The 56292-nt window shown below is 46.9% G+C and overlaps 1 protein-coding gene across 3 annotated transcripts; it reads right to left on the bottom strand.

Moving 5' to 3' along the window:
* Positions 1 to 3841: 3841 nt before the first annotated feature.
* On the bottom strand, positions 3842 to 31289 carry MKI67 (marker of proliferation Ki-67). Of its 3 annotated transcripts, none has more exons than XM_057736306.1 (15): positions 31141 to 31289; positions 30619 to 30811; positions 28085 to 28163; positions 27877 to 27992; positions 24420 to 24486; positions 22479 to 22524; positions 20969 to 22039; positions 19523 to 19698; positions 17890 to 18211; positions 17682 to 17800; positions 17403 to 17574; positions 15080 to 15235; positions 8346 to 14083; positions 7045 to 7488; positions 3842 to 5742 (listed from the first exon to the last, which is right to left on the bottom strand). In XM_057736306.1, the coding sequence occupies exons 2-15, from the start codon at positions 30708 to 30710 to the stop codon at positions 5677 to 5679; spliced, it is 8664 nt and encodes a 2887-aa protein (XP_057592289.1). In that variant the 5' UTR covers positions 30711 to 30811; positions 31141 to 31289; the 3' UTR covers positions 3842 to 5676. The 3 variants fall into 3 exon arrangements, with proteins under 3 accessions (XP_057592289.1, XP_057592291.1, XP_057592292.1); XM_057736308.1 differs by having other exon boundaries at positions 30619 to 30713; XM_057736309.1 differs by lacking the exons at positions 27877 to 27992; positions 28085 to 28163; positions 30619 to 30811; positions 31141 to 31289 and adding an exon at positions 27168 to 27293.
* Positions 31290 to 56292: the final 25003 nt, after the last annotated feature.

Raw genomic sequence — 56292 nt, 5'->3', positions numbered from 1 at the left:
GTGAAAAGAAGGCAGGCATTGGAGTGATGCTTCTGCAAACCGAGAACATGGGAGGCTGCTGGAGACTAGGGGTGGGTTCTCCTTCACAGCCTCAGAAGGGAGCAGCCTTGACTTGGCCTTCATGCCTCCGGGACTGGGAGACAGTAGGATGTGGCTGTTTAAGCCACCTGGTTTGTGGCACTTTGTTAGAGCAGCCCTAGCAAACTAACACCCTGCCCCCCACTTGACCGCTACAGCGGAGGTTTCTGTTGTTGGATGTACCCAAAAGAAGCCCGGAAACAAACATGTGGCTGCAGGTGGCTAATGGGGAGGAGACTCCAAGAGGCAGGGGTGAGGGGACAGGGCTGGAGGAAGAGTCACGGGAGGGGGAAGGGGCAGTAAAGACCACCCCTGTGGACTCAGCTCTGTAGTGATGCCCAAGGGCCTCCCTGAATTGCCCTCCTGAAGGATGGAACCCTGGCGCCTTGGCCCACCCCTGCCACCCCCAGGTTGGAGGTTGTCTCCAGGGGCACCAGCCCAGCAATACAGGGAGACGTATTTGTGGTACACGTTCAAAACAAACAGAAAGATTGTGTATGAACTTGGCTTTTCACTTGACTCCTCTTCCCTACCTCAATCCATTGATAACTTGGGGATACATCCACCCAGACAGCTATCTTCAGATTTAAACTTGTACAGTTACAGAAACACATGGACTGTTGCTTGCTTCTTTGTTTTTAAAAACAACAGAGCCAAACTCTTGGGGTAGCATCAAATCCAGGATGACAAAATTGCCAAATCCACTTGGTTTTGCTGAGAAAGCAAACACACTGCCAGTTGTTTCTTACAAGACGCCATCAATTCTGAGATACATCCTGATGTTTGAGAGGTTAATACGTAAAAACCTTGTATCTCAGAAATGACAAAATACACTACCGATGGGCAGCTGTGTAAATTGCCCCTTTGGCCAACATTTTGTCTTAGAATCTGGCCATGTCGGCACATACAAAGCTTCCCCATCCTGTCTAAGTGCTGCTCGGCATCCCTGGTGTCAACCTCCACTGATGGACATCAGTTGGTTTCCATCAGCTTGCGATGTTACACTGCGATTTTATGATGAATACACTTGTGCATGTGTGTTTGATCTTGTGTGCAAAGTGTTTCTATAGGAGAGCTTCCTAGAAGTGGAGTTTCCCGGTCAAAAGGCACACACATTTTAAATTTAAGTAGAAACTGCCAAATTGCCACCTCCAACAGACGTCACAATTCATCTGTCCACCTACAGTGTGGACGGTCCCCACTTCCCTCCCCTTCGCTAACCCGGATAACAGCAAGCCTTTGAGCTTTTGTCAAACTGAGAGGGAAAAAGAAACAAACAAAAACATGCTTCCTATCAGTTTGCATTTCCCTAACTTCTAGTGGGTTGAGCATCTTTTCATGTTTATTATTTGCATTTCATCTGTGAATCACCAATTCACATTTTTTATCCATTTTCCTAATTATGTCATTTGACTTTTCCTCACTGATTTATTGTCATTCTTTTTAAAGCATGGATACTAGCCCTTTGTTATTCATGTTATAAATATTTCCCTTTGATACTTTATAAAAGACCGTCGTTGATGGCTATTTAATGTCCCTTGTCCAGGAAGCTTTCGGACTCGCCAGCCTGTCGACAGGGCCGTTGGGGTGAAGTTGATTCTGCCTGGCAGCAGGGCAACACCCAACAAACGTATCAAATCAAACCTTCATGCTTGTGAATAATCACATAGACGCCAGAGGGGCTCCCTGTGAACAAGCCGTGGGCACTTTTTGTTCCTTTGTGAAGAACAATGATGACATCCGAACCAGGAGGGGGGAGACTGTGGCCATGTACTGGAGGCGACCCGGGGCCTGGGGGTCTGCATGGCACTGGAGTCAGGGGCCCTTGGGCTGTGGCTGGAGGGTCGCATCTGTATCGGGAAGATGATCCCAGCAGCTCTTCTGGGGGAATCTTCTAGAAAGCCCAGCAAATGGTCAGATCCTAGCCACAGTATCTTACATCATTTTTAGTTCCGTGGCTGGAGTTTCCTTTATGGAGTTGACATCCAAGATGTAGTCTCTCCTCCCCACAGCGCGCCTTCAGCTGGCACCTGGATTCCTTGGTCTTGATGGTGTTCAGGACTCTGGACGGCCTTCCCTTCCTTCCTCCCTCAGGCCCTCCAGACGCCCAGACACCCAAAGGCCTTTCTCTGCCCCCACAGACTTCTTCCTGGGAAATAACTGACCCATCACGGGCTTGCCCACAAGCTGACTCCCAGGATCTCATCACATCGGGGTGGCCAACCTCTGGGCAACATGCATCTTTTTTTCTTCTTTTTTTTCCCTCTAATTTTTAAAAAACATATTTATTTTTTATTGGCTGTGTTGGATCTTCATTGCTGCATGTGGGTTTTCTCTAGTTGCAGCGAGCGGGGGCTACTCTTCATTGTGGTACACGGGCTCTAGGTGCTGACTTCAGCAGTTGCGGCACCTGGGCTCAGTAGTTGTGGCGCACAGGCTTCGTTGCTCCGTGGCATGTGGGATCTTCCTGGACCAGGGATCAAACCCGTGTCCCCTGCATTGGCAGGCGGATTCTTAACCACCACACCACCAGGGAAGTCCAACATGCCTCTTCATATGCTGACTCTGTGGCCCTGACCAAATCCCTGTCCCTGGACATCCCCCTTCTGTCCAGAGGAATAGAACAGGGCCAGGGTTGTGGAGAGTCCCCTTCCCCAAACACAAGGGCTGTTTCTGCAGGACCAAAGTGGGCCTGCTGACCAGGAGGGAAAGCAACTGTCCGCACACGTCAGAGTTGAGGAGGTACAGACAGGAGGCCAAAAAGCCTCTGACCCCACCCCTGTCTGCCACTCACATCGTGGTTTGGTTTGCTTTACCTGCCCCCCCCCACCTTTAATGAAAATATGATGAGTTCTAAGATCATTTCATCCCAGACCCCTCTTGCACCTGGTCACCAGGTATAGACTTGCCAGTCGGTGGTCTGCCCTCCCAGATGGACAAAGCTTCATCCTACAGGGGGGGGTCTAGTTTCCACTGCACTGCGTCCCGTGAAGTACAGTGTGACTCCAGGGCACGAACTGGGGGCCCAACCCACCCTGGGAAACGGGGATGCGGGTGAACGAGGCTTCTGTGAGGGAGTCTCACTGGAGCTGAGCTCAGGACTGAAGGGGATCATCTCGTGAAGCAGGAGGTGGGGAAAGTCCGAGGCAGAGGAAAGAGCACGGTGTGTGTGTGCGAGTTTGTCTGCATGCATGTGTGCGTGTGTATACACGTATGTGTCCATGTGTATATGTGCGTGTGGGCATGTGTATATATGTGCTCATCTGTGTGAGTGTGTGAGCATGAATCAGTGTGTGTCCACGTACACATGTGCATATATGCACGTGTACGTGTGTGTGTCTATGTATGTGGGGGGTGAGAGGTCTTATCTAAGGAAGACAAGAGTTGGCTGGTGCAGAATTCAAGCAAAAGGTCAAGGAGATTGCGGCAGCCGCGTCGTGGAAAACCTTGGAGATTAAAAGTAAAAACAGCTTCCGTTTACTGAGAACTTTCCATCAGCGGGATGTTCCTCACTTGGAATCTGAGGCTGAGAAGGTACCAAACCGCACAGCGAGCAGGTGAGTGTTTATGTCTTGCACCCCTTTCTCAGACACAATTAGCCTGGCTCAATATTAGTGGTTAATATTTCTGACCCTTCACCCCCAAAAATGCTAAACAAAGAGTGTGTCCTGTGGACGTGTGCTTTTTCTCACATGTATTTGAATGACCTTTTCTAACCCAGCAGTACAACCCTATAAAATAAAACCACCCTTATCAAGCTCTTTTAATACTGTACTTAGGAAGGTGAGAAAATATGCTGATATATTTCAGTGAGATTTTTGGTTAGAATTGAACCCTAAGAGCTTTTTAATTAATTTTTATTCCACTCCCCAGGCATACAGCTAATTGAAATTTTTCTATATGTGAGGTTCATAATTATGACTAAATCTGAAGTGTTGGCAGAACAACTTAATCACAGAAAACTCCTACTTTATGTATTTTCTTGAATTTTGCCTACCTAAATGACACATTTATGACTCACAGCTTCAAATAGAGTGCCTTTTCTAATGAGGGTTGCACTTCCTAAAATACTCTCCCTTCTGCTCACCAGAATCCCACATTCTTTCCGGCCCAGCTCTTCACATGTCCCCTCCCTGCCTCATCCTCAACCCTCCTCCCTCCATCTGTCACTCACCCTCCCTCATGATTTCACACAACACTGTCTAAAACTGCATTATGGCAGCCAAAATAGCAAAAGCAAATGCCACTGACTCAGACAGACACGCCTGGACTCACATATTCATTCAGCAAACATTTATTATTACATGGACCTGGCTCCACGCTGGACATGGAGGACACAAGAGTAGACAGACAGGGGCACAGACGTTACAGTTCACACTCTAGGGGACAGACTCGCCCGTCTTCCATCCTCACCTCCATCTGGCAAGGCAGGTGAATGGGGAGGACTCCACACAGGTGACTAGAGGGAAGGTGTGCTCGTTCTGATTCAGGGAACACAGAGGAACAGGAGGACAAAGAGGAACAGCAGTGAGGCAGATGGCTCTGAAACTGAAGAAGGACGGACATCCAGGCTTAAAACAAGATGTAGGAGCCATCGGCTCGCGTAAGTGATTCAGAAACGGTGAGGAAAGAGCCTCGTGCCCTGCAGTTGTCAGAAATGGCCATTCTTTGGGGTGAGCATTGGGTTTGTGTTGCTTCCCGTCCAAGGTGACGTGCTGAGCGCTGAGTCAGGCCAGCAGGTGTGGTCAGAGAAAGCACAGGTGAGAGCACCTCTGCAGAAAGCTCAGGGGGTTGCTACCGTTCGGGATTAAGGGGCACCCTGGCCGATGGCCCTAAGACTGAGTGTGGGGATGCCTTCTCAGATGAAAGCAGTCCTGGTTTAGACAAAGATACTTAACGTGAAAAGGACAAGCTACCCGTCATTCCTCAAATAAAGTATCATCGTTACCCTGAAAATGGTATCACAAACCGTCCTCCAAATCACACATGTATTCCCTTAAGTGATCAGGACACCACGGAGAGGGCAGTCCTGCGCAGACGACCCACAGCCCTGGTGCCTGGACCCGAGGTCTCCCCAGTGTAAAGGTACCTCTTGTAACCTTCATTTTTCTAGTCCTCTACCCACTCACTCCTGTTTCCTGAGTGGCTGCCTGATGGTGTGGATGCAGGGTGGAAACCCCGCCTTTCACTTCGGATGGAGGACAGGACGTACAGACAGAAAGGACACAGACACACACGGAAGCATTTACAACACAGTGTGGCAAGTGCTAGAGCCCACAGCCAGTGGGCATTGACTGTGGGAGTCACAAACTTCAGGGCTTCATCTTGCCAAGTTTAAGGCCACACCTTGGCAAACTCCCATCCCCCCCCCAAGTTTTAAACTTTTATCAATTTAGGAGACCCAGCAGTCTCCTTCATAACTTCCATGTGCGAGTTTTGAATAAACTATTCAGAATCAGAAAATTCTAAGCTTTCTTCCCTTAAAGTCTGTCCCCCACCAACCCCAACAGCTTTATTCACAGAATTCACTTTTAAATTTATGGCAAACATTGTACTACAACTTATCACTAAACTAAATTCATTACTTTTTTTTCCCTTTTAATCTTCTTCATTGTCCCGACGACTTCTGGTTCTTATTTTCTTGACACCCACGTCGTCATTTTCCTGTTTGGGAACAAAAATATAACTCAAGTAATTTAAAAGAAAAAATTTTGTAACCAACTCTACTCTGCAAAAACCCAAGTCCTTACTGGGTGTGATGTAGGCCTTTAGTTCTAGAAAATTAATCTTGAGGTTGGAAATAAGCTTTACAACAGAGCCTATAAAAGTTGCCTTAAACTGTTTTTACTATTTAATGTTTTAAAGTTAAATATTGTGTCTTTTGCTAGAAAGGTTTATAAGCTGTTTTTAAGTTAATACATCATAAAAAGAGAAAAAATTTCTGCACAAATACATACATTTTCACTAATATTTATAAATATCACTCAGAAAAATGGAATTCAAATGTATAATCAGGCTGAAATCTTTTTTTTTAAATACACAAAGACATTACTTAAGACCTTTATTAACGAGTGCGTGCAGTTTGTTGACCGTTTTGAAAAAAATCAAGCGGTAAACTTTTATTACAAATTAAAAATGAGGTTCTTAAAAATCTCAACTTGAGCAGATATGAAACAATTTAAAAACCAGAAGACCCAAAATATCTCAGCCTGATTTTTTTCTTAGGAAGAAATGTTTGGATCTTCTGAACAATTGATGTGTTCGGAGGTGGCTGTCACTCAACACTATTTGAGTGTGAGTGCAGGCCACCTTTAGGATGCCATACTTGGGACGGAAGGAAGGACAGCAGACCGCCTCCTGAATGGGAACTCTTAACAGTGCTATTCACCTACGGACACCCCCAACCTGCTCCTCATCCCCGCTTTCCAAGCGGATACCTTCAACATCAGGCGTTACGTTTCTGGAAGTTTTGTTCAGTCTCCAACCAGAGACAGAAGACAACTGCCGGGAATCTTAGTACAGGGTATATGCAAGGAGCAGTCAGAAAGTACTAACTGGATAAATCCCTTGTTCTTCCTTTCTCTTTTTTTAATTCTTGGCCACACCAAGCGGGATCTTAGTTCCCTAAAGAGGGGTGGAACCCGAGCCCCCTGCAGTGGAAGCTCGGGGTCTTAACCACCGGACCGCCGGGGAAGTCCCAGCCCTTGTTTTTCCTGAATAATAAAGTTCATTATAAAGTTCACGTTATACTGTGAACTTACTATTTGAGGTTGGAACTCCCAAGCCAGCTACACCTGGATATAGAGCCACAAAATACGGCTTAGACTCATGCTTCTCACATTAGTCCCACCAGGAGCTGGCGGCGTGTTACTACACATCACGTGCTGTGTCTGCTCCTGCAACACGGGGCAGACATTATAGGAAAACGTTCGATGCTCGAAAAAAGAGAAACAGGACATCACTTGCCTTTTGAAGATTGTTGGCACATCTCTTGCTGCTCCGGGTGACTCTCTGCTCGGACTCACGCTCCGCAGGGCTTCCTCGAGGGCGGACGGTAATCCTCCTGGACCTCAGACCCTTCAAGTCTGCATGTTCCGTTGCTTTTTCCTCTTCCTGCTTCTTCGCGGGGATTTCCACCCTCCTCTCCCTTGCTGGCGCCTCGGCTGCTTCAGGCAAAGGCGTCTGATTCTGCCTCCCAGATCTCAGGCCCGTCCTTCTCTCTTGAACTCTGCCCCCAGAGGTAGGATTCTTGGCTTCAGCTTCCGGGCTTTGTAGCTTCATCTCTTGGGAGGTCTCTGTGGACTTCTTTTCACTCCTCTTCATTTTCATCTTTTCTGCAGATATAAGAACCTCAGGTTTCTGCTCCTCTACTCCGGTTTTAGTGGGGCGCTTGGAACCCAGAGAGATTCCCTAAAAAAATTCAAGACATCCACAAAATGTCAAGAAGGAGGAATACTAATTTCAAAACTCAGCATGGAGGAAATCATTCGAAAGGGAGCTCAAAGGGGAATTAATTGGAAAACTTTCCATGCATTCATTTTCGAAGATGCCAATAATCTAAGAGTCAAGGGAGTGCCTGTCACTTTGTTCCAGTGGAGAAATCACCATTTCTGATAAACCCCAAGTAAGGAACTCAGTATAAATTCCAATCACAATGTCTGTGTGTCATATATGCCTGTCTGATTATAGCAAGCCTTAAAAGGGTATTCCAGGAAAATGCCCCGTTATTCAGGCAATAAGTGAACTCCTAATCCTTTAATAGTCATTGACAGGGCAGGACAGGAACATCTCAGTATCTGGAATCGAGTTTCCAAGCGTTTCTATCTACCAGCCCTGACAGTTATGGTCTTCCCAGGACACAGAGGCCCCGTGTAAACTGTTCTGTTTTAATACTGATGCGGATACTACTTCTACCCAGCACTCCAGGTCGCGGTGTCTGGAACAAGGCAGCGCTGAGCGGCCCGCTGTTCTCAGCACAAAGCTCCGCAGCTTTGAAGATGAACGTAACTCATTTACTTCCCGAAAAGTTCTTGGCAAAATATGTGGTGATTTTGACCAGTTATTTTGCCAAATTAGCCCGTTCTCTCTATAAATCCCCAAAGGATGCTTTACGATGGTCTCTGTTGACTGGACCCCTCTGGGAAAGGGTACCCACGCATACATTCGGGTTACACACAATGTACAGCAAACATTATACCAGAAAGAGAGCATCCACCCAAGAAGACACGGTATGATTACATCGCACGGTCACACGACCCCTCCATCACCTTGTCTGGAGCATGCGTGTCCTCTCCTTGTGCATCGGTAGCTTTAGTTTTCATGTCATCGTTGCACAGGTTTCCCCCAGGTTCTGTCCTTTGTGCCAAAACCCTCAGACTTCTCTTCTTCACTCCCAAGGGTTCGGGGGGCTCCCGTCTCTCCCTGGGGGCTGTCCTCTGCTTCTTCTGGAGCGGCTTCTCGTCCTCGGGGTCCTGTGCAGCTGTCATGGGGCGCGGTCTCTTCCTTCCCGCGACCCTCCCGTCTGCTCCCGGTTTCCTCTCGGGGGACGGGGAAACGCGGCTTTCACCCGATGATTTTACAGGGACTCCGCTGCCCACAATGTCTTCCGTCAATCTCCCTTTAGGGGTCCTGAGGCTTCTTTGGGATGTTTCTACAGGTCTTCTTCTGTCTGCTGTTTGCTTTGGGGCTCTCTTAACCCCCGCAGCGTCGTTTCCCAGGCCTTTGGCGAGATCGGGCTTTTGGAAGAGCTCCTTGAACCTGGCTGGGTCTTCCAGGGGTTGAGCCTTCTCCTTACATGTTCTTAGCCGACTCTTGACGCCAATTACGTTTTCTTCTGAGCTCAGGTTCTGCCTTGAAGTTTCCTTAAACACTTTGATACTGTTCTCACCACCTACTGGTTCTCTGTGCGTGGTTTCGCCTGCTGCTTGGATGGGCTTCCTGGGCGCTGAGGGCTCTTCTACACCCACTTTCCCTGGAGGTGACTTGAGCCGTCTCTGTCGGCCTGTTCGCCGGGTGACTGGTTCTGCTGGCGGAGACTGGTGGGGCATTGGAGCTACTGTAACATCACTCACTGGTTCCTTGGCCTGATCGGGCCTTTGGGAGAGCTCTTTGACACTGGCTGGATCTTCCACGGGTTGGGTCTTTCCCTTAACTGTTCTTAGCCGACTCTTGACACACAGTACATTTTCTGCAAGGCTGAGTTTCTGCCTTGAATTTTCCTTAAATGCTTTGTTGTCTTTTTCATCACATACAGGCTCTCTGTGCATATCTCCTGGTGTCTGGGTGGGCTTCCTGGGCGCTGAGGGCTCTTCTACACCCACTTTCTCTGGCGGTGACTTGAGCCGTCTCTGTCGGCCTGTTCGCCGGGTGACTGGTTCTGCTGGAGGAGACTGCTGGGGCATTGGAGCTACTGTAACATCACTCACTGGTTCCTTGGCCTGATCGGGCTTTTGGGAGAGCTCTTTGAAACTGGCTGGATCTTCCACGGGTTGGGTCTTTTCCTTAACTGTTCTTAGCCGACTCTTGACGCCCAGTGCATTTTCTGCAGGGTTGCATTTCTGCCTTGAATTCTCCTTTAACACTTTGCTGTGGTTTTCATCACCTGCAGCTTCTTTGTGTGAATACCTGGTTTCCCTCGGTGTCTTTGTGGGCTTCCTGGGTGCTGAAGGCTCTTCTATACCCACTTTCCCTGGAGGTGACTTGAGCCGTCTCTGTCGGCCTGTTCGCCTGGTGACTGGTTCTGCTGGAGGAGACTGCTGGGGCACTGGCGTGATTATAACATCACTCACTGGTTCCTTGGCCTGATCGGGCTTTTGGAAATGCTCCTTGAAACTGGCTGGATCTTCCATGGGTTGGGTCTTTTCCTTAACTGTTCTTAGCCGACTCTTGACGCCCCGTGCATTTTCTGCAGGGTTGCATTTCTGCCTTGAATTCTCCTTTAACACTTTGCTGTGGTTTTCATCACCTGCAGCTTCTTTGTGTGAATGCCTGGTTTCCCTTGGTGTCTTTGTGGGCTTCCTGGGTGCTGGAGGCTCTTCTACACCCGCTTTCCCTGGCGGTGACTTGAGCTGTCTCTGTCTACCTGTTCGCCGGGTGACTGGTTCTGCTGGTGGAGATTTGTAGGGTATTGTGGTGGTTTTTTCATCAGCCATTGGTTGCTTTGCACGATCTGGGGTTTGGAAGAGCTCTTTGAAGCCAACCAGGTCTTCCAGTGGAGGGGCCTTCTCCTTGGGTGTCCTTGGCCGCCTCTTACTCCCAGATGCTTTTTCTGCACGGTCCAGCTTCTCTTCTGAAGCTTCCTGAGACATTGCAATGCCTCTGTCATCACCCTCTGGTTCTCTGTCTGAGTGCATGGTTTCTCCTGGTATTTGTGTGAGCTTCCTGAGTGCTGAGAGGTCTTCCTGCACAGCCACTTTCTGGGAAGGTGTCTTGAGACATCTGGTTATGCTAGTTGATGTAACAACTGGCTCTGGTTGTGGAGACTGGCAGAGCATTTTGGGGGTTCTGCCCTCAGTCATTAGTCCCTTGGCTTGATTTGGAGTTTGGAAAAGCTCTTTGAAGCCAGCGAGGTCTTCCAGGGGTTGGGCCTTTTCCTTAAGTGTTGTTCTTGGCCACTTGCTGTTTCCAGTTAAATTTTCTGCTGAGTCCAGTTTCCGCTTTGGCATTTTCTTAAATGCTTTGTCTTCACCATATGCTGGTTCTCCTGAGTGCCTGGTTCTCCCTGGTGTCTGGGTGGACTTCCTGCATGCTAAAAGGTCTTCCACTGTGTCTACTTTCTGGGGAGGTGACTTGAGGCGTCTCTTCCTACTTGTTGGCGTGTTGACTGGTTCTGCTGGTGGAGATTCACAGGGTATTGTGGTGGGTTTGTCATCAGTCATTGGTTCCTTGGTGTGATCTGGGGTTCGGAAGAGTTCTTTGAAGCCAACCATGTCTTCCAGGGGTTGAGCCTTTTCCTTGGGTGTTCTTGGCCGCCTCTTAATTCCAGGCACGTCTTCTGCAGGGTCCAGTTTCTGCCTTGAAGTTTCCTTGAATACTTTGACGTCTTCATCACCATCTGCTGGTTCTCCTTCTGAGTGCCTGGTTTCCCCCGGCGTCTGTGTGGGTCTCCTGAATGCTAAGAGCTCCTCCTTTACATCCACTTTCAGGGGAGGTGTCTTGAGCCATCTGTTTTTACTTGTTGGTGTGTTGACTGCTTCTGCTGGTGGAGATTTACAAGGTATTTGGGGGGTTTTATCATCAGTCATTGGTTGCTTTGCGTGATCTGGGGTTTGGAAGAGCTCTTTGACACCAGCCAGGTCTTCCAGCAGTGGGACCTTGTCCTTGGGTGTTCTTGGCAGCCTCTTACGTCCAGTTACATTTTCTGCAGAGTCCAATTTCTGCTTTGGAGTCTCCTTAAACAATCTGATGCTTTTATCACCATCTACTGGTTCTCCTCCTGACTGCCTGGTTTTCCCCGGCATCTGTGTGGGCTTCCCGAGGGCTGAGAGCTCTTTCTTTACATCCGCTTTCCCCAGAGGTGTCTTGAGCTGTCTCTTCGTATTGGTTGGTGTGAGAACTAGCTCTGGCTGTGAGGATGTACATAGCATTTTGGGAGCATTGACAACAGCCCTTGGTTCCTTGGCGTGATCTGGGGTTTGGAAGAGCTCTTTGACACCGGCCAGGTCTTCCAGCCGTGGGACCTTGTCCTTGGGTGTCCTTGGCCGCCTCTTGCTTCCAGTTACATTTTCTGCTGAGTCCAGTTTCTGTTTTGGAGTTTCCGTAGCTAATTTGATGCTTTTATCACCACCTGATGGTTCTTCTTCTGACTGCCTGGTTTCCCCAGGCATCTGTGTGGGTGTCCTGAATGCTGAGAGCTCCTCCTCTACATCCACTTTCCAGAGAGGTGTCTGGAGCTGTCTCTTCCTACTTGTTGGTGTGTTGACTGCTTCTGCTGGTGGAGATTTACAGGGTATTGTGGTGGGTTTGTCATCAGTCCTTGGTTCCACTGTGTGATTTGGGGTTTGGAAGAGCTCTCTGAAGCCAAGCAGGTCTTCCAGCGGTGGGACCTTGTCCTTGGATGTCCTTGGCCGCCTCTTGCTTCCAGTTACATTTTCTGTGGGGCCCACTTTCTTTCCTGGAGCTTCCTGAGACACTGCAATGCCTCTGTCACCATCCTCTGGTTCTCTGAGTGAGCACCTGGTTTCTCCTGGTGTTTGTTGAGGCTTCCTGAGTGCTGAGACATCTTCGTGCACATCCACTTTCTGGGAAGGTGTCTTGAGACGTCCTTTTCTACTTGGTGTGTTGACTGGTTCTGGTTGTGGAGATTGGCAGAGTATTTGGGGGCTTTCGTCATCAGGCATGGGTTCCTTGGCTTGATGTGGGGTTTGGAAGAGCTCTCTGAAGCCAGCCAGGTCTTCCAGCAGTGGGGTCTTTCTCTTGGGTGTTCTTGGCCGCTTCTTACTTCCATTTACATTTTCTGCAGGGTCCAGTTTCTGCTTTGGAGTCTCCTTAAACAATCTGATGCTTTTATCACCATCTACTGGTTCTCCTCCTGACTGCCTGGTTTCCCCCGGCACCTGTGTGGGCTTCCCGAGGGCTGAGAGCTCTTCCTTTACATCCGCTTTCTCCAGAGGCGTCTTGAGCTGTCTCTTCGTATTGGTTGGTGTGAGAACTAGCTCTGGCTGTGAGGATGTACAGAGCATTTTGGGAGTTTTGACAACAGCCCTTGGTTCCTTGGCGTGATCTGGGGTTTGGAAGAGTTCTTTGACACCGGCCAGGTCTTCCAGTGGTGGGACCTTGTCCTTGGGTGTCCTTGGCCGCCTCTTGCTTCCAGTTACATTTTCTGCGGGGCCCACTTTCTCTCCTGGAGCTTCCTGAGGCACTGCAGTGCCTCTGTCACCCACCTCTGGTTCTCTGAGTGAGCGCCTGGTTTCCCTTGGTGTTTGTTGAGGCTTCCTGAGTGCTGAGACATCTTCGTGCACATCCACTTTCTGGGAAGGTGTCTTGAGACGTCCTTTTCTACTTGGTGTGTTGACTGGTTCTGATTGTGGAGATTGGCAGAGTATTTTGGGGGGTTTGTCATCAGTCATGAGTTCCTCGTTATGATGTGGGGTTTGGAAGAGCTCTTTGAAGCCAGCCAGGTCTTCGTGTGGTGGGGCCTTTCCCTTGGGTGTCCTTGGCCGCTTCTTACTTCCAGCTACGTTTTCTGCAGGGTCCAGTTTCTGCTTTGCAGTTTCTTTGAACAATCTGATCTTTTTATCATCACCTGGTTCTCTGTGTGTGGGCATGGTTCCCCCCGGTGTCTGTGTGGGCTTCTCGAGGGCCAAGAGATCTTCTACGTCCACTTTCCGGGACGCTGTGTTGAGCTGTGAGCTCGTCCTGGTGGGCGTGCCGACTGCTCCTGGGTGGGGAGATGTATAGCGCATCTGTGCGGCTTTGTTCTCTGCGTCCACTGCCTCCTCGGCATCAGCTGGGGTCAGTGGGAGACTCAGGATGTCTGTCTGGTCTTCTTCAGGTTCTGTCTCCTGCGATCTCTTGAGGGCGGTCAGGTCTGCTGCTGGTTCACACTTCAGCTCTGAAGCTCTTCTTGATCTCCTCACAGCTGTCATCTTTCCGGAATTTTCTTTTGATTCGATGTTTTTCTTACATGTTTCGAGAGACCTTTCACTTTCCTTCATGTCTCCCTGCAGCTTTTGCTCTGGTTGCGGTGTTTTCCTCAGACGTCTTCCCAAGACGTTCTCAAGAGCATCCGGTTTTGTGTCTTCGTTCTTACCCTCCACACCTGGCGTCTGAGGGCTTCTGAGCTCCGCAGACCTTCTAAACTTGTTTGCACTTGATGCTGCCTTCGGAGTCGCTGCCGCAGACCCTGGAGTTTTCATCTCAGCACCTGTCGTTTTGCACACGTTCCTAGGAGTTTTCATAATGTTTTCATGTATTTTAATAGGCGGGCGCCTTAAGGCAGGGCTTGCAGAACTTTGATCAGACAGCTCTTTTGCTGCATCCTGAGGCCCAGGAAACACATTCTGTCCTGTAAGAAATTAAAACATACACAGTGAGTATATTCTGTGCACTGTGTGGGCCAGTGTGGTGTTTTATCCTCATGAAATATTATTTAAGAGCCAATAAATCAGTCTCCCATCCACCTCAGGATGTGAGGCTGCTTATGTGGCCATAAATCTGTCTGAATTATAAACAGACAGATAAAATTTATAAACACAGATAAAATCTGTCTGATAATAAACACACTTAAGAATAATGTTATGGGGTGACATAGAGTGGGTTCAGGCATAGGTAAGAGTCTATAGGATTGGATAAAAGAAACAAATTCCTTAAAAAGGCTCCCCTGAAGGCTGCCGCCCAGGGCTCTGTGAGCTGAACACAGACATTCTTTTCATCAAACACGAAAAACAGCTGTTTTGTCCGCTGGACCACCAATGCAATAACAGGGATTACACTTACTACACTTAGGGTCCATGTCACACAGGAAACATTCAGTTTTAGTGACAGGAAGCAGCTCAAGTACAGCACGCTGTTCCCTCTGACAGGAACTCAGTGACCAGTGTAAATAAGAGAGAAAACAGACTCACATCTCACTCTCATCCTACGGCAGGCGCCCATCCAGAGAGTAACAGGACTCCCTCTGCAGTGCACACCTGCTACCTTTCTCTCTGATAATAGATAGCACTTGCACATTTGAGTAATTTACATATAAGTATGATGAGAGATCATTAGCCTTCCCTGCTTGTCAAGCTCTTAGCTTATGCTAAAAGAAAATGGCCATGGCTATACAGGTAGTTCACGGTTAGTAAACAGGTACGCCTTTTTATGCAAATCTCTGAAAGCCAGTGCTAGTTCAACTGCTGATAGAAACTTCCCCTAAAAACAATGGCACTGAGAAGCTGGACATGGTACTTTATCAGGAGTATCTGTCATAGAGGAATAATACAATAGCTGTTGTGAAAAAAAGACCATCTACAGTTCCCACTGAAAAGATCAACGTGCCCGGGAAAAGAAGGAAACCAACCAGAACTTTCCAAAGCGCACAGCAGAGGTTCTTCTCCGACATGAGGCCCTGGAAGCTCTTTTCCAACCAAATCATCTGCATTTGAAAAAGTGGGAGGACACATGCTCATCCTTTGTGGTTTCCCTTTCCCTGGAGTCTTGAACATCTCAGGCAGCCCTGTGACATGAAAACAGAGGAAAAGCAGTTAATAGACTGCCACTACCTGCAAGTAAGCATGCCCGTCCTCACGTACAAGAGGAAATGTCAGAAGATAACAGATCACTCCCTAGAGTTCCTGGGAAGCAGGTCTCACAGGAGAGGCGGATGCATTAGTTGTGAACCCATTTTTGAAGAGGGCAATGGGAAGTTAGACTCATATATCGCCTCTTCTCTGCCCTCCTCCTGGAAGGAAAATCGAATGAAGGAAGTCGATGTCCACCCTCCTCTAGAGTAACCTCCAGTTGTGAGCCCTGGCCAGAGGACAGAGGCTGCCCTTCAGGGTCCCCCTCCACACATCCTGAAACCTAGGGCCCTCGTGTACCTTCGATAAGTCCTAGGTTATGCAGTACTAGAGTTTATGTACAAATAAAATGTCCAGGTTTTATATTTAATACATTTATTTATTTATTTATTTATGGCTGAGTTGGGTCTTCGTTGCTGTGGGCAGGCTTTCTCTAGTTGTGGCGAGCAGGGGCTACTCTTTATTGCGGAGCACGGGCTCTAGAGCGTGGGCTCAGTAGTTGTGGTGCACGGGCTTAGTTGCTTCGCGGCATGTGGGATCTTCCCGGATCAGGGCTCAAAGCTGTGTCCCCTGCATTGGCAGGTGGATTCTTAACCTCTGAACCACCAGGGAAGCCCAAAATGTCCAAATTTTAAAAGTGACATAGGACTGTCCACTTTTAGTATTACCAAGTAATAATATCACCATCTTTTCATTTTAATACCAAAAGGCAGTACTAACATAATCTCAGGAAAAAGAAAACAAAACAAAACAGAAAAACATACAGTTCTCTAAAGGGAAGATTTAAGTCTCTCAAACTCTCATTACCCCTCTGTTCTCCTTATTTTCTTGTTCTGCCATCAATGGACCAAAACACTCTGTCTGGCAGCTGTGTGCAAATTGTGTTTGGGAAGCCTGTTCCCAAAGGCGGCCAAGCCAGACAATTCACTTAAAAACCTCATCCTCCCTTTGCCGTTCAGGCTTTACTGAAAATATCCAGGATCTAGTCTTCATCACATATAAATGCTTTGTTATAAAAGTACTCACATCGAGGGGTGGCCACGGTTGAGTGTCTAGAAAAATGTTTTGAAGAAAGGCTGAGGAAACCCACCATCCCAGGTACGGAGTATTTAAACTTCTATTTATCTTAAAAATATTTTTGAGAATGTGTCTTCAGTGCTTTGTCACATATATATCAGTACACTCACATGTGTGTATAATTTATAAGGATACATGGATACATGTGTCCACATACTGGGTGGTATAAAATCCAAATTTTTTTACTCATGGAGCATGCTATCAGAACTCTGGCTATCACTTGTTCTACATTTCTGTAGTTTGCTTTTAAAAAGCTAAATGTGTTGATCCAAGTGTGATTCTATTTGGAGGGTATCTTGCACGGGTTACATAAGGGATCCAACAATTCTCCCATCTTAAAATCTGCCAGGAAATAGAAATACGTTTTCACCTAATGGATTCAAGTGTCACCTCCCTCCAAAAGTGCTCAGAATGGGAACCACTGGTCAAATGATGTAGCATGAAACCCCAAACCCAGGGTCCTGCCAGAGTTCTAACCCGGTACAAACGTAAGCAGGTCACATCACAATTTTACTGCAAATGGCAATACTGGCTCAATTATGAATGGTTCAAGGAAGCCTTTGTTTCACGAAATAGCTAAGCTGCATGGAAGGAAAGGAAATCTTGAAGAAGCAAAATATCACTCAAACCAGTTGCGCCAACTCGGGGGCAATCTATTAGTAGAAATGCAAGGAAAGTGCAATTGTAAGAGCAAGGCTGCTTTTGCTTTCTTCACCATAAACCGCCTGCCAATCTCCTATACCTGCCCTGCTCTCCCAGGTAAAGATGTGCATTTCCTGCCCTACCTGCTTCCTGCAGGCCATGTGACCCCAAATCATCAGGGGCCTGTCCATGTTCTCCAAGCCGGCTCCCTCTTCCTTGAACATCGAGACCACCGCCAGCCCCCCACCCCTGCCCCAGATTGACTAGATTGTTTATCCTCCTGTCCCACGCACAGCAGGTACACAGATGTGACACCCACCCACGTGGACCCACACAGGAAGATGAAAGGGTTCTGGTTCATGAGAGCCAGGGCTCTGCTTTCACCTGAAAGATCTTCACTAAAGTCCACGGGTCTGTTGACCATGAAGCTGTTGAGCACCCTGCAGGGCCGCGCCGGCCCGGTCACCCTCTCGATGTGCGCTTTCCCTATCACGATGGTGCAGGGAGAGTTCGCGTGGCCTGTGCTAAACTGGTTGTGAACGATGCCAGTCGGCTTCTGGAAAACAATCAGGAGGTCAACACAACATCAAAGCCTGGACCCACACTTAACGGACGCCTTAATCGTACGATGCGTCAAAGAGCAATCCACGTCGGGATACGTACCTTTGGAGTATGGATTCTTTTTTGCCTTTTGCTCAGCTGTCTTGGAGGGCCACGTTTAACAGCTTTGGTCTGGGTCTGCTTGGCTCCGAGTTTGACCACGTCTGCCCACGATTTTGCCACTGTCACAAGGAAAAGATGTTGAGACTTTTCAAAACTGGCACTCACCGGAAAGTCAACCTTGAAATCTATCTGCAGATACAACACTCACCAACTAAATTGGCCTCAGAAGCCCCGCTCCTTCTTCTGGAATAAATCATCTGTAAGATGCCATGCTGGCTTCGGTCCAGGGATGCTCTCTTGGAGGGCAGGTTGCCACTCTTTCTCCCTCCTCGCTTGGGAATATCTGTCTGATGTGGAGATTTGCTGCCGCTGGGGACAGAGGACACCTTGGATAACCTACGGCCTTGATCCGGTGCAGCTGGAGAAGCACGGGCAGCACCAGGTGCTGGAGAGCTCATGCTTGCATTCTGTGCGGTCACTTCCAGACGGATTTCTGAAGCATCTTCTTTCCCTGATGGTTGAGGCTGCTCCTGACAAGATTTAAATGTGCACAAGAAATCTCAGCACAAATATCGCTTCTCTGTCATGAATGTGAAAATCCTACCCAATTGAGAACCTTAGCTCTTTATTTTATTTATTTATTTTTCTTATGGCTCATTTTATTCTCTCCGGAATTTGGAGGTTTTTTTTTTTCTATAATTTTTTATTTTATATTGGAGTATAGTTGATGAACAATGTTGTGTTAGTTTCAGGTGTGCAACAAAGTGATTCAGTTATACATATACTTGTATCTATTCTTTTTCAAATTCTTTTCCCAGTTAGGTTGTTACAGAATACTGAGCAGAGGTCCCTGTGCTATTCAGTAGGTCCTTGTTGGTTATCTGTTTAAATACAGCAGTGTGTACATGTCAATCCCAAACTGTTTAAATCTTGAAGCACCAAACGTTTCAACCTGTGTCTGTGAAGTGTACGGTAGAGACGGGAGTCCGTCCCTCCCACTTAAAAAAAAAACGGGGAAAAGCAAGCACAAAACAAATCTTAATTGGGGTATTTCAGGTGGAAAGATGGAGGGAACGTCCTCATGAGTGAGACTCTGATCTAAGCCCAAGGAAACACCGTCTGTGGGAGTCTAACCATCTTCTGTCTGCATGGAAGGATGACTGTTCACTTCCGGGAGCCCGTATAAAAGGGAAGGAAAGGAGACGTACCTCACATGCCTGTTGGTGTGAAAAGAAATTAAAGACTGCCCAGGCCCTCTGATGAAGGCGAGCTGTGGCCCCACACCTTTCTAGAGATCTAAGATCACAGCCTAGGGTAGGTGATGAAAAAGCCTGAAGAGCTGATGGTGAAAATCAGGGGTGTGCTGCCATCCAAAATTTTTTTTTAAAGAACTTTTATTGAGATATAATTGACATACAATTAACTGCATATATTTAAAGTGTACAAATTGATATTTTTTCTTATTAGTGATGTATATATAGCAATCCCAATCTCCCAATTCATCCCACCTCAACCCCTCCCTGCTTCCCCCCCCCAAAATTTTTCTTTCCACCTTATAATTCTAAAAGGGAAAAAACCAAAACCTTAGGGTTCTGTGTCATGACACCCCCAGATTCTTTCCAAGTGTAATTACTATAACCCTAGTGTGACCATCTGGCCCTGGAAGTGGGGTTGGCAGGAGGCCCCTGCAGAAAAGAGAAGCCTGAGGACCCACCTGTGCTCGGTCACCCCCAGGCCGTGGTTAGGAACCCAGGCGTTTATTTCCCAACACCCACGAGAGTGAGCTCTCGCGGGGACTTTCATACTTTTACTTTTTTATTAGAAACAGCAGCCGCACTCACCTTGATGACCTTCTTTAGGACGGCTGGCGTGTGGGCGGCCAGAGACCGCCTTTGCTTTGGCGTCTCTCCTCTCTTGAGGGGTGTGTTAGGAGGTAGGTTTTCATCGAATAGCTCAGGTCTCAGGCGACCACCAAAGGAGACCCGCCTCCTCTTCAGGGACACCCCGTCCATCTTATCTAAAGGAAAAGGTACAGACATGGAGAGTGTAAAGGGGGACCGTACCATGGGGTGATTTGTTTCCAATCACCACTAAAGACGAACCTGCTGTAAACTCACTGAAACCTGGCCCCTCACACACCTTCATTCTCTCGTGATGCTGACAAAGCCAATGCTTCGTCAGAGCTCAAGAAAGATCCAGGACAAACTGCTAAACGCCAAATCCCAACCAGGCAGCACAAGGACTTTACACGTTGACAAGTCCCGTGCAGACAGAGCTTAAAACAGGGCGGGGCCTGGAGCAGGGGGATGATGGAGAGGAGGCTTCAGCAGTGGCCTCAGAAAGCTGTTCCGAGAGACTCACACTCGGGCCTCACCCAGACCTACTCAGTGAGCAGAGCCGTGAGCCGAAAACTTCTCCCTGTGATATTGACAGATGGGCAATCCATGTGCCCCGAGCCCCTCTATCCACCTCTGTAAGTTACTCATCAGTACTAACCCTCATCTAAGGGACACGCCCTGTTTGCGAGACGTGCGGGGATGCCATGATGGACGTGTGTGGGGCCACACACCCCTGCCCTGGGGGTCCCTGAAGAAGCAGAGCTGACAGCTGGGCACAGCATCAGAACACCCAGGGGCCCCCGAGGAGTGTGGGAGGCCCCATAGCCACCATGCCTGCTCCACGGGCCACATCTCTGCCACCCACAGGGTGCCATGAGGTTACTGGTTTCCCCATTTGAAGATAATGGAATAACCTGTCCCGTGGTGCCTCCTGCTGCCAGCACGGAGGCCGGGAAGTGAGCGTCTGAAAGGCACGTGCAACAGCACCTGGCAGGTAAACCCATGGGGACAGTCCAGGTGTGTCCTAAGGGCCACTCCCTTGAGAATATTTCCAAGGGATTTCCAGTGACTTATTCTAGAGGATCAGACTCAGGATATAAGCACTTATAGCTCAGAATTAAACTCCTACAAAAGCAATTATGCTTCTGCTTATACTCCTTTGTTTTGTTTTGTGGTAGACAGAAGAATCAAATCTGTCTTTGGACCACCCTATCGCCTTAGGCCCCCTGCTAATTCTTCCCTAATAACCAGCACTTCCTCCTGGTGGTGGGTTATCCGGGTCCTCACGAAAAACCCATGAGTAGATAACTGAACATCACTGTTATGTGCCCTTACGTGCCTCTTGGAGCAAATCCTTAGTGACGAAGGCAGGTGCCTCTAATTCACATCTAGACATAAAGTAGGTCTGAACTTTCCGGGGAAAATAAACTTACAGTTAAATAAACTTACTCGTGGAATCGCCAAAGCCGCTGACATCAGCTGAGATAAGACCGGGTGACCCGGGGCACGTTTGTCCAGCAGCCACACCCAGCTTCTCAGGCTTGTTGAGAAAATCGTTTTGAATCTTCCTTTCAACTTGCAGGACCAGTGGAGCTGAAATCGTCTGATGCAGAATCTGTGTTTCTGTTGTCAGATTGTCTACATTTGTAGGAATACTCTTCCTTTTCCTGGAGAAAAGTTTTTCTGGTGTATTTCCCAAACTCTCAACTTTGATAGGTGATTGATTTCTAGGTAAGAACTTGCGGGGAGTGAGCGTTTTGTTTTCTGCCCTGGAGCCTTCACTTTGACCTAGAATTGGGGACGCACTGTCACTGACAACACTCAGGTCCTCACTCCGCCGCCTCCGTGAGGGGCTTTGCTGTGAATACCGGGCGGGGGTCGTGGTTTTCGGCATCTCCATCTTGGTGCCGAGGATGCTGGGACTCTTGGTCTCCTTGGGAGTCTGGACCAGCTCATCACTCCTCTTTCCCTCCATCTGGCTACTTCCTTGTTCTCCCGAAGCAGGGTCTGCCTTACTCTGGGGGCCTCGGCCCGATCTCGGTCTGGATTTAAGTGAGACCAGAGCCTTGCCCTCTAAACCACCAGTGCTTTCTTTTCCTGCTGTGCAATGACTCTGTGATCCTGACCGTCTATGATTCTGCAGGACATTGTCTTTTCCTGATTTCACATCTAACTCCACCTTCATTGACTCATAAAGCTTCCTAAAGGGAGACTCATTTTGGCCACTACCCTTAAGACACTGTATAGAGGAATAAGCCTTCAGTTCCCTGCTACTGCTCCCTAAAGTTACACTGGAATCGTCTTTGAAATCCCCAGCCGTGGGAGCCGTTGCATTTCTGCAAGTATCTCTAGGAAGCTGTGCAGGATGAACGCCACCAGGTGTCTTCCTGGAAACATGGTCTTCTGAGCCACCTGAGCCAGTACCGGCTCCTGTGACATCCTTCCCGTGCACCACGGGCCTTCCTGAAACAGCTTCTTCCGTGAGCTTTGAATGGGCACTGGAATCTTGAACTTTCCCATCTTGACAAGGAGTCATGAAATAGTAAACAAAGTTCGAGATTTTGTCAATGATCCACACATACAATAGTCACATTTAAAATTATATCAAACTGTCTTAAAAACCTAGCTTTTCCCTTAGCCTTACAAATTTCTTAATGTCCAAAGTGTATTATAGCAGTACTGATATTAGTTCCATGATCTAAATAAAGAAATCACTTTAGCCTCCTATACCTCCTGTAACTAATAGGGGATATCCAATGCTATCGACCTGCTCAGAATTGGGGGACAACCACGCATGACAGTTCTTCCCTACGTGGACCCTCCAACAAGCATGGCGCCCATACATCACTTGGGAAAAAAGCTAACTCAAGTGTCTGCCTAAGTCTGTCCCTTCCTTGCCACAAAGCAACACAGAGAACTGATCTTACAGGATCCCAGACAAAACCAAAAAACTACTGACCAGGGTTGGAAGAGAGGCTAGATCTTGAGACTCGACGCGAAGTCTCCTGTGAATTGGCAAAATAAGAACAGCAGTTTAGATGCCTTTTCAAATACTGACAGTCACATTCACTAAAATATTCTTCCTGTTGATCACCTTCTCTACCCAACTGTTCTTACAGAACTTTTAGAGACTTTGAGAAACGAGACCAAGACATTCAGGTGCTGGTGGTCATAACACAAGCATGCCTCAGCTGATGTTTTAAAAACATAGTAATAGAATAAGAAACAAACTTGAATATTAAAATTGCTTAAATTGAACCTCAGTGACTTTTTATACCTTCCTGAACTTCTATGAAAGGAGAATCAAAGTTAAAAGTAAACATCTCCTACACTCAGTATCTGGGAGCCTACCAAAGGCATAGAATTATTGACTTTACACTCATTTTTATCAGAAATTGGTTACCAGGCCTGTGGGTAAATTGAGGCTCCACTTAGCACGTGTGCTCTTTGCTGGCAGATACTAAGGGTGTACCCGAAAGCCCAGAAGTTAAGGCAAAAGAGAAAACAGTGCGCCCAGAGGCACCGCACCCTCAGAGCTCGGGGTAGGGATGCAGCCCTCCTGCTGGGCCACTGTTACAATCTTTCCTGGGCATATTTTCAGGGGGTGAGAAACAACTACAGAATAACACAGTTGTAAGATATGAGTCCAATATTGTTTCAAAGGAGGAAAAATAATATCCTCTGAATTATTAGGGGAGAAAATCACAAAATATATCCAAAGGCAAATACTTTAACTTCTTTCTTTAATCAATTTCTGATTTCTTGGTATTCAATACACCACTTCTCAGACATCCCATGTGAGGGCTCAGTTTCTAATTTCCAATCTGAAGTTGACCAAAAGTTATGACTGAACAATGAAAATGAATTAAAATTTTAAAATATGTACAAAATACAAGCCCATATCTTTTTGTATTATAACATCCAATAGCCATAAAAATCACTGTCAAATAACATGTTCTAAGTATTCAATTGCAATATTTACATTATCACAATCCAGATTTAACAGGTCATAGGTCTTTGGGACCTCTTATCTAACCCATAGTCCAGCTTTTTGGTTGGTTTCCTTATACCAACTAACGAGTTAGAAGGGGGTTGGGGGGTGGGATACCTCAGAAGCTAGCTTTCCCCCAAAGCTGATGAGCAGGGTCAACATTAAAGTTTCTCCTCTAGGGAAGGACGGGCACAGAGCCAGAGCAGGGAGCTCCAAACGCAGGGCCTACGGCTGATCTCAGGAGCATCTGTGCTAAGACTCTTAAGCCAGGGAATTCCAATCTAGTCAGACGAGACTTAGCTTGAGTAGCTGCGTAAAAAGTAAGAAGGATAGGAATTCTCAGGACTAACCTGGAACCTTCTAAATCCTACTAAGTCTCCCAGGTGGACCCAGAACTGCATTTTAATACAGTGCACCATTTGGAATATATTTTCTCCACTGATAGACACAGGGCAGTAACTCTTCTCCACGGCCGTGGGTCACCTGTCCATCAAAACTGGGAAGCATCTTTGGTACCCACAACTCTGATGTGATTATTTCAGATGAACAAAGATGGATGAATTGGGCACTCATGGAATGAGCCACCAGATCACGTGGTTCGGAATTTGAGCTCTATGTTGGGGTTGTCCTAACCAAAGGTTTGCAAATTCAGATCCTGAGATACTTTAGGACCCTTCTGGGTCCAAAGTGTAACACTTAGTACTCTCATTTTGAATCAAAGAGTACGGATAGTTTAAATTATCTTAATACATCTGTGTTCAACGTGTTTTAATACCTTAGGGATATTTTCCTACTATAACCGGTAAGTCGTTCTCCCTTGTGAGAAATCAGTGTCAAAGTGCATATAAATGACTTCATATCATCATGCAAAAGAATCAGAGCCCAAAGTTGGATAATATCCCCCATCACCTGTTCCCGTCTTTGTCCTGGAAATTCAGGTGACTTGCTTCCGTTCTGATGACCTTCATTTTCATACCTGAAGGGCACAGAATGACACACACATATCCAGATTAAAGATCTGTAACCAATGGTGAAACTTCCATATTGGCTAGTGTCCAAGGAGCAAGGAACAAACTTCAGGTTTTGTTCAAGATATCACGTTATTTGTGGAAACAAATTTAGAGCTAGGAAAGTGTTTTTACGCTAAAAGCTTAGGTAAATTGCCTTGTTTCTTTCGGAACACCATGGTCAGAGGTTGGAACCAGGTTAATTTCTGAACCCTAACCAGTCTGTACGATTCAGCAATATCCCTGAGCATGTCCCCTCCTGGAACTGACTGCATAAGAGAGCAAAATCGAGCGTCTGCTAGTTTTTGTTCATGGAGATCATCTGATGGATGGCAGGACACCAAGAGTCTGGGTGGCACCTGATGCCTGCCTTTATCACTCTGTGATGCCAGTCACCGCAGGGTAACCACAGAGCTATGCTTTAACTTAAGATCACCATGGTCTGTTCAGCTTCCCACTTACTCCATCTGTATCTGAACAGAGACCGGTACATATTAGGAAGACAAAGACATTTAGCAAGAGACACAGCTGCTCTAACAGACCTCAGGTATCCATTCACAGAAAACCTTTTATAACACACACTGAACTTGGGTACCTCGGTGAGATGGCCTGATTCGGATTTTGTTGCCACCTAAGTAAGTTCTCAAGCAGCCTAGCAACTGGAATTGTTTCTCATGGTGCCAGAGTTCTGAATCAAGCCCTTCCTCCTAAGATCCAAGTCCTATTTTTTGTTAAAGGTATTTCATCATCTCAATTTTAATTTGAGCAGCACCTCATTTTGGGGAAATAATTCCGTTCTCCATTCCTCATCAAATATTTCCTACCTAGAAGTCTCTGTCCAATAAAAATACCCTTTGAAATGAAGGCAGGACTTCCCTGGGGGCGCAGTGATTAAGAATCCGCCTGCCAATGCAGGGGACACGGGTTCGAGCCCTGGTCCAGGAAGATCCCACATGCCGCGGAGCAACTAAGCCCGTGTGCCACAACTACTGAGCCTGTGCTCTAGTCCATGAGCTACAACTATTGAGCCCCCATGCCACAACTAATGAAGCTGGTGTGCCTAGAGCCTGTGCTCCGCAACAAGGGAAGCCACCGCAACGAGAAGCCTGCGCACTGCAACAAAGACCCAACTCTGCCAATAAATAAATAAATAAGTAAATAAATAAATTTATTTATTTAAAAAAAAAAAAGAATCTGTCTGCCAATGCAGGGGACATGGGTTTGATCCCTGGTCTGGGAAGATCCCACATGCCACGGAGCAAATAAGCCCATGCGCCACAACTACTGAAGCCTGTGCACCTGGAGCCTGTGCTCTGCAACAAGAAAAGCCACCTCACTGAGAAGCTCACCTACCGCAACGAAGAGCAGCCCCCGCTCACCACAACCAGAGAAAGCCTGTGTGCAGCAACAAAGACCCAACACAGCCAAAAGAAAAAAAAAAAGGCAAATTCACAAAAAGCACAGAAATGTCCAGGATATTCAAATTAGAAAATATCTGTTTAATACAAATTAAGGCAGTAATGAAGACGGAGCTGCACTTAGCAGAACAGATGGCAGAAATGATCCCACTACATCTGCCTACAAGAGACACAATTTAGAATCAGACACAAATAGGATGAAAGTTTAATTATGGGAAAAGACACACCACGCGAACAGCAGCCAGAAGAGAGGTGGAGAGGCTGTACTAATACCAGACAAAATACTTTAAGATAAAAATTATTCACAGAGACATTGTACATTTTAAAATGATGAAAGGGTCAGTCTATCAAGATCAACCAATTCTGGACAAAAGTGCAGCTAACAGCTGTTTCCAAGAGATCATCTAAACCTTAAGGATTATGAAAGTTGAAAGTAATATGATTAAAAAAAAAAAAACTACACTATGAAATCTCTCATCAAAAGTATTACTAATGGTACAGGGCATTTCAGAATGATACATCATAGAGCTTCATCCACCAAGGGGAGATAATTCTTAATTTAAACCCACAGTATGGCCTCAAAATACAGGAAGCAAAAAATTGACAAAGTGAAAAAACAAAAAGAAAAAAAAAATCCTCAATGCATGATTTCAACTTAGCTGTCCAAGTAACTAAGAATCAGGGGCGGAAATTTCCCAGGAATTTGAATCTAATGGACCTACACAGATAGAACATTTCACCTCGCAGCTGTGGAACACATTTTTTTCAAACACACAGGACAGATCAGTAAAATATTAACCCCATCTGATCACTAAAAGCAAGCCCTGACTCATTTCAGAAACATCTAGAATGAATAGATTGTGTACGATGGTGTATAAAACTGTGAATACTATTTCAATGAAATCCTTAAGCAGTGAGAAGGCACACACTGGGATGAATCCCTCCATCCCATCCATGCTATGAATCCCACAACTGTAAGAGCAGAACTCAGTTACAAACTTATGGCGTTTAATAAAGGCAGACAAAACCACAGAAGTTAGAGATGCGTGCTTAGGTAGTAGAGCTTGAAAGACTTTCATGCTATCAGAAAAGCCACATTAGTGGTTTACTTGGTGAGGGGAAGAAGTAGTGATTAGAAGATGCATGAAAGAAGCTTCTGGAAATGCTCTATTAGTTGTCCAACAACATGTCACGCCCTGGGTGGCTTAAACAAGAGAAATCTTTTTTCTTACAGTTCCAGAGGCTGGAAGTCCAAGCTCAAGGTGTCGGCAGGGCTGGCTTCCTCGGGGCCTGTCTCCTGGGCTCCGGCCGCCCTCTGCTGCCTCCTCATATGGTCATGCCTCTGAGTACCTGCTCTCCTGGCTTCTCTGCATCCTAGTCTCTTCTTATAAGGACACTGGTCGGATTGGATTAGGACCCAACCTAACGGCCTCATTTTAACATGCTTATCTTAATAGGCCCTATCTCCAAAGACAGCCACATTCTGGGGGGCTGGGGGTGAGAACTTCAACTTGGGAATGTAAGGGGAGCACAGCTCAGTCCACGACAGGTCAGAATCACAAGGCTGGTCACTTCATGGTAAGCTGGGTCATACATCTTGCTTTGTATCTTTCTCTATGAGTATATTTTACTTTAAAATAAAAAAGAAGAATAAATGCAGTTTCACAACACTTGCAACAAAATAACTCCTTGAGGACTTGGTCACTGTCCTTAGCACAGTTATGTGCCCTCAAATCCTTGAGCTGGAGCACGCAATAAATCCCATTTGTCATTTCTTCTAGATCCATTTGACTTTAGGTAAAGACTGTGTTGGGTGGGGATGACAACCTCAGACACACTGACACTCACTCACATTAGAGAAGGCTCCCTGATGAATTGTGAGGCTAGTTTTTGGTGAATCTAGATGTCTCTTTATTTTTAGCCCAATCAGTTCTTACCTACCTGAAAGACCGATCAACAATAGTTATCATGTCTCCGTGTTTTAGCTGTACAGGTTTATCAAAAGTAGATCCATTGACCTGCGTTGGATTTGTGGAACTGAAATTAAACAATATTGCCTACAAGGAGAAAAGAGAGGAAAACATGTAAACTGATAAATGGATAAAAAGGTGAAAAGTTTTTAAAAATAGACTTCCAGAAACCCACTCACCTCCTGCTTATTGATTTCAATTTTGCAGTGTTGTTTGGATACTACAGGAAGCTGAATACGAATGTCACACTCGATACCCCTTAATTCAAAAGAATAAAGATTTTTTTAGGTTCTTGCAATTTAAAAAACCCATCAGTACATCAGTGACTCAAAATAAAACAGCATTTGACTCTACGTTTGATCTGTAAATGTAATGACATAAAGGAAAAACAAACTGGGCAATGTAAATGATCTTCACATTTTGCCCACAATTCCTACAAGTATTGCATAAGCAACTATTTTAAATCATCAAAACTTAGAGTACTTAAAAATAATTACAATGGAAAATATTAGAATACAAAATTGAACTGCCTTTTACTAAAATACCTATGCATCTAAGACCCAACTAAAGGCGTACTTTACAGCAGTTTGGAGAGTAATAACTTTTTGTACTCTGTGCTTTTTTTTTTCAATAAGAAAGACTTATGTATGTTTATTGGTAATGCTAAGTGTGTTTAAAGGTTTCATCATCACCAAAAGTGCTATGTTTCATGCTAGGACCACTCTGTGCCTCAGTTTCTTTATATACACAGAGGATCCCATCAGCAAACACATCATGGTGTTCTCCAGACAATTAAATGAGTTATTCGTATCTGTCATTTGCCTGGCACACAGTAAGTGCTCATAACTTGTGAGCTTTTTATTGTTTTAAAACTACACTATTCACTGATAGAATCACAAGTCTCCTGTCAATACAGACACTAATCTACAAGCAACAACAACAAAGTACCTAGATGCAACCTATCTTTTTACAGAAAGCTAACATCAGCAGGACGCACCAGAAGGGAAAATTCCGAAACCCACAAAGAAACTAATCAAAGATGCCCTTAGCGAGGCTTTTGGGGTCTGTGGTACCACCCTGTGGTTTTACATGTTTGAACAGAACGTATGCCTCCTCTCTGTTCTCAGTATGAACCTCTGGAGTCTAAGAATATCCCTTCCTACCTGTGTCACATGACCACACACGAGTGGGTTTCTAGATTATCAAATCTGGCATTAAAATACACTTAATCACCACAGTATAATAACAGAATGACTGCTATTTGATACCAAAATGGTTTTTATTTTTCCCTTTTGAAGAGTGGAAGCTGCGGAGCGTGAAGAGCTACTTTAAACCAAAGAAGAGAATTTGAGTTTTAGCTATTAGAACATCCCAGTGAGAGAGAGTGAGAGAGAGAGAGAGAGAGGCTATCTCATTAGAACTGAGAAATTGTTTGGCAGGAGACTGCCAATGAGCATCACTAGAGATCAGTGGCTCTTAACCTCAGCACTGTTGATATCTGGGACCAGTTGGTTGTCTATAGTGCGAGCTGTCCTGTACATTGTAGGATTTTTGGCAGCATCCCTGACCTCTGCTCCCGGATTCCAGTGATGTGTACCTCCCACATTGTGACATGAAAAAATATCTCCAGACTTTGCCAAATATCTCCGAGGCGGGCAATACGGCTCTCGCTTGACAACCACTGCTCCACACTGATCCAAACCCAATTTTCCAGCCGATGTTTCACCTGGACAATTGCCAGAGTGCTAAATAGTGATCACCTCTCATACGCCAGACCCCATACCAGTCACAGAGACAGAATTATTAACTATTAACAGGATAGTCCCTGTCCTTAGGAGCTGAGGAGTGAGACAGACAAACCACAGCCTCATCACCATGTGTGGGGTTAGGAAAGACAAGAGCAGTGCTCAATAAAGGCTTCTTCTCAGGTGAAATTAATCCCGTATCTGAAAGCTGGAAAGGAATTGCTCACATAGGAGGGTAGAGAGAACAACTGCAGAGATCAAAGTCCAAACTGGCTAAAAGCACCAAGGTGAGCAGGAGCTTGAAGTGTGGTGGAACATGGCAGGGGTGGGGCTGGTGGGAGGGTGGGGTGTAGGTAGAAGGGAGTCAGGGTTCCACTACACAGGCTTCCACAGGGAGGGTAGATTATCCAACATGTTAGAAAATGAGGGTGTGCGATTAACGGTGCCTGTTACACAGGGACCACAGTTACTGCCACCATCAACACCAAGGCAGCAAAAGAAGAGAAGTTCTCAAAACACAACCAGAAGGACGTTCCTTCCCATTTCAATTTTTCCAAAACACCAACAAACCATATACAGATTCCTTCCTTCATTTGTTCAATAACATCCCCCAGCAGCCAAGGAATGCCCAGTTTGGAGAGATTTCAGATGAACACAGCGGCTTTCTAGAGACTGCCTGAAGTGAAGCAGGATTTAAGAATCCTTTACGTTGTTCTCCAATTATAGGTTTTTATCAAATCAATTTAAAAATTATTTGATCAAAAAACACACAACTGTATAAACATTGTCTTCAAGATTCTATTTCATAATAACCAGTCGCACTGACAATACACAGGAAGTCCTCAGCAAACTCGAGTGCTGACACTGCTAGAGCTGCGCATCCTGCCCCTTAGTCTGCGATCAGTAATACTGACGTTTTCTTCTTTAAGCTAAACGGTCTACACTGTCCGTGCGCGGGCAGGGCTCACCTTCCAAACAAGCAGGTACGGAGGCTCAGCGGAAAGTGGGGGCCGTCGACCCCGCTCCTTTTGATGGTAACAAGGCGTCTTGTAGGACCCATTTTCTAAACAAGAATGTGCGTGTAGTCCTTACGGGAAGGTCTGGCATCAAAAGGTCTGCGGAAGCGGACTTACAAGCAGTTCTGTGCACTCTGACACACGACTGAGCAAAATAACAAACATAAAACACACGGGGCGCGGGGGTTACTCTAAAGCAAAGCGCTGAGGAGTCCCTTGTGAGGGCCCAGCTGGGGTCGCCTGTGCTGTCCGCCGCGGCCCCTGCCGCCCCGACCCGCACCCTACCCGAGCCCTGTGGCAGCCCCGGCCAGGCCCCCCACCACCCGGCGCCCCCCCCAGAGACCTGCGGCCGGGACGCCGCCCACCAGGGTCGCGGCTCCCGGGAGTGCCCGCCGAGACCCCGCTCCAGAGCCCGGGCCGAGCCCGAGCGGCGCGCGCGGCCCCCGCCCCCGAAGCGCCCCGGCCGCGGCTCACCCGGGACGAGGCCTCCGCTCGTCGGCGCGCAGCCCGCGTCCGCCCCGGGAGGAGCCGGCGACGCCTCCGCCTGCGTGTGCAGCCCGCCCCGCGCCGCCGGGGCCCGGCCTCCGTCCGCCGGCCCGCGCCCGCCTCCGCCGCGGCCGCAGTCCCCGCTCCCCTCGCCCTCGCCGGTGGCCCGATGGCCCTGCCCAGCGACGTCCCGGGAGCGCGGCACGAGCGGCTCTGGCGCCGAGAGCCGTCGCCGCGCCCTCCCGATTCAAATGATAACACCGATTCAAATTTGGCGCTGAGCGCTGCGATTGGGCGCGGTGGCGAGGAGGCAGACCAATGGGAAGGCAGGAGGCGGGGCCAGAGGGGACAGGCTCGGGGGGCGGGGCGGGGCGGCCGGGATCAGAGGGGCGGGGCGGGGCGGGGCGGGGCGGGGCGTCCGCGGAAGACGCCCTCGCAAGGGTCCTCAGGGACCGCGGCGCAGATGGCGCTGAGATGCAGAAGGGTCCTGCCGCCTCCGCGAAACCCTTCTTGCTTTCTCTTCTGTGTGGACCGCAGTTGCGCAGTGAACAGTGGTACAGAATATGCTACTCGTTGCTGGAGGGTTTACACATTTTTAAAGTCCCTATACCTCCCTAAAAATAACCAATTTATAAGCAACATCTTATGTCTTTTCCCAGTTATACATGCATTATTCTCTTTTTAAAACGTATGAAGAATGTAATATACACATTGTTCTCTACTTTGTATTCTCTGCTTCATGAACTCTGAGGATATTAATACTGAGTACGTCTTCCTCTTTTACTTTCTTTTTGGTGACTGCAAAGTACTCGGCTTTGGAAACCATGATTTAGTTAATCTCTGCTGTTACCGTACATATAGATTTACGATGTTTTCCTATTAGAAAAAAACCTGCAGTTAATAAACCTCATGCACTACGAAACGGATGCATTGTGAAATAAGTAGCCATAGGGTTCTTCCACGTGCGTGCTGGGACGCGAGGGGGGAGGGGAGAGCTCCTGGGGGCGGATGCCTGCCCTCGAGCTCACCCCACGCCCTTTGGAGCTTGGCTTTCCTCGATCCGGAGCTGCTGTTCTCACAGCGTGGTGTGAGGACCCGAGGGTCTCTTTGACCCTTGCAGGAGACTCATGAGATCAAAACCACCTTCGTGATAACAGGCGGCCCTTGCCCTTTTCACTAATTTCTCACGCGCGGACGGTGGCGCTTCCCCTATGCAGAAGCAGATGTGAGAATCCAGCTGTCTTTTACTAAATCAAGTATCACAGAGATTTGCAAAAACATTAAATAATGCTGCTCTTTTCACTAATTTGTTTTGGATAATGGAGGTATTTTTCATTAAAAAAAAAGATGTTTCTATGTGAAATATGAAATGGATTCACCAATGCTTTAAAATGAATTGATAAAGGAAAATTTTTAAAAATTATTCAGTTAATAACCTGTATAAACAAAAACTCTTAGTTGTCCTCAGTGATTTTTAGGAGCGAAACGGAACTCTGAGACCAAAAAGTTGGAGCCTTTTTTGTTCCCGAAAAAGGCTCAGAGAGAGATTGCCTACAGTCATATGGGAAAGAGCCAACAAAAACAAAGTGAATGTGTAGGATTTCCAGCTCCTAATCCTCTGTGACAAAGCTGCTGTGGGTCGGATAGTGTGGATGTGCGCATACTATTAACCTTCTGGGGGATTAGTTTCATTTCCTCCCCATTTACACCATCAAAGAAAGCTCATCCCTGATCAACCCTGTAAAATGCTACTTTGTCACTCTAATTACTGTTTGCTACCAGGGACTGTTCTGTGACCCAGGCGGGGCAGCCTAATTAGAACTAGGAGGTGCTAGATTTCCTGTCGAATAACCTTACAAACCCTCCGCTACACAGAAACGTTCCGTTCTCCAGAGAGAGCAGGGAATTAAAGGAAAGCTTCAGGGACCGTCGCGGGGTGGGCGCTTAGATCTGTGGGAGGACCCTCTCTAAACTGTTGATGATACGCTTGAGCCGTGGTCTTTTCCCTTGAACTGGAGGCTTGGCCCACAGCCTACGGTTCCATCAAAGCCCAGGTCTCACTCCTGGGAGGAGCAAGCTGGTGTGCGGGGCCGGCATCTATCTGCAAGGGGGTCCTTTGCAGCACAATCAGCCTTGAACAGGGACGCGGAATAGGGACCCTGTAGTTAAAGCACCTCCGAACCGGATGGGCAGGAAAAGGCTTCCAGGAAGTCTGCGCACGGGGGCGGGGGGAGGGGAGGTTTCACGGAACCCCACTGCCAGACCTTCACAGTCCACAGGCACTCGTGCCTGAAACCAATCAGCCCGAGAAAAAGGGTTGGGGGAGGGGGTGGGGGTGGTCCCTGCCCCCGGGCGGGGCTCCCTGGCCATACCCCCTCCCACTTTCACCTGCCAGAAACTCGTTAAGGGGCATTGCCCCGCACTCAGTAAAGGGGCATTTCAACAATCCCCTTAAACTCCACGCCATTCGCCCAGTCAGAGCGTGTACTTCCAATAAATTGAGTATATGTATAATAAACATTTATCACATTTGAGACCTTTGTGTTGTTTGGTCATCTCTGTTCCAGTAAATAGCATGCTTTGTAATCCCTGACACCTGGTGCTGCTGGGTGTAGAGGAGGGGCGAGGAGGGAGGCGCAGGCCGGGGGCTTCCGGGCGGTAGAGGTCACAGAGCCCATCAGCAGAGCCCCTAGACTCGCAACTTCAACTCCCCCTCCCTGTCTCTTACGCACCTGCTCCTAGGCCAGGCTTCCAGTCAAAGGAGGCAACGGCCTTAAAGGGTGGGTCTGGGACTAGAAAGGCAGCCCAGGAGTGGGGCTCGGGTCCTTCTGAAGTGGATCGGGCGCGTTCTTTCCTCCCGTTGGTCAGCCGCCCCCTTGAGACCCTAGAGACCCCTAGGTGTTTGGTCGCTGTCAGCTGCAGCCCCCACGCACCCCCAACTCCGTGCTGATCTGGCCCAGCCCACCTGCCTGGCTCCAACCTCCAGCCGCGAAGCTGGACTTGCTTCCCGGGGTGGGGGGTCCCAAACCCCGGATTCTCCTGGGCTCCCTGTGCAGGATCCCAATCGTCTCTCACCCTAGTCAGAAGCAGGACTCCTCAACCATTCCCCAGGCCAGCATTCTATAGGTGGGGTGACCAGGTGGCCTGTGGGGTTGCCCTCCCTGACTTCCCAGCCTCTGTCTCCACTGGCCCTTCTTTTCCGGCTCCTCTGGGAGGCCAACTCCATCTAGGTCCAAGCACACATGGGACGACACCTCCCCCTCCAAATTCCATCAGGACGTCCCTAGTCCCTTAGTCCCAGCTCTGAAGGGGATGTGATACAATCCTGCTGACCTCTAGGACCTCAGCTCAGGACCCTCTGTAGATGATCAGATCACAGTAGACAGAGTGAGCTGCTGCAGACAGACCTCAGATCAGGTGACTTCCTGGGTCGCACCCTTCAGCGGTGGCTAACTGCTTTCAGAATTGAATACAAACTTATGAGGACTTATGAGGCCCCAAGGACTTATGAGGCCCCAAGCGACCTGGGCCTCTGCCTCCTTGGTCAGTTTGATCCCAATCCACTTCCTGCTCAAGCCATCTGACTTCTTCCTTCCCAGGTGTACAGCAAAGTGATCAGTTTCAGGTGTACACATATATACTCTTTTAGATTCTTTTACATTATAGGTTATTACAAGATATGGAGTATAGTTCACTGTGCTGTACAGTAGATCCTTGTTGGCTATCTATTTTTCAATTTGAATTTTTAAATTACTGGTAAGGTTAAACACTTTACCTGTTTAAATGTTTCACCTTTTTTACTTTGGTGCGACAGTCTTTTTGTGTCATTTCCCTAAGTATGTTTAATGTTTTTGAGTTTTCCTTCTCAATTTATTTAACAAGTACATAAGCCCTTGTTCAGCAGAGTTAGTAGAATTTTAAAAGTCAATCATAAAGTCAAAGAATATTTAAAGCCACTTATTCGATTCCTTGGATAATCGTGTGTAAAGAATAAAACTCCCCAGCTCTCTGAGAAAATTCTATGCGTGGCTGACAATACATGGTGGGACCAAGGGACAGACAGGATCAAAAAAGTTGTCTTCAAAGATGACCCAAAAGCCCACGGTGAAACTCCCAGAGTAGGGTCACTTGAGTATGAAATGGGAAAATAGAAATAAAATAAGGTTAGAAAGGACATTGGGTCCTTGATTCCTGGATTCTTTGAAAGGACATTGGATTCCTTGATCTCTGTCCAGAATGGCTTCACTTCAAGTGGGGGCACTGGCAGATCCACAGGCAAGTGACAGTGCAGGGCTCCGCATATCTAGGTCCCCAAAAGATGCTGAATGAAATCACTACCTCAAAGGGGAACTGACACAGAAGGAAACAGTTTTATTGGAAAAGGTCATTACCTCTGGGTGTATGATATGTGAGTAGCTGAACTAGATAGGTAATTGATAATCTAATATAAAAGATCATTCCTTCCATTGTTGAAGGTTTGAATAACTAGCAATTTGAACCTTTCAATTCTGTGGTCTTCATAATTCTTGGACTCCCAGGGCCAGACAGTGCCCCTGGAGAGAATCTCATAGACCCTCTTTCCTGGAAGGGAGGGGTGTCTCATTATTGAAACTCTCCTGGAACCATTTTTTAGTACCTGGTTCTTGCAAAGTGAAGGAAAGATCTATGAGTTTAGGTTTAGATATTTGAGTTGCTTGAGAACAGAATTTCAATACTCTAAAAATTAGTTCAGACAAGTTTCTATCCTATAGTAATTTTTTTTTAAATTTTAACAAAACCTTTAGACATGATCAATGATTATTTATATGTAGTTATTAGAAGATTATAGAATTCTAGGTATATATCTATCATTGGGAAAGCCCTCATTACAGCCATAAAATTTTGCCTTTGAAACACTGGAAATTTCTGGGTCAGGAAAGATAATTTTCCTTGAGATTGACTCTCTCTTTCACCAGTTTTTTAAAAATGTCCTTTATATATGTCCACTTGTAAAGGAAGTTTTGCTCTATGACGTGTTGAACAGTTAGTGATTAGCAAGGTGTAAATGTTTGCTTTACAAATACAGTACACAGACCAGCAACCAAGTTTCCAGACTCCATGGTTCCCGCTGGTTGATAGACTCCAAACTGAGCAGGACAGGGACCCTAGGGGCAAAGGTGAGAGAACTGTATACGAATCAGGGCATCAAGCAATGTGAAGAAAGTACAGGCCAATTTGGAATGCTTGTTGCTAAAAATAGCATAGAGACCCCTAGAAGTTTGAAGCTGAAAAGTTATGAGTCCTAACCTCCTATCTTAATACCATAGGAAAACCCTGTCACTTAAGCAATAAAGAAATGAATTGCAGTGAAATGTCCTAGTCATTTATCATAACAAAAGAAAGAACAGTGAGGAGAATAATTTCCCTAGAGAGCAAGGAAAGCACACCAGGAAGACAGAGGTTTACAAAGAGGGCTTCAAGTATAGAGGCTATAGAAAACTCGTTTTAAACATCCTTATTTGGGATGATCAAGCTTCGAATAACCCAAGACTGAAGATACCTTTAGTAAGTTTCAGTGTCGAATATTAAATATAAATATTAAGTGCAGAACTAAGGCTAAGTAATGGCTTTAAGGAAAAGAATATCTTTCATAGAAGGTATAATCTCTGACAATGTAGACATAACACAACTAGCATAGTGATTGGGGTAGAAGTGAGGGTATATGGAAAACAAAATAAGCTCTCTGACTGCCTTCTAGGTACGAACTGGGAGTAAAAGAATATTACTTCAAATTAAATAGTGTCAGAAAAGGTTTTAGCTAATTTTCAAGAAGGCTCATATTAAGAAACCAATGGACTCAGACTTCCCTGGTGTTGCATTGGTTAAGAATCCGCCCGCCTATGCAGGGGACATGGGTTTGATCCCTGGGCCGGGAAGATCCCACATGCTGTGGAGCAACTAAGCCTGTGTGCCACAACTACTGAGCCTGTACTCTGGAGCCTGTGAGCCTCAACTACTGAACCCTGCACACTCTAGGGCCCATGTGCCACAACTACTGAGCCCGTGTGCTGCAATTACTGAAGCCCGTGTGCGTAAAGCCTGTGCTCTGCAACAAGAGAAGCCACCTCAATGAGGAGCCCAAGCACCGCAACGAAGATTAGCTCCCCACTTCCTGCAACTAGAAAGCCCACGTGCAGCAGCAAAGACCCAACACAGCCAAAAAATAATAAAAATAATAATAAAATAAAGAAGGAAACCAATGGACTCAAAAGAAGGGACGAAGATATTACATAAAGCTGTTAGTATCAGTGTAGCCATTAGACCATAACTACAAATACTCTGAAAACATACAGAAAAGAGAGACAGAGAGTAAAGATAACATAGTGAAAGACTACATAACTATACCAATATATCTTTAAAAATATAACAGGATTGGTATCAAATATATCAATTGATTTAATAACTTTAAATGGCCTATTCACACAAAAAGGATTTTAATATTTCTATAAACTGCTCTGGAGTACTTGCTTCCAAATATTATCAAATGCAAAAGATAAAGTTGCATATAGCATGCTATGCTTATCTAAAAAATGGGCTTATGAATATACATGCATATTTGCTCTTATTAAAATGAAACTATATACATATAGTATACATATGTATATATACATATATAACATGCGTGTAATGTGAAATACATATGATGTAAAAATGAAGGAGGGAGCACAGGGAGAGAAGCTAGATTTCTCTGAACTTACCTTCTTTGATAGATTTGACTTTTGAATCACGTTACTATTTATATAAATATAAAACTGACTGAATCAAAGATATAGAAAACCCTAAAAGTAGAAATTACAGTGAAACTAACATTCAGGCAGCAACAGAGCCAAACAAAGAACAATAATTTAAAGTCATTTAAAACACAGTAATTTAATGGTACATCCCTTGATAGCCATTCCCTACGGATATAAATGAACTGAAAAATAATATCAAGCAGTTTTCAATAATTGCATTGGTAGTAACATTGATATGATTATTCTGAACTTGTTATAACGGGGGCAAGCAAATAGGTAATTACGTGAGCATCGCTAGAGAGCTTTTCAGCCTAAGAGAAAAGGATATAAACATGAAATCCAACAGTGAAGTGTTCTGTGGATACCCTGCAAAGAAGGGACCCTCCCCTCAAGTTTGATCTGTGTGTAGGGACTGATGGTGCCACCCCCACCCCAGAGGGTATGAAAGTCTCATGACTCGGACAACTGAGGTCTCTGGGGGAGAAGGACAGGCCTCTCGCCAGGTCTGAAATGGCTTGTGAGCGTGCGGAAGGGAACCTGGCTTGGGGCGTTTCCTCTGTGGTCAGGAGGTGAGGCCGCCACAAGGGTAAGCTGGTGGCAGGGGCTTGCTAGTTTGAAGCTGGGAGCATCTGGCCTTTCTTATCAGCTCGCTCAGATGTGGGGCCAGGCAGGGGAAGCAGGGGAGGGGAGGGAAGAAGGGATGAGGCTTAAAAGCTGTCAGCAGTCTGCATCAAAAACTAGAGTCAGATTCCTTGTTACAGTAAGTAAATTTTGAATTGGGAATGTCAGTATGAACTCATGGTATATTATTTCTTTTAAAATGTAAAAGAGAAGACATATTTCCCGATATGTTCCCAGAAAGGCCTAGAACTTACCCAATAGCTATGAGTGTCCTTACCTCCTAGATTGTTGTCTCTCAATACTGTCTCCTACTGAAAGAAACCCAGTTTCCCTATAGAAATGGTAAATTCCATATCAGGTGAAGGAACTGGGCAGGACAACCCTAGCATGACTTGTCATGCCAAAAAGCAAGGATGCCTCTCAGACCACGGGGGTCCTGCCTAAAGGACTCAGGAGCCACTGTGAAGAGGCCCCTCGTGTGCCAAGTGGGGAAACTTTGATCTTCAGCTAAAAAGGATATAACTACAGTGACTTGAAACACACGAAATATATTTAAATTCCTCAAGTTCACAATGATTCCTTAAAAAAAAAGAAAGGAAAGAAACTCACTGGACACCTTCAGAGGATGTAAGCAAATCAGTCCGCTCTGGCAAAGCACAAGCTGTGCCTCAGGGCAACCACGCAGTGGATTAGGGAGAGGTTCTCTTTATAGATGCATCCAGTACGTGACTGGAGAAGGGAAATTGTAAAAGAACGTCACAATTCTGCCAATCCTTCATGAAAAAATAAATCCAGGCAATGATCCTACTCACGTCACAGAAAGAGACTGAGCACTGCCTGCAAGCAGAGAGCAGTGTACACCTGGACCTCTGAGTGGTCTGGGAAAAAAATCAGCTGGAATGGGATTTGGCCTCCAGATGGAACTACCAGTGTCTGGGAAACAGGAGGGAGGGGGCCCTGGTGAACAGCACAAGCGAGAGGCAGAGGTAGAATCCAGATGTTGGCAACTCTGCAGGACAAGGAACATGGTTTCTTCAACATACTGCAAGGAAAACAAACAAAGAAACAACAAACAAACAAAACGAAGAGGGCAAAGGAACTCATTTAAAGGAACAGATGAGAAGGCCTTGGACTTCAACCATGATGGAGTAAACTGGTTTTAGGCTCACCATCCTATTGCAAACAATTGTAAAATGGAACAAAATAGGTAAGGCACTTTTTGCGGGAACTGGGCCACAGCCAGCTCAGGCTGGCATCCTTGAGAGAAGAAAGCGCACAAGTTGAGCCTTGTGCCTCCTGGCCCTGATTTCTGTAGGGGTGCAGGGAGGTGAGAGGAGTCATCTCACTGAGCAGAGACTGGGGACTGGGCTGCTGGGAGAGATGGGCTTGCGGGGCGTGATGCTGCAAGGGAGGGGCTGTGTGCAGAGGGGTGGGAACGCAGACACCTCAGCTGAGGGTCCTGAGCCAGCGGCTGGGCTTCACAAGTCCAGGGCAAGACTCTGCAACGCCTGACAGTCGTTGGAAAAAAAAAAAATCTCTCCACCTAGATTTCTATACCCAAGGAAAATACCCTGTTAAAAAAAAGGATGAAATGGAGACATTTTCAGATAAGCGAAAACCTAGAGAACTAGAACTCATTCCCAAAACACCAGGAAGTACAATTTAAAACCACAGTGAGATACCGCTACACACCCACCACTTTTTAAAATTAAAAAAGACAGAGAACAACAAATGCTGGGGAGGATGTGGGACTCTCAGATGTTGCTGTAGGCACGTAAATGGTGTGACCAGGTTGGAAACTCTCAGGCAGATCCTTATAAAGCCAAATATACAACTTCCCCATGATCCAGCAATTCCACTTCTAGGCATCTGCCAAAGAGAAATGCAAGCATGTTGCCAGAAAAGGACTTGTGTGAACAGCTACATTCAAAACCTGGGAACAAGCCTAATAACCACCAACAGGGTATATCCTAAGAGGCTGTGTTACAGTATAAGCTGTGTTACATTCATAGGGTGAAATATGACAAAGGAATAAAAAAGAATGAAGTCTTGGTTCATATAACATCGTGACTGAATCTCAAAGAACATTATTACTTTGGGTGAAAGAAGTTAGACACAGATGGGTACGGATTGCCTGCCCATTTATGTGAATTTCTAGAACGGGCAAAACTCCTCTATGGTAACAGAAGTCAGAGCAGTGGTTTCCTGTAGGCTGGGTGGTGGGGGGACAGACTGCAAGGGGGTAGGAGGGAACTTTCAGGGGTGATGGAAACCTTTCATATTTTGATTGATATGTTGATCACACAAGTGCTTATATTTGCCCAAACTCTCAGAACGATGCACTTGAGAGCTATATGTCTTTGGTATGTGAAAAATTTCACCTGAATTCAAAAAGCATTTTAAAATCCGAACGAAGGCAATTCATGGGACTTTTTGGAATTGATTTGGAACAATCAGCTGTTAAGGACACATCCCTGAGGCAGTTGGAGAAACTGGGACACTAAGTGAATATTTGATGATACTAAGAAAATATTTTTGGTGTGATAATAGTATTATTATTGTGACAATGGTATGTCATGTTAAAAGTCCTAACTGTTAGAGACACACACTACATATTTATGGAGGAAGGGGTAGGATATCTGGGATAAAGCAGTGGAGGTGAGAGGTGCAATTGTCCTGGGGGTATGCATGACACCAGATGCCCATGTACATTAATTGTTGAAGCTGAGTGATAGGTACACGGGGTCCTTATGTTACTCTCACTGCCTCTGTATATGTTTCAACTCTTCCATGAGAAAAAGGTTTTAAAAATAAGTGTCCACAACGGTAAGAACATCAGGAAGCATCTCATGGGCGGACATGGGTTCTTTGGTTGGGGATGGGGTGGCGGTGGGCTGGGGATGGAGCAGGTGAGGCAGAGATGCCGAAGAGACATAGGGATCCCTGCGTATTGTCCTAAGGGGCCAGTGAAGACCCACCCCCTTCCTGACCAGGGAACTCCCCGGTGCTCCCGGCTCGTTCGGGCTCTGGGCTGGGGCCTGGACTTGCCTCCCTGCTCGGCACCTCGCAGCCTCAGTCCAGATGCCTACTCAGGAGGTCTCCTGCGCAGCCAGATGGGCCACGTGACAAACCCCGCCTCACCCATTGCTTAAAGAAGTTTCTAACGGAAAAGAACAGCTTCAGCAGCTTGGTCTATGGTCGACAACACAGCTCCAGGATTCTCACACAAACACTACTGCATTGAGAATCCTGGAGCTGTGTTGTCGACCATAGACCAAGCTGCTGAAGCTGTTCTTTTTGGTCAGGAAGAAAGTTAACCTGTCATGAAGGTATAAGATAATTTAGTAATGAATGTTTTTCTCTACCATCCATGTGCAATTATACTTTTTTTTTTTTCTTGGCACACGGGCTTAGTTGCTCCGCGGCATGTGGGATCTTCCTGGAGCTGGGATCAAACCCGTGACCTCTGCATTGGCAGGCGGATTCTTAACCACTGCACCACCTAGGAAGCCCTGCAATTATCCTTTTAAACTCTATTACACTACATGAAAGTAAGTGGACATTCCAGAATATACAGATGTGATTATGTAATCAAACTAATTATAATTAAACCAATGATTGTTGAAAATCAATGATGGTTTTGCTATAGAGTATAACTCATTTACTGACATCATAACCATAGAAGGTGAATAAAGTATTCCCAGTAAATTTATATAGCAGTGAAGAATTACATGCCTTCTGTGGACATTTTGTAAGTGTTTTATGTTGCAATAAAATTTTTTCTCTTTAAAAAAAAAAAGAAAAAAAGAAGTTTCTATTAAAATTTTTATAGTACAGTAATTGCTAGCATTTCAAACAAAAATCTAGCTTGTGGGCTTTTCTTGCAAGCAAAACCAAACCCAAACCAAATAAAGCAAGAAACCAACCGAAAAACCAGGCCACCTTCACCAGGCCCAGTCGACTTCCGCCAGGTGCTGGAGCCGTGTGGCCGGAGCGGCCCCGGCCCGAGGCGCCAGGGACCCCGGCCCCGCAGCATCCCCGCCGCCGCTTGTCCGGACCCGCCGGCCGGAGCCCGCGCGGCCCCGGGAGCGCGAAGGCTGGGGCCGCAGCGCCACCTGGCGACAAAGCGGGGCCACCGCGCCCTCCGGGGCCCGGGCGCGGGGAGATCGGCGCAGGTGCGGGGAGGTCCGCGCAGGTGCGGAGCCCGCGGCGCTTGGCTGGCGCTGACTCCTTGTAGCGTCGCTTTCATGCGAATTTGAAGGTAAGAGGCTTCCACGTCTCAGCCTAGCGTTTGCGCTGAGGTTATCACACTTCTCAGAGCTGTGCTGACCCGGGGGGATGCAGGCACCCCAGCCTGTGCCAGAGCGAGGGTTGCTCTGTAGGGCCCCGAGACCCAGAGGGTTGCTCAGATTCCTCGAATCACCGATCCTCCTCAAAACAAACCCAAAACACAGTGCTGCCGGAATCGCACTGATGGGGATGTAAACCGTCATCAACTGAAAAGCTTCCAACGCAGTTAAATGCAAGTCTGTTCCGAGATGCTATGGGAGAAATGGCGTTAAGCGTCTCAGGAAGCCTTTGGATCAGTGTTACAACGTGGAGTTAATTCTTTTGAATCACTTACTTCTGCTGTAATAATAATTTACTGTCTGAAAACGTTAACCTTTTATTGCACTCATTAATTTGGAAGCTTTGGACATATCTGCCCAGTTAGCCATTCTGTGTTTTAGGCATTTATCGTGTCTACGGAATGCCAGGCAGCGTGTTAAAAGGGTGAATGTGACAGTCCATGTTGTCAATAGGCGCCCGGCCTGCAGGGGAAGGACACCTGAGAGACTCGCTAATAGGGTGCGATGGTGTGACACGTGCTGTAGGGATCCTGCGTGCTATTCACAGGGTTAGGTCATTGCGGCCACCTGGAGGAAGATCTCAGCAGCCAGACTCAGCAGTGACCACCCCAAAGATGTCACACTGGGATGTGCACAGGAAGGAGCCCCACTCTGGGGAAGTTCCACTTCTGTGCTGTTGGGAATGTTCTTCAGGTAAACTTTGGAGAGAGACTGAACCGAGAGAGGTGTACGGGATGTTAGAATCTCTCTGCCTGAGCTTACTGCGGGGAGCGTTGAGTTAGTTACCATGATCATAATTTTGATCGAGGGTCTGTCCTATGTCAGGGGCGCTGCTAAGCACTGCAGGTTTCTCCTATGTCTCAGATGCTCTGGTTATTGCCTGCAGGCGCAGGACCATGTGAGGTCCTGGGGTGCAAAATTTAAGGAAGAGCTTGATGTTAACCAACACATGTTTGTGGGTCCCAGGCTCAGTGAGGCCAAACAAACCGAAATGTCAGCGTTTGGAGCAGAGAAAGGTTTATTGCAGGGCCATGCAAGTAGACAGGTGGCCCGTGCCCCCAAAGCCCCAAGCTCCCCAAAGGGTTTCAGCAAAGCACTTTTAAAGGCCAGGTGAGAGAGGGAGGGGTATGGTTGCTTGTTGCAAATTTCTTGGTGTCAGAATCCTTTGTTCTCTCAGCTGTGGGTGGAGGTCAGGTCACAGTGTTTCTGTAAACATGCAACAGGACAAATGCTATCCTCTGTTCTGCAACTTTTTATCTCTATGTGAATAGACTCTTAAAGGTCAGCCCTGAGAATGGGCTATCCTGTATATTTCAGGCTACAGGCAACATTTTTATACAAAAGCTGCAGAGCCAGCACAGGCTAAGCAGAGGCAACAGAGCACAAAGGTTAAAGTAAACAGAACAGATCCAGTATGGAGTCAGCTTCGTTCTTCCCTGTCACATTTGCTCTCAGGGGCTGACCTGCCACTTGCATGACCCTGAGAGCCCCTTCTAAAATTCAGCACCCTCCCACCCCCACCCTGCAGCCACCTGTGTGCCTCTCTCATCTGGCCCTGGTTCCCATTTTATGAATGAGGAAACCAGAGCACAGAGAGGTTAATAATGCTTCTGTGATCACACAGCTTGGATGTTTCTGAGCTGGAACATGAATCCTATGGCTTTGTCTGACTCTGGGGTCTTTACACTTAAAACCTAAGTTATGTGCTTTCTTCCCGTGGCTCTAGGAGTCCCTGGCCATTTGTTTTTTGAGATCTCAACTCTTGGCAGCTTCCTTGATTACAAAGCAGTGGAGAAGGGCTCAGTGGAGAGCCTTGGGGGCCTGAGCAGTGAGTCCCTGCTTGGACTGGGAACGATGGGTTGGGACTCAGGTGCCATAGCTGAATGGCCACCTTAGGGCTGAGCGTACAACCTGACAGGTGAAGGTGTGGCTGACATTTGGCCTCTGTACACCGGTGCCGGCTTAAATCTCGGAGATGGTTATGGGTGAAGTAGAAAGAAATAGCTTTATTGCTTTGCCAGGCAAAGGGGGCTGCAGCAGGCTATTGCCCTCAAAATTGTGTGCCCCCATGCTGGAGGGGACTAGGGAGGAGTCTCATAACTTTCAAGGAGCAGGGCGTGGTCAGCTTGTGGATACCCTTCTGATTGGTTGGTGGTGAGGTCATCAGGAGTTAGCATCATCAACCTTCTGGTTCCAGCCAGTCTGGGATCTCTGAGCTTCCGGTCAGCATACAGTTAACTGCTCCCACCTGGTGGGGGCTTCAGTCTCTGCAAAACAGCTCAAAGGACATGGCTCAGAATAGTGTCTGTAGTCCTTGAGGAAGAGCTAAAGGTCCTTGACTTTGTTTAATGGCTAAAGTGTTATTATTTTGATTATTTTGTCTTGCTTGACTGTTTTCCTTTCTTTCTGCATTTTCTTACTTCTCTGATTACATTTACTAGTTGACTAAAGTTTTTCTACAGACAAAAGGCAGGCAGAGGACCTGGGTGGCAGTCTATTCTGGAAAGGCCTCACAGGGTCCTGCTCGGTTCCAGAGGCTTCTGCAGCCGGCACGGACGGGCCTGGTTTGCACAGCAGCCCCGCTCTGCGGGGGATCGGCCCACACTCTACGCTCACCGCCCCACTGAGGCCACACTTGCCTCTTGGCACTTGTCACAGACTGAAGCTCTATTTTGTGTTGTCATTTAATACAAACACTGATGCTGATCATGTTGGAAGTCATGCCCTTGTCTCCCATATGATGTGAGCCCGGCAGGACAGTCCTCCGTTTCCTGTGCTATCTCCTTATCCTTCGCAACAATCTCGTGGGAGAAGAATCATCCCCATTTGGGATAAAGAAGATGTGGTACATACATACAATGGAATATCACGCAGCCAGAAAAAAGAATGAAATAATGCCATTCGTAGCAACATGGATGGACCTAGAGATGATCATACTAAGTGAAGTAAGTCAGACAAATACCATATGATATCACTTGTATGTGGAATCTAAAATATGACACAAATGAACTTATCTATGAAACAGAAACAGACTCACAGACCTTGAGAACAGACTTGTGGCTGTCGGGGGTGGGATGGAGGAGGGATGGAGTGGGAGTTTGGGGTTAGCAGATGCAAACTATTATCTATAGAGTGGATAAACAACAAGGTCCTACTGTAGAGCACAGGGAACTATATTCAGCATCCTGTGATAAACCACAGTGCAAAAGAATTTAAAAACAGAATCAACGCTATTTGACAGACGGGGATCTGAGGCTCAGAGGGTGAAGTGACTTGGTCTGAGACACACAAGTGGTCTGTGTCAAAGCAGGGGCCGCTCAAGTTTTTCTGTGATTCCACTGCCCCAGACACCCTCTCTGCAGCCTCTGAGTGTGTAAAGGTCTCTGTCCTCGTGCACCTCCAAGCGAAGGAGGTGGCTGCTGCATCCTTTGCCTTTTGTGGTGAGGATGATGCCCAGCTAAGGCCTGTTCAGAGGGTGTGGGCAAGGGATTAACGGTGTGGGAAGACCTGAAGGAAGTGCTGAGATGACCATGCTGCTGGCGAGTGAGGCTAGGACCCAGGAGAGGAGAAGCAGAGCCTGCGGCACCACGGCTGTCCTGCGGTCCACCTGCCTCGGAGCAGACTCAGGAAAACGCGACCGGAGCAGGGAAGCCCACTGTTCCATGGACGTGAAGTGGACACCTAGAAACTCAGAACATTTCACTTGTTTCTCAGTCGTTTTAAAAATAACCACGTTCTTAAATTTTTGGAAATGTGATTTTTTTCACTAGCAATGTCTGCTTGTAACTGGGTATTTATTCCAACGAGAAAGAATAACCAGGTTCATTTCTAAAATGTTACAGAAGTGATAGACATTCATTTTTTCCCCTCACATTCTGCATAATACCCGTAAGTCTTCTTTTGGCGTGAAAATACATCTTCGTGGATCTGCAGCTGCTTTGGAGAGATGTGGACCCGGGTTTACCATCCTTCTTCACTTCTTATCACTGTGGTGACAACGTTCACAGGAGCGCAATAGGGACGCGGACTTTGGGGGTTTATTTTGAGAATGACGTGATAAGATGTGTGCAATGGCTGTTACGGGCTGAATCGTGTACCTGCCACATTCACGTGTTGTTGGGATTCTAACTCCTAGGACCTCAGAATGTGACTGTATTTGAAGATAAGGTCTTTAAAGAGATAATCTGTGTTAAAATGAGGTTATTAGGGTGGGCGCTGATCCAATATCACCCGTGTCCTTACAGGAAGAGGAGATCAGGACACAGACACACACAGAGGCAGGACTGTGTGAGGACACAGGGAGAAGACGGCCGTCTATGAGCCAGGGAGAGAGACTGCAGGAGAAGCCAGCCCAGACGGCACCTTGCTCTTGAACTTCTAGCCTCCAGAACTGTAAGAAAACATATTTCTGTTGTTGGCTGGTCTGTGGTGCGCCGTGACGGCGGCTCCCGCAGAATACCAGCCCTGCTCCCCCAGGCCTAGTATATGTTCGCCCCTCGAGAAGTCCTGATTTCTTCTTCCTTTTACTTGTTTTCTTTTGGGAGGCCTCTGATTATTATTACTTTTTAATAACAATCACCTAATGGTGACATTTTCCCTTTTTTTTTGTTTTTTTATCAATATGTTAAAAATTGAGGTATAGTTGATTTACAATGTTGTGTTAATTTCTGCTTACAGCAAAAGGATTCTGTTAGACACATACAGTATATACATTTTCAAAAGTATTCTTTTCCTTTATGGTGAATCATAGGATATTGAATATAGTTCCCTGTGCTCTACGGTAGACCTTGTTTATGCATTCTCTGTATAAGAGCCTACACTACTCACCCCAACCCACCACTCCATCCCTCCCTCAGCCCCCCACTCCATCTCTCCCTCAACCCCCTCCCCCTTGGCAACCACCCGTCAGTTCTCCATGTCACTGATTCTGTTTCTCTTTCTGACTTACTTTACTTAGTATGACAGTCCCCGGTTGCATCCGTGTTGCTGCAAATGGCATTATTTCATTCTTTTTTTAAGGCTGAGTAATATTCCATTGTGTATATGTACCACATCTTTATCCATTCATCTGTCAGTGGACATTTAGCTTGTTTCCATGTCTTGGCTGTTGTGAACAGTGCTGCAATGAGCATAGGGTGCATGTATCTTTTTGAATTAGAGTTTTCTCTGAACATATGCCCAGGAGTGGGATTGCTGGATCATATGGTAATTCTATTTTTAGTTTTTTGAAAAACCTCCATGTTATTTTCCATAGTGGTTGTACCAGCTTACATTCCCACCAGCAGTGGAGGAGGGTTCCCTTTTCTCCACACCCTCTCCAGCATTTGTTATTTGTAGACCTTCTAATGACGGCCATTCTGACCTGTGTGAGGTGGTACCTTGTTGTAGTTTTGATTTGCATTTCTCTGATAATTAGTGACGCTAAGCATCTTTTCACAGAGAGACACCTGATTTTTTTTAACTCTTCTTCCTTTTTTTTTTCTCTTCATCAATTCACAAAAGGATTTTATTTTATTTATTTTTTTTGAGGTACACCAAGGTCAATCATCTGTATTTATACACATATCCCCGTATTCCCTCCCTCCCTCGACTCCCCCCCCACCCCGTCCCAGTCCTCTAGGGCATCATCCATCACTGAGTTGAACTCCCTTTGCTATACAGCAACTTCCCACTGGCTATCTGTTTTACAGTTGGTAGTATATATATCACTTTCTTGGAGTCAGGAACTGTCGTGCTTGTTTTGGCTTCGCAATGTCTAACGCACACTCGAGGTTTACAGCATGAGTGAATCCAGACGCTGTATCTCAGAGTGTGTTCTGTGGCACAGAGTCCCAAAAGACTCTGCCCTTGAAAAAGGGTCCCCTGGTCAGATGACTTTGGGAAACACTGTGAACGGGTTTGGGGACGGGCCATGGGATTCAGCGGGGAGGGGGCTACGTCTGTGGTCCCCAGGAGCTCACTGACAGGAGAGCAGAGGTCCTTCCTGTGGGTCTGAGACTCCTCGTTGCAGGGGGCTGGGCTGCGGTGACTAACTCGACACTTGGCTGAGATCCACTTGTGGAATAGTGATCGCGGTCCTCTAAGGAATCCGAACATTCACTTGAAACTTGACGGAAAAATTTTCTAATAGCTTTTTTTTTTTTTTTAGCTGTGTTGGGTCTTTGCTGCCGTGCGTGGACTTTCTGTAGTTGCAGCGAGCGGGGGCTCCTCCTCATTGTGGTGGCTTCTCTTGTTGCAGAGCACGGGCTCTAGGCACGCGGGCTCAGTCGTTGTGGCACGCAGGCTCAGTCATTGTGGCACGCAGGCTCAGTCGTTGTGGCTCGCGGACTGTAGAGCGCAGGCTCAGTAGTGCGGCACACGGGCTCAGTTGCTCCGCAGCATGTGGGCTCTTCTCAGCCCAGGGGTTGCGCCCGTGTCCCCTGTACTGGCAGGAGGATTCTTAACCACTACGCCAGCAGGCAGGTCCCCTCTAATAGCTTTTTTAGCCGGTTTGCTGGTGTTTTCTCAACACCTGCTCATGAGCTTGCTTATGACTTGGGCAATCGTGTTTCTTACAGATGCACGAATGCAGCATCGGCTCCCGAGGTTATGTGACCGTAACATATCTTTATTTCGTAAGATGCCACAGCATTCACGAGCCCAGAGGATTCGATTGATGTAAAAGGGTGACCCATTGTTTGCTGGTTTGAGGAGTTTGTTTCCTAGCTGGGTTTTGGATCTCCACAACCCGATGGTGTCTTGCTGATGACGTCTTCCTGTTTATGGTGGGGAGACCCTGCAGGCACGGCCTTGCACCGCTGCTGCCTTTAGCTCTCTGGGAGTGATTTACTGCGTCACTCCTATTTGTAATCTGTCGTGGTCCAACATTGTCTAAGTTGACTTGGAATTCAGCAAGGCGTGATGGCATTTTCCCTTCTAAATGGGCCGCAGATCTGTCCAGCTATCACTGTCTGGAAACCATGCTCACAGATGTGTGTTGCTTGAGGCAGAGCTAAAAATCTGTGATTATGTTGTGTAAGTTTTAATTGATTTACACATGTTTTTCCTAAGAATGGTACTTTTTTGAAAATTAAGGAAAGCCAGTAACTACCTCACGCTTTCCAGCTTTACATTCTTTTATTTTAGAGGCAATTCATAGTGCTGCTGGCACCCACTGACCCCATAGCTGTGGCCACAGAGGGAGAAGTCTCTGGGTCTTTGGTCTCTATAACATTGGGGAACCTATGATTGGTGGCCTTGGCTCGACTTAAGGAGGCCAGGGGGTGTTTTCCGTGGGCTGAGGCTCCTTCAGCCTTTCCCCAGCAGTCCTTGGACCGGCCCTGGAGCTGGCCTGGCTAGCATCCTGTCCTCCTGGAAGTTGAGAAAAAAGAAAGAAAAGACTGGCATTTACTTTGTGCAGACTCAGACACCTGCTAGCGTCTTTACTGGGGTCATCTCATTTTATCTTTACGAAAACTCCGTGAGGAAGGTTCTTGTATGGAGGACCATAAGCATAAACACTCCTTTGCGGTGGTTACGCAGCACATGACGCAGCTTAAATTAAAAAAAAAAAAAATCAAAGCTGTACATGCACCTGATTTAAAAAACAAAATAGTTTCTCACAAGGTTTGTTGAAAGGCCCACATCCCCAACTCTGAGCTCTCCTGTCCAAGTCCCCTCCCTCCCACGACCCCTTCCCCCGAGGTCATCCCTTTCCGTGTACTGGTGTATCCGTGTTGGCACCACCCCTCCTGGGCATCTCAGTTTGAAGCACGGTCTTTGCTCTGGGACGCCGAGGATGCATGCCTGTCTCCGCCTCTACGCCACCACACACACTCACACCCTCCCGTCCATCCATCTGCTTCCTGCACTTACGCTGCAGTCCTGACTACCGCCCCGCCCGTTGTCATAACTACAGAAATGCTGTTCGAAGCTCAGCCATGTAGTAAATGATGGTCCCTGCTTATTGCACATTTGTTGGTTTTGTTTCTCCAGGAGTCGATTTTCTTTCATTCCCCTCCGCCCCCAGTCGCTCCGTGTTGTGCATCCTCTTGAGTGTTCACCCTCAAGACCTCTGGGTGCCTTCCCTACTCTGAGGTTTCCTTCTTGAGGAAAACGTCCCCCAGAGCTCCTGTCCTGGGGCCTCCAGGCTGCACCGTTTGCCCCTAGACCTGTGTCCCAGAAACACTTTCCCCTTTCTAAGTCTCAGGCACTCCCGCTAGTCATCTCCTAAGAAAGGCCCGGGGGAAGCACGTGTTTAAGAACTCTGGGTCTGAAAAACATCATTATTCCACCTTACACGTCCTTCATTTCTAGGTAGGAAATAATTTCCCTCGAGAGCTTACGCGGCTTCTGTCCGCCGTCTTTGGCTCCTAGTTTGTTCCCAGAATCTGGAAGCCACGCTGGTTCTGGATCCTCAGAGGTGCCTGTTTCTCCTCTTGACTTTTCCTCTCTGGTAGTCGGAAGGGTCCTCTGCTTGTCCTCAGGGCCCTGGATTTTCACCATAATGTGTGTTCCCGTGGGTCCAGCTTCATCAATTGTATCTGAGCTTCCCAGAAGCCCCTCACATCTAGAATTGTGTGATCTGGGACACTTTCTAGAATGGGTTTGCCGTGAATTTTTTTCCCTTGGCCTCGACTGTTCTTTTTGTCTGGAAACTCCCATTATTGGAATATTTGACATCCTGGGAAGATTCTTTAGTTTTCTTATTCTTTCTCTCCTGTTAACCAATTTTGTTTTGTTCTGTCTGTGAGACTTCTTTGATTTTGTGCTCCAGTCTTTTTGTTGATTTTTTTCATCTTTCTTATAATATTTTGAGTTGCCAGTAACTCTCTTCTGTTCTCCAAATGTTCCTTTTGCAATCTTTGTCTATGTTATACAGCTGTGAGCTCTGGTCTCCTCTTTCTGGGGATATTAAGGAAAGCTTTTTCCCTTCTTCACACAATCTCAGTCTCCCTCAGTGGGCTTCTTTCTGTCCATTTGTTTCAGTCACTATTTCCTGGGTGACTTGCTTTCCTCTGCTGGTTCCTGTCTGCTCACCTTTGTACACACATGGCAAACCGCCCGTGGCCTCCGAGTTCCCGGGGCTGTGGGCTGGGAGCTGGGCAGTGGGGTGGGTCACCTGGGCAGTGGGCTGTAGCGCCCACCCCGTGTCAGTGTCTGTGGGTCTTTCTTCACAAGTGGTCGGAGCCCCCAGAGAATATTCCTCCGTCCCCTGCCGGGGAGGGGACAGGCTGCGCTGCCCAGAGAGAGGAAGGCTGGCAACTCGGCATCTGCGGGCTGTGTGCACTTAACCCCTGTGTTCCTACAGGAACTCCCGTCATCATCTGTGCCCAGTGACCGCCGGCCCAGGAACCTCTGTTATGGACCTCTGGCCTCCCCTGGAAGCAGGGGGACAGTGTCCTGGTGCACAGAGTGGCACAGGGGATCTGGGACTCTCACTGTCTTGTGACCTACGTTCAATGCCACTCCCACCCCCGAAACCACGCCCACCCCCGAGACCACTCCCACCCCCGAGACCACTCCCACCCCTGAGACCACTCCCACCCCCGAGACCACTCCCACCCCCGAGACCACGCCCACCCCCGAAACCACTCCCACCCCCAAGACCACTCCCACCCCCGAAACCACTCCCTCTGCTTCCAGAGGCCCCTGTGCCGCCAGTGCCCCAGCCTCTTGGGTTCTCTGGGTAAACCTGGCTGGCTTTTGGCTTTCTCGGCCCAAGTTCAACTTTCAGGGCCCGTTCAGTCCGTTACCACATGTCCACCTGCCTCTAGCTTCCAAAATGTTCTTGTAGTTGGCTTTCCTTTTCGTCACACCTGTGTGAGAGCCTTTATTTTTAATTTTTACTTTTTTTTTTTAAAGAAACCCTCTTACTGGAGTTTGAGTAGACTTGGGGGGAGGGCGGGGGGCATGAGTTTAATTGTCCCTCTTTTCCCAGGAAAAACCCTTCCAGTGTATGGCTTTGAGCGCGCCTCCCTTCAGCCCACACGTTTTCTTTGTCCAGGACTGAGAAATACTAATGTAGTTTGAGTCGAAATAATCCTCAAATATGATCACAATAATGACAGGAAAAGACTGACATTACAAGTGTGGGTGAAGAGCTTACGGTCAGGCTCTCCAGGAACTGGAGTCCAGGGGCCCAGCTGGGGGACCATGGGGCAGCCCCTCTTCACAGACCCATAAAAAAAAAAAACACCCGTTCATGAAAGATGTCAGGAGGCCGTCCTGTGATGCGGAGGCTTTGTAACTCAGGTGCCTTATTCCAGACCAGACTTCCGCTGAACCCTGGGAGCCAGACTTCAGCAGTCTGCCTAAGGGTCCCAGTCTCCAGGTTCCTAGAAACCCCTCCCAAATGATGAACACAGTCGCCGAGGCCTGTTCCCAGGTCCTTGTTACTGTGTGTACACCCTCATGGTTTCAGAGCCCGAGCACACACATGGCTTCTCCTGGGAGTAAGTGGCCACAGATAACTTCCCAGGAATCAGAAGGACCCTGGATACAGCCCTTGGCTCTGGGAAAGTCCACATCTCAATTTGTTGGAAGTGAGCTTGGGGAAAGCCGGCTCGGGGGAGCTGGTCATAATTAGAACAACCCCTCCCCCTCTTGGTGGGCTGACGTCTGAGGATGGAGACCCCATACCTGCTCCCAGCCCGCTCCTCTGGCAGTTGGAGGTTTTGTTCTGTGTACTGGGATCTCAGAGGAAGGGCTTGTTTGAGTTGGAATTAAACAGACACAGCAGGTGCTACTTCTAAGAAGTTTTACACATTTTTTTCCCTCTCAGTCAATTATTCATTGTTCTCCACAGTGGTTCCTGACACTTGAGATGTTCAGGGGTGGATAAGAAATGAAGAGGATTTCCCCCAGCTCGTTGCTGACCTCTGCCATGGGCCACTGCAATGAGTGAATGAATGGATGAACGGATGGAATGAGAAAATAATGACAGCAATAATAATGATAATGACATAGCATTCGGGAGGCTATGTGCGCCGGGTACCACATAGGTCAGTGTTTCTCAACCCCCGCATCACATCAGCATCCCCTGGAAAGCTTCAAACAGGAAACTCTGAACTCAACCCCAGACCAACTTAATTAGAATCTTTGATCTCATGACAGAAGTCTCTTCAGGGCACAGTCAGGACCGAGAGTCGCTGAGGGGGATTTTATCATTGAAACTTCACAAAAGGCCTGAGACAGGTCAAATTACAGGAGAGGAAATGGCCGCACGGCTCCAGGGACAGGCAGGTGGGCCCTCGGCCTGTGTGGCTCAGGTGGTGATTTTCAGGTGTCCATTCATCTTGAGTCACTGGGTGAGGTGGGCCGTGGTTAGGGAGGCAGGGCGGTTCCCCGAAGATGCTGTGTCTGCTTGTACAGATGGGTGGTCCACGTGTACCGTGGTCTTGTGCAGAGTTCTTCATTGTCTCAGATACTAAGTTTACAGTAGGGAAGGCTGTCCTGTCCAGGCTGCAAGCTCTTCCTGTGGGAAGAGTTGAAACGTTCAAGTCAGTGAGTGATACCAAGAGCCCTTTCATCTCAGGGGTAATTGAAAACATCGTTTTCTTTCCTTTTGCACAGACACCAGCTCCCCAGCCCCACACCTCCAGTTGGTACCTCTCTCTCCACCTGTGGCTGTGCATCTGCAATTCCCCATGCAGACTGATGCCCCTTGGTATGACAGGAGCACGTTGTCCTTGTCAACCCGCTGTTGATGACATCAGGTCCTCTCCGATTGTGGCTACTGGGAGCTCGCCGCGGCGACATTCTCGTGTGTGCCTTTTGGGGCCTGTGTCCTCATTTCTGTTGGGTATGTATTTAAGAGGCATAAAAGTCTATGCTCACTTTTAGCAGATGCTGACACAATGTTTTCCAAAGTGGTTGTACCAATTTTCGCAGCAGCAGCAGCAGCAGGTGGGTGACCCCAAATCCTCACCTGCATTTGGATCCTTCTGGTGGGTGTCAATGTGACCGCACTTGGTTTCGACGTGTTTCCCTGTTGACCGATGACATTCAGCACATTGTCACGTGTGCGATGGCCTGGAGCTGTTCTCTTTTGTGAAGTCTCTGTTCAGGTCTTTAGCCCAGTTTTGCATTGGATTGTCTTTTTCTGACGAACTTGTGTTTAAAAACCTGTTCAGAATGCCAGTACTTTGTGATGTATATAAAGGTAGACAAACGTATATACACATGTGTATATACACACATGTGTAATCTTCTACTTTGTGGGTTGGCTTTTCATTCTCTTAACAGTGTTTCTTATTTTAATTTCAATTTTAATACAGTCCTATTTAATGATTTTTCTTTGTAGTATTTTGGGGGTCTTGTTTAAGAAATCTTTGCCTGCTGTAAATTCACAAAAATGTTCTGCTTTTTCCACTAAAAGTTTTATTTCACCTTAGTCTGCCATCCATCTTAGCACTGGTTTTTGTGAATGGTTTGAGATAGGAGTATGTGTGTGTACCATATATATGTATATATGTGTGTGTGTATATATAATTTTTCCCCTAATGGATACTCAGTTGACCCAGCACCATTCTTTCTTCTCTGCATTGATGCATCACTTTGTCCTAAATATGAATATATTTGTTGGTTTTGTTTTTGTTTTGGATCTCTTTATTTCTGGTAATGTATGCCCTCCAGGTTTATTCTTCTTCAAGGCTGTCCTGATTATTCTGCATGGAATTTATAATAATTTGGAGAGGATCGACATCTTGGCAGTTTTCAGTCTTCAATCCAAAATCTTAGAATCAACTTCATTTATCATTACTTCTCTGAATGGTATTGAGTTGTTGGAAAGTTTTTTGTGGGTTTGCACACACACACACACACACTCTGCTCACTGCCACCGTGGGCCCACATTCATTCCCTTCTTAACCCTCCAGCCCCCATATCAGCCTTTGAGTCACAGAAACCCATTCTCGGAGATGGCTCTCCTTCCTCATTAACAAACCCAGTAAGCTTTTCTAATTTTGTGTTCCTCTAGATCTCTCTGAATTTTGACATCAGTGCCTTCCCGGTGGATTTTGACTTTCCTTAACAGCACTTGCCCCTTCTGCTATGACAAGTTTACAGTTAAAAAAAATTCAAGTTCACATCTCCATACTTTGAATTCCAATTTTGTTCTCACACCCAGCCTCTTTAAAATATTAATAGACTTTACATTTTTGAATATTTTGGGGTCTACAGAAAAAAGTGAGTGGAAAGTACACTTTCCCCTCTATCCTTCAATATTCCTCCCCTAGGCCTAGTTTGCCCCATTATTAATCTTGCATTGATGCAGTACATTTGATACAATTGATAGTGAATGTCATTACATTATTATTAGTCTAGGCCATACCACCCTGAAAGCCCCATCTCATCTGATACATTATTATTAACTAAAGTTTATACTTTGCATTAAGATTCACTCTGTTTTGTATATT

The sequence above is a fragment of the Hippopotamus amphibius genome, chromosome 5, assembly GCF_030028045.1.
Source record: "Hippopotamus amphibius kiboko isolate mHipAmp2 chromosome 5, mHipAmp2.hap2, whole genome shotgun sequence".
Taxonomy (NCBI): Eukaryota; Metazoa; Chordata; class Mammalia; order Artiodactyla; family Hippopotamidae; genus Hippopotamus; species Hippopotamus amphibius.
This window is presented reverse-complemented; position numbering and strand designations above follow the sequence as displayed.

Bases quoted from the DNA above. Each gene is read 5' to 3' on its own strand.
- MKI67 (XM_057736306.1), bottom strand. From the start codon at position 30,710: ATGGGTCCTACAAGACGCCTTGTTACCATCAAAAGGAGCGGGGTCGAC. The intron at 28,164-30,618 runs GTGAGCCCTGCC...TTTTGAATTAAG, and splicing joins CGTACCTGCTTGTTTGGAAG to GGGTATCGAGTGTGACATTC. The intron at 19,699-20,968 runs GTAAGTTTATTT...CTTTTCCTTTAG, and splicing joins CGGCTTTGGCGATTCCACGA to ATAAGATGGACGGGGTGTCC.